The sequence below is a fragment of the Capricornis sumatraensis genome, chromosome 6, assembly GCF_032405125.1.
Source record: "Capricornis sumatraensis isolate serow.1 chromosome 6, serow.2, whole genome shotgun sequence".
Classification (NCBI taxonomy): Eukaryota; Metazoa; Chordata; class Mammalia; order Artiodactyla; family Bovidae; genus Capricornis; species Capricornis sumatraensis.
In genome coordinates this window covers 84,687,876-84,759,964 of record NC_091074.1, presented here as the reverse complement: position 1 = coordinate 84,759,964, position 72,089 = coordinate 84,687,876, and the positions used below count along the sequence as shown (strand labels likewise).

Here is a 72,089-nt window from a genome sequence, read left to right as displayed (position 1 = left end):
GCCCTTCCATGTCATTCCATTCCTGGTCCAAGAAATAAGATCCCACATGCTGCTTGGCGCAGCCAAAAAGTAAAGTAATAATAATAATAATAAATTTTAAAATAAAATACTTAAGGATAAAAAATTGAATTGAAAAGTGAAAAAATAATAGACTAAAATCTAAAGAAGTTTAAAGAGAAATATTTATCTGTTCCTAAATTAATTACTCCTTTCAAAAATCATTATAGTTAAATTTAAAATTCATAAACTAAACAAAAAATTTAAAATACTATAAAAATATGTGTTTCTGAAGAACTTTCCTGATTAAATTTATTTTGACCTAAGTTATCACTGTAGATTAATTTTTCACCATATATAAATTAAAAGTTATGAAAGAGAGACTTCTCTGGAGGTTTAGTAGTTAAGAATCCACCTACCAGTGCTAGGGACATAGGTTCGGATCCCTGGTCCAGGAACTAAAATGCCGAAGGGCAGCTAAGATCATGTGCCCTAGAGCTCTGCTCCAAAGCTAGAGAGTAGCTCCCACTGGCTGCGACTAAAGAAAGCCAGCACACAGCAAGGACAACAAGCCCTTGTGCCTTATCAAAGACCCAGCACAGCCAAAAATAAATAAAGTTAGGAAAGAAAAAAGTGAAAAAGGAACATTCTAGGTCAGCACATTTTATTACAGTTAACACTATAAACTCAAGCAGACTTGAAAAAACATTACAAAATTAAATGTTACCAAATTATAATAATTACTGTCCTTGGACTTCCCAGGTGGCTCAGCAGTAAAAGAATCCACCTGCAATGCAGGAGATGCAGGTTCGAACCCTGGATGGGGAAGATCCCCTGGAGGAGGGCATGGCTCCTAGGTTTCAGTTCAGGTCAGTTCAGTTGCTCAGTTGTGTTCGACTCTTTGTGACCCATGAACCGCAGCACACCAGGCCTCCCTGTCCATCACCAACTCCCAGAGTCCACCCAAACCCATGTCCATTGTGTTGGTGATGCCATCCAACCATCTCATCCTCTCTTGTCCCCTTCTCCTCCTGCCCTCAATCTTTCCCAGCATCAGGGTCTTTTAAAATGAGTCAGCCCTTCGCATCAGGTGGCCAGAGTATTGGAGTTTGAGCTTCAACATCAGTCCTTCCAATAAACACCCAGGACTGATCTCCTTTAGGATGGACTGGTTGGATCTCCTTGCAGTCGGAGTTCACTACTAATTTTTGCAATTAATAGTTTTTATTGAAGAAGCAATATTATCATGAATATTATTTAAAAAATTAAGCAGGAGGAAAAGATATACACAGACCCAGCACAGCCAAAAAAAAAATTTTTAAGGGTGGGAGATTGTTTGGCTAGCCTGAGTTTTTCGTTTGGGGCAGAAGGTCATCTTGACCGGCAGAGCCCCAGAGTGTACATTCTCCAAAGATAAATCAAACTACACTATTAGAATAAGGGAAATTAATTACTGGAACTGGCAAAAACATAGATTCCACCATTACTTAGCATGTGGTTGGCATACACATACATCATCTCATTTACTCTTCACAATAACCCTGTGTGCTAGGTATTAATATCTCTCTTACAGAGAGACTGTAAGAGGTTACTGATCAAGAAGCAATTCAGCAGCCTAATCAGCATTTGAAGTCAGGTCAAACCCCTACTTTCTTTCTTTTGGGGGCTCACCGTGTTGCACATGGGATCCTGGTTCCCCGATCTGGGATCAAACTTATGCCCCTTCAGTGCAAGTATGGAGTCCCAACCACTGGACCACCAGGGAAATCCCAAAACCCTACTTTCAAAACTCAAGTTCTTTTTATTACAGCATGCTATTCCACTGGGGAAAAGATTAAATTTCCACTCCTCAGTTTTCCCAACAGTAGAAAGAAGTAATGACTTGCTCTGGGTGTCCTGAGTGACTTGGGTCTCTCAGCTAAAAAGTTTGCAGAGCAACCAGGGCTCCCTTGGATGTGAGGGGCCTCCTACTTCCTTTGTTTCTTCTGTCATTGATTCATTTCAGTTCAGTTGCTCAGTATTGTCCAACTCTTTGCGACCCCATGAATCGCAGCTCGCCAGGCCTCCCTGTTCATCACCATCTCCCGGAGTTCACTCAGACTCATGTCCATCGAGTCAGTGATGCCATCCAGCCATCTCATCCTCGGTCGTCCCCTTCTCCTCCTGCCCCTAATCCCTCCCAGCATCAGAGTCTTTTCCAATGAGTCAACTCTTCGCATGAGGTGGCCAAAGTACTGGAGTTTCAGCTTTAGCATCATTCCTTCCAAAGAAATCCCAGGGTTGATCTCCTTTAGGATGGACTGGTTGGATCTCCTTGCAGTCCAAGGGACTCTCAAGAGTCTTCTCCAACACCACACTTCAAAAGCATCAATTCTTCGGTGCTCAGCTTTCTTCACAGTCCAACTCTCACATCCATACATGACCACAGGAAAAACCATAGCCTTGACTAGACGGACCTTAGTCGGCAAAGTAATGTCCCTGCTTTTGAATATACTATCTAGGTTGGTCATAACTTTTCTTCCAAGGAGTAAGCGTCTTTTAACTTCATGGCTGCAATCACTATCTGCAGTGATTTTGGAGCCCCCAAAATAAAGTCTGACACTGTTTCCACTGTTTCCCCAACTGTTTCCCATGAAGTGATGGGACTGGATGCCGTGATCTTTGTTTTCTGAATGTTGAGCTTTAAGCCAACTTTTTCGCTCTCCTCTTTCACTTTGATCTAGAGGCTTTTTAGCTCCTCTTCACTTTCTGCCATAAGGGTGGTGTCATCTGCATATCAGAGGTTATTGAGATTTCTCCCAGCAATCTTGATTCCAGCTTGTGTTTCTTCCAGTCCAGCGTTTCTCATGATGTACTCTGCATAAAAGTTAAATAAGCAGGGTGACAATATACAGCTTTGACGTACTCCTTTTCCTATTTGGAACCAGTCTGTTGTTCCATGTCCAGTTCTAACTGTTGCTTCCTGACCTGCATACAGATTTCTCAAGAGGCAGGTCAGGTGGTCTGGTATTCCCATCTCTTTCAGAATTTTCCACAGTTTATTGTGATCCACACAGTCAAAAGCTTTGGCATAGTCAATAAAGCAGAAATAGATGTTTTTCTGGAACTCTCTTGCTTTTTCCATGATCCAGCAGATGTTGGCAATTTGATCTCTGGTTCCTCTGCCTTTTCTAAAACCAGCTTGAACATCAGGGAGTTCATGGTTCATGTATTGCTGAAGCCTGGCTTGGAGAATTTTGAGCATTACTTTACTAGCATGTGAGATGAGTGCAATTGTGTGGTAGTTTGAGCATTCTTTGGCATTTCCTTTCTTTGGAATTGAAATGAAAACTGACCTTTTCTAGTCCTGTGGCCACTGCTGAGTTTTCCAAATTTGCTGGCATATTGAGTGAAGAAAGGAAGAAAAAAAAAAGCTTAGTGTAATGGCATGCATAATATTCACTATTTTCCAAATGCTTAGTTTTGGTTGCCTTTGATTTCGTTCACCAATTCAGAGGCTCTGGATCTCTGGGGCCACCAGTGCTAACTGGAGTACGAAAGCAAGAGCAGGAGTCCTTCCCATCACACAAGAGCTGGTCTGAGGTGGGGTGACCTGCTTCCTTCCCAGGGGTCTCAGTAGTTTATCACTTTATCACTCCAAGCCCAGCTCTGCCCACAGTCTCCCGTGGCCATAGTCATGCTGATAGATGAGGCCTGCCCACCCTCACCTGCCTGAACCCCATGCAGATCCTAAAGTCCCAAATGAGGGTCTCCTGATCAGATGACTGCATATGAGCCCAGACCAAAGCAGTGGCTAGAGAAGGAACATAAGTAATAAGATTTCTGATAAATCAAGTGAAGGACAACTAAGGTGGTTTTTTGTTTGGCTGGTTTTTGTCTGTTTTGCTTGTTTCGTTTTGGCTGAACATTTGGAAGAGCTGAAATGGAGAAACTGATGTGGCAGCAGACTTCAGGGGAAAATGAGGAGCTGGATTTTGCCCTTGCTCTTTCTGAGACCCCAAGGTAGAGATGATATACAGGTAGCTGGGACTCTGGTCTGGAGTTGAAGGAGGGGTAACTAACACAGTGATGTCTCTGGGGTGACAGCTTAAGTCTGAGACCAGGACCAAGGCTGAATCTCAAATGTAAGATGGAAAGGCTTGTCACTTTTCTGTGAGACAGGCTGAGAAACGAAAGAAAAGAGGGCTGGGGCTGTGGGTTGTAGGGGAGGGAGGCAGGGCAGGATGGGTGGGATTTTCTGAGGCCAGCAGCAGAAGGGAGGGTCCTGTGGCTCCCAGGCTTTCTGCATGAAGATGGAGATGGATGTGTGATGCAGTGTCTATTTACTGCTCTCAAGACTCAGAAGACTGCCCACCCCTGTATATCCAGAGAAAGTTCAGCCAGGCTGATGGAGCAGCTCAGGCTCTCAAGAGCCCAGGTGCCTCAGCTCTCCCAAAATCTTACAAGTTAAAGCTGTATGGCTTTATATTAATGGACATCCCTGGTGGCTCAGATAGTAAAGCGTTTGCCTGCAATGCAGGAGACCTGGGTTCCATCCCTGGGTCGAGAAGACACCCTGGAGAAGGAAATGGCAACCCATTCTAGTACTCTTGCCTGGAAAATCCCATGGACAAAGGGGCCTGGTAGGTTACAGTCCATGGGGTCACAAAGAGTCAGACATGACTGAGCAACTTCACTTTCACTTTTATATTAATATTTCTCAGCCATAAAAAAGAATGAATTTGATCAGTTCTAGTGAGGTGGATGAACCTTAAGCCTGTTATATAGAGTGAAGTAAATCAGAAAGGGAAAAACAAACATTGTGTATTAACCTGTATATATGGAATCTAGAAAAATGGTATCTATGAACATATTGGCTGGGAGGGAATGGAGACGCAGGTATAGAGAACAGACTTGTTGACACTGAAGGAAAGAGAGTGGGACAAACGGAGAAAGTAGCATAGACATATATACATGTGTAAAACAGATAGCTGGTGAGAAGTTGCTATATAACACAGGGAGCCCAGCCAGGCACTCTGTGATGATCTAGAGGGGTGGGATAGGGGGAGGGGAGGGATGCTCAAGAGGGAGGGGTTATATGTATAATTATGGCTGATTTGTGTTTTTGTATGGCAGAAACCATGACAACATTGTAAAGCAATTTTCCTCCAATTTAAAAAAAAACAAAAAAAAACAAAAAACTATGACTTTAACAAGATAAAGTTATACAAGCCAAACTTTTGATCTTTGTCACCAGTTCCTGGTAGTAAAAATCTTTGCAATTTTGGGAGTGTTAGGAATAGTTTCTGGTTTTCATAACCAGCCCCTGTCATCACATAGGAGTTTATACTAAGAAGGTGATTTAGGGTGGGGATTCTAGATAGTCATAGGGTAGGGCTGATCACTGAAAAGATCAATGAAAAGAAGTTTACACTTTCAGCTTGGGAATTCCCTGGTGGTCCAGTGGTTAGGACTTGGCACTTTCCAGGCCCAGGTTCAATCCCTGGTGCAGAGCATGGCCAAAAAAACAAAAACAAACAAAAGAGCTTTCAGCTCTACACTAGATCTCCCGAGGATGGAAAGGGAGCCAAGGAGGAGGTATAAAAACTGTTTAATATAGAGATTCTCAGAGCCTCTAGGTTGATAAACACATTTAAAAAGTGGAAGTGCTGGGAGATGGGTGCACCTACAGAGGGAATGGAGAGTCCCCAATACTACCCCCACCCCCACTCTTTGCACCAGACATCTCTTCCATTTGGATGTTTCTCATGAGTTGTATCCTTTGTCACAACTGAGTAAAGGTAAAAAGAAAAAAAAATATGTCCTAAGCATAGTGTTTTATATTCCTCTTTGCATTTAATTCTCTTAATAGTCCCAGAAAGTAGACAATATCATTAACCCCAATTTACAACAAAGGAAACAGGTTTAGAAAGTGTACGTTTTTGCTTAGCACTTTCAAACCCTAGTCCTCCTGACCCCAAAACTGGTGCCCTGAACTGCTATACCGCCCTGCCCACCTGAGGCTGTCCTGTCCTTTATGTACTGAGGCCAGAGAACCATCTCTTTGCCAATTCTGAAGGTACCCTAACTCTGATTTCTGCTTCCACTGGCAAGACGAAGAGCTGAATTCTGTGTTAAGCAAAGAGCTAAATTTTGTATTGTCCGAATCACTTCCTAAAACTATTCCTTAAAATTAGCACTGGTACACCACTTTATGGGTTTCCCAGATGACGCTAGTGATAAAGAACCCGCCTGCCAATAGGAGACATAAGTGATGTGGGTTCGATCCCTTGGTAGGGAAGATCCCCTGGAGGAGGGCATTGCAATCCAGTATTCTTGCCTGGTGAATCCCTATGGACAGAGGGGCCTGGCGGGCCACAGTCCATAGGGTCGCAAAGAGTCGGACACGTTGAAGGGATTTAGCACGCACATAGCTTTACAGGTGCTTCAGACACTGATTCCTCAGGCCTCAGGGGCTCCTCACTCCTGTACCTCTGGTTCGCAGGAGCAGCCTATTGGTCAGGTGATTGAAACTCGTGATTGTAACTCAGGCCAGAAGGTTTACCAGGAAAAAGAGAAGTGTTTCCAAATTGTGAGAGTGGTTAGAAAACAAAACAAAAACTCTTGAGCTCACTCTAACTCTCGGGGCACATCACACTCAGAAACTGGGTGAAGTTTCTGTAGAACCCAGAGAGAGGTAAGAGCAAAGTCTCATTTAATGGACTTTGTGCCAGGACCAGCCCTGAACCAAAGCTCTAAACCAAGAGGTAGGCGTGGCTTATTCCAGTAAAGAAGGAGGTTCTGGAAGATTGGAAGTGTGGAGATGGTCTGCAGATCAGTCAGAGAAATGGCTGGATAGGGTGAACAGTGAGATATAAGAAAGAGAAGTTGGAAATTCCCTGGCAGTCCAGTGTTTAGGATTCCCAAGGGTCCAGCATTCAATCCCTGGTCGGAAACTAAGATCCCTTGAGCCATGTGGCATGGCCAAAAACATAAATAAATAAAGAGAAGTTGATAAGAAACGTGAGCCACCCTCTGAAGCAACTTTCTTCAATTTTCTACTACTCTTGCCCTCATCTTCAGCTCTATTTTCTTTCTATCCCATATTCTTGGGAGAGTAGGAAGGAGTCAATGAAATTGATGGGAGTTTACTGCTCAACAGCAAAAAAAAAAAAAGATGCAATAGTTTAAACCAACTTTGTCCTCTTCTTTGCTGCTAACTCGCTTCAGTTGTGTCCGACCCTGTGTGACCCCATAGATGGCAGCCCACCAGGCTCCCCCGTCCCTGGGATTCTCCAGGCAACAACACTGGAGTGGGTTGCCATTTCCTTCTCCAATGCATGAAAGTGAAAAGTGAAAGTAAAGTCGCTCAGTCGTGTCCGACTCTTCGCAACCCCATGGACTGCAGCCTACCAGGCTCCTCCGTCTGTGGTATTTTCCAGGCAAGAGTACTGGAGTGGGGTGCCATTTGCCTTCTCCGGTCCTCTTCTTTGTCAGTCCACAATTGATGTCATTGTAAATGGTAAATAGAAATCTGAAGAAATCCACTTTTGCTCAGAATTTTTCATTATAGAGGCTGATTTTAACTAGATCAATATATGGTAATTACTAGAATTCTGCTATCATGTCATTAACCTGCATTTAAGCCTAGAAAAGTTATTTCCTTTCTCACCCTGATGACTCAGCCTTGAACTTAAGTCAGGTCTGCAAAAGGGAGATAAAGGAGTAGAAGTCTCCACAGAGGGAGGAGAAAAACACTCTTTCAGCCAGAATCAGTTTCCACCCAAAGGCAGCTCTCGGATATTGGTGGGTGGCCAAGAGTGGGCTGATGTCAAATGGTCCCCTGATATTTGCCAGTCCCCAAGCTACCCGGGACACAGCTGGGTGGGAAGGACCTCTGCCTAGAGCTTCATCCCCCAGTCCTACTCTCTAACAAAAGTGATTCCACAGCCAGATGGTAGGGAATGGGAAGTAGGGAAGACTGGAGAAGAGGAGGACTGGCCAGATTAGCAGGTGGTTCCTTCATCAGAGCAAGGGTTTAAGGGTCAAAGAAGGGCACAGATGGTCTTCCAAGTAATTAGAGAAATTAAATCCCCAGTATTTTTAAATCCATGTATATCCAGACTGTTAAAAAAAAAACAACAGATGACAAAGAAAGGAAGGAAAGGGGGGAGAAAGGGGAAGAGAGGAAGGAAGGAAGGAAAGCAGGGGAGAAAAACAAAAAGAGAGAAAGAAAGGGATGGAGGGAGGAGGGTGAAAAGTTCTTTGAGTCTTTGCTTGGGCAAAGTGCTAGTCTTGACATTCCTTCCCAGAAGCGCTAGAGTTTTCTCATTTCCCTCTTTTACAATTTCCTGAATCATGTTTTATCCTTTATCTCTTCCTCTGGCCCCCACCCTCTCCCATCTGGCTCACATACTTAGGAGAATTGGCTGAAATACAATCTCTTGGCTTCGGCCAGAAATCTCTCTCTTATGGGTTCTTGCTGATTGTTTCAGCTGAATTCCCATTAATAGTAGAAAAACTTCATTATCAACACACTCAGTAATTTTACAACTTGACCTGGGAGCTTAGGGTACTGCTTGATACTCTATCCTTAACTAATTGTGAAGGATGAGGGACTCTTTCTCACTAGCACTGTCTACACACTGATGATGACAGGTGTACAGGATCTAAGGTAAGAGATACCTCGTGGTTCTGGCCAATAAGAAGGGGTTTTACAAAGAACCAGAGGGGCAGATGGCCTTACAGAGCTACCGGTGCCTAGAATGAACTTCCTAGACTGTGATGGGCCTTTGTGAGTGTTGATTTCACTGCTACAGAAGGTGAATGGCATCCCTAGCAGTGTGATAAAGGAGAAAGACTGTTGACATGGTTTTAGTCCTGCCTCTGCCATAATTCTGGAGAAGGAAATGACAACCCACTCCGGTATTCTTGCCTGGAGAATTCCATGGACAGAGGAGCTTGGTGGGCTACAGTCCATGGGGTCACAGAGTCGAACATGACTGAGCAACTAAGCAGACACACACAGACACACGCTGTCATAATTCACTGTGTTGCTTCTGCAAGTTGCCTTACCTCTCTGGAACTCAAATTCCTCCTTGTAGAATGGAGATGACATTGTCTTTTTTCTCAGGGCTTTTGAAAGTTTCAAAAGAGTGCTGTGATAGTGTTTTAAAAAGCATGAAGAGTTACAAAATAGAGTAGAATATTATTTTATTCATCTTTACCTCTAATCATTCTTTTATATTTTAAATGTATGAATAGATCCTTCATTCCAGATATCAACTCCTGGGAGAACAAATTTAACCTGAATCATGCAATGATTTCAGAAGTTACCAAGCATGGACTGAAACGGACTTGAAGAGATGTGGATCACTGGGTCATGATTTAGCAGTTTCACTGAGGGCATGTGTTCGCTTATTCACACAACAAAAGAGGCAGAAATGAAGAGGTCCCCAACAGCTTGTAAGGGACTCTGGCCAGGGCTTCCCTGGTAGCTCAGTGGTGAAGAGTCTGCATGCCAATGCAGGAGACATGGGTTCAATCTCTGATCTGGGAAGATTCCCACACGCCAAGGAGCAACTAAGCCTGTGTCACAACAGTTGAGCCCGTGCTCTAACGCCCATGCTCTGCAACAAAAGAAGCAACTGCAGTGAGAAGCACTGAAACTAGAGAGTAGCCTCCGGTCACTGCAACTAGATAAAAACCCTCGCAGCCACAAGGACCCAGCATAGCCAAAATAAATAAAGAAAAATGTTTTTAAAATAGCCTCTGAACCAATACAGTATTGTAAAGTAAATAAATAAATAAATAATAAAATATTGCAAATAAATAAATAAAATAGCCTCTGGCCAACTATCTTATCTAATTACCATGCTGAATAGTCAGCTGGTACCAGGGAAGGAGAAAAGAAGTTGTTTTTCTGCTATTTGTGTAGACTTTAGGATTCTTGTTTGGAAGATTTTTTAAAATACCTCCAGCTGCCTTGAAAGCACCATTCAGAAGGCAAAAATGTAGTAATCAGGCTAAAATGTTTTTAGTTGTTGTTTTTTTTCAGACTAGCAAATATTTTAAAAATTCATAATACTCAGTGTTGGCTAAGATTTGAGAAAATAGACACTCTCATAAGGAAAGTATAAATAGTAGAATCTTTGGAGGATGATATGGTCTTTCTACTCAACTCCAGATTTTACAACACAATCAGGCTGTAGAAAGGAAGAGGGATTCCCTAGGTCCTAAAAGTCCACTTTATAATAATTGTTAACATTTTAGAGCATTTTATAAGTCATATATGTGATCTTATGTGATCCTCAGTATAATTCAATAACACATTCATTTGAAAAATAAGGAAACCAAGGTTCAAATGTATTCCCTTGATTTGGTTAGAGTCTCACTGTTAGGAAGTGGTGGAGGTAGGATTAAAATCCCTAAAATCCAGCTGGTGTCCTTCTTCCTACAGAACAAAATGGACAGAACACAAAGGAACAGACTTCTTACTAGATGGGACCAACGATACTTGCCAGACTAAGATGGAATACAAGTCAATTAAAAAAAAAAAGAGGAAACATCTAGGTAGGCATAACATCTGCCGAAGTGTCACTTAGGTATTTTTTTAATTAAAATTTTTTGTTTATGTAGTGGCTGTGCTGGGTGTTTGCTGCTGCCCAGGCTTTTCTCTAGTTTCGGTGCATGGGCTTCCCTTTGCAGTGGCTTCTCTTGTGGCAGAGAACAGGATCTAGAGCACTTGGGCTTCAGTAGTTATAGCACATGGGCTTGGTTCTTGCAGCTCCCGGGCTCTAGAGCACAGGATCAACAGTCGTGGCGCATAAGCTTGGTTGCTCCGCCCAGGCGGGATCTTCCCTGATTAAGGATCGAACTCATGTCTCTTGTATTGGCAGGCAGATTCTTTACCACTGAGCCATCAGGGAAACCCCTAGACAGGTGTTTTTGATATGTTCTATGGATTATCAAGTTTTGCTTTGTTCCAGTGACAGAAACTGTATTCACACTGCAGCAGGTTTCCCAGAGGTAATCATGCTTGGCTTTTATCCCTAGCTTCTGCTTTCCTCAGTGTTGACTTTATTTTAAGATAGGCTCCCTCCTGCTGGATCCCAGCAGCTCCAACATTATATTTACTCTTCTAGTGTCATGATCTTAGCGTTATGAAAGCAATTCCCCCCAACCCCCACCTCCAGCTTTGAGCAGAACTGGATTACGTATGCATTCCTAGGGTTAAACGGTTGGGTCAGCCCCAGTCCAAAGCACAGGAACCGAAATTGAAAGTAAAAGCAGATTCTGTTACCAAAAGCAAGGATATTGAAAAGACCAAAACAATACTTAAAATACCCTATAAAGTAACATAAAGAAGTTAGATGTTTTGATTGGAAAAAGGAAAGTAAAGGCATTTGTGATTCTCACATTGAACACTTCCGCAAAAGACCCTTTTGTGGAAAGGCAGAGAGCTTCCCAGGAAAATTACGGTTCCTCTGTTCCCTACAAATTGATTTGTACAAAGAGAACAATACCCTCCATCCACAGTGACAAAGAAGATGAGCCTGTCCACAGCTCATCCACGTGCCTACTGCCTCACTATGCTGAGGCGGGGAACCTCTGAGGAACCTCTGTAAGTATGGTTTCCATACTTACAGCTATTTCACTTGTAGCCAGATTAAGCAGGAAAAACATAGAAGATATGAGTCTATTGATATGTCTAGAGCTAAAAATCTGGTACCAGTGGGATACGGAAGAGCAAATGTGTGTGTGTATGTGTGTATACATTTCTGTATGACTATAGGAAGCAAGTGGCTTCCCAGGTGGCTCAGTGGGAACAAACCTGCTTGCAATGCAAGAGATACCAGAGATATGGGTTCAATTCCTGGGTCAGGAAGATCCCCTGGAGGAGGGCATGGCAACACACTCCAATATTCTTGCCTGGAGAATCCCATGGACAGAGGAGCCTGGCAGGCTACAGTCCATAGGGTTGCAAAGAGTCGGACGTGACTGAAGCGACTGAGCACAGCCCATAGGAAACGAAGGATAGATTAGAAGAGGGGAAGGAGGGAAAAAAAAAGAAGAAAGGAAAAAGTGAGAGTTTGCCTTTCTTAGTAGGTTTCATATCCTCATTACCTTTCCTGTCTTCTTCCTGCTTTTATTAGTTAGGATATTGACTAGATGGAGACAAAAATATCGGTGGCTTAATCAAAGCAGAAGTTCTGTTTCTGTCTCAGGTGAAGCTCTGAATTAGTAGACTGTGCAGGGCTGATCAGAAGCACTGTTCCCCAAGGTCACCCCTGGGTCACCCAGTTCTAGCCATCTCATTACTCCACCCATAGTAATATATTTGTCCATAGGGTCAGTGTTGACTCACCATTATTATTTCCCAAAGATAGAATGAGAAGTTATGCCACTTCTTGTTAAACATGTGACCTGGGGTTGCCAGCATCATTTTGGCTTACTTCCCTTTTGACCAGAATGTAGTCATATTGTCATTCCCAACTGTAAAAATGTACTATCAGGGTTAAAAAGTGTATTATTATTATTATTATTTTTTAAAAAGGGACTTCCTTGGTGGTCCAATGGTTAAGGGCTTCCCAGGTGGTGGTGCTAGAGGTAAAGAACCCACCTGTCAGTGCAAGAGACTCATGTTCAATCCCTGGGTCAGGAAGATCCTCTGGAGGAGGGCATGGCAACCCACTCCAATATTCTTGGTTGGAGAATCCCATGGACAGGGCAGCTACGGTCCATAGGGTTGCAAAGAGTTGAAGCAACTTAGCACACATAGCACACCAGTGGTTAAGAATCCGCCTTTCAGTGCAGGGTAAGTGGATTCAATCCCTGGTTAGGGAACTAAGATTTCACATGCCACGGGGCAACTAAGCCCTCATGCCTCAATTAGAGAGCATGCCAGCTGCAATGAAGAGGCAGCGCAGCCAAAAAATAAAAAGTGTTACAGCTGACTGCCAAGCACCCAGTTAAGAAGGATTCATTACTAACTGAAAGATGGAGTTATTGGAGAACAATTAGTGGTCATTCTCCTTCACTCCTCCAATCAAAGACAGATTCTACTCATCTGTCTCCCTTGAAACACTCAACATCCTTCAAGAATTAGTTTATATGACCTCTTTTAAGAAGGCATTCCTGGTCCTCTCCCTTGATTGAGCTCCCATGGTCCTTTCACACATCTTATGTCCCTTAGGCTGTCTGGCATTTTAGGTAGATGGGTTCTCCTACCAGTCTATGAGTTCCTAGAGGACAGAGATGAAGTCCAAGTCAGATTTCTGACATCCACCACACCCATCACACTGCCGCGGCCAGCACAAGCAAGAGTCGCACCTGCAAAGGGAGAGAACGGAGCGTCCCCGCGTGGAAAAATAAGAGAGAGAGACAAAAGATGGGGTTGAGAGGATCAGACCCACTATGTCTGATGCCTTCCTTTATTAGGCCACGGTATTTATAGGGTAAAGTACGTGACTTAAGACATGTATAGGGATATTCTTTAATCTCAAAATACAATCACCAGACCCCTACCAATGTATGCATAAGTAATCTATCTTTTAAGACATGTTGCAAGAGCCAGACCTCCTGGAGCAAGACGGCCTGGAGCCTTAAGGGCTGTAAAAATTCTTGAGGGTGGCGGGACAGGGAGCTTAGGTCAACGCCTAAGGCTCCGCATACCTGCGGAGCAGCTCCCAGGATTTAACCCTTCACGGGTCGTCCCCCGCATCTCCCCTCTCTTTATTTTTTTTTTAAAAGCTCCATAAGGTGTCGATGTTGCAACATGTTTTTATGTATCAGAATTTTGACATGTAAAACTTCTTTAACAATACTACGAATAAGACAAGGAGCCAGACAAATCACGATAAGCACAACAGTCAAAACCGCGCCCACAGCAATTATGCTTCGCCACAGTGAATGCAAGCTAGGGAAGTTAGAAAATAAATTTTGCACAAAATTGTTAACAGCATCAGCAATATTTAAAGTAGCTTTAGGAGAATTTTCAATATCAAGAATTTCATTATGTAATTGCAATAAATCTAGAGAAACATTAGTATTAAACCAAATTCCTTGTAGATGTTTTTTCACCTTATCCCAAGGAAAGTCAGATGCATTATAAGCCTTTTTTGTAACACAAATCCATTTATAATTAGCATGACATTGAATTTTCATGCGAAAGCTAATGCTCTGAACTTGTTCTCCTAGAACTCTAACCACATCATATAAAGCTGATAATCTATCTTCTATTTTTTTATCTATATCTTCTTGTGTTCCCATTACTTTAGTAACATTATATGACAAGGAATCTACAGCATGAGCAGCTTGAATGGATTGTGCTAGAGATACAGAAGCAGTAACAGCAGTTGCTATAAGGGTGATTAAGGATACTATACCCAGAATAATCAGGCTCACACTTCTTTCAGTGCGGCTAAGAGCCGTGTTAATGCGTTGTAGCAATTCTAAAGCAGTCTCGTCATACCAAGCTTCAGTTATTTCAACAGGTAACATTACAAAAGCAGGTTGTTTTACTATTAAAACTTGTTCTCCTTTTGCAACACCTCTTATGCAATTAGTAAGTATGCAATTAGAACAATTTAAATGATAAATATTCAATGACAATGTTATTTTCATATGGCCTTGTATCAACATGAATGGGTAAGGGACACAGGCTCGGGGATATAAAAACCCCGTAACTCCTACATTACCATATTTACTCCCACTGATATTGGGTTGTAAATATAGACTATTGCCATGACCAAAAGCAGCCAAAAGTTTCCACAGTTCTGTTTGATATATGTGAGCAGTGTTTACAGAGAGAATGGGTGGATGCTGTCCTCAATATTCAGGAAAATCAGGTTTTCCCCCAGGTGCCCAATCCCATAAAAAGGTGGTATTGGCATTGTTGATGTTGTACACCGACGCAACCCGGGCTCGACATAAAGTCCAAGGAGTGTCTATTCCTATGCCGATGCTTAGATGTTTGTCACAAAACGGAATGTCGAGAGGTCCAGTTCCGTCACGGTGCGATCTTTTTCCGGTTTTTTCATCAATGCCAGAAATAGTCACTCGAGGATAGGATATATCAGCTGACACCTGTATACAGTGAGGATGTTGTAATTGATAAGAAAAGCACATAGGATATTGCGTAGTAAGACCATAAAAGGAGATATTGGCTTGCTGAGGGGAAATATGAGTGTCTAATTTTCCTCCTAAAAGACTTGTGTCGTTGACATAAACAGGTACTATTTCTTTATCCCATCCTAATGATTGAATCATAGGCGGGTCAGGAATGTATGCCCAAAAAGCTGTAGCCGCTCCGTTTTGTATCCTCTGTAACAATAATAATAACATAATCAATATATTTGTAGGTGTCACTGGAGGTTGTACATGAGCCTCATTCCAAGCATATCGCATCAACGCCTCAATCTGCCTTTGGGTAGGCAGCTCACTCGTGGGCTTGCCCAATGTCATGCGGTTCATTTGATATGTTAGGGAGTTCCTCTGTCGCGCGTACCAGCCTCTCCGGGATCCAGCGCGGCGCTTCGGCATTCTGTGGAAAAACACAAACATGTCCCCGTCCCCATATTAATACAGGGTCTGGCCCATACCACAGATTGGTAAATGGATCTTTCCATCGTACAAGTGGTTTTTTGCAGGAGGGCCGTTCTCCCCAAAAACGTTGGGCTGCTGAATTGCCTTCTGCATCTAAAGTTAAAAAGTTTAGAACAAAAAGAGCATGATTTAAGGCGTTATGCGGTGAGGGACTATACAGTTCATTCCCCTTTTTTTGTTTTAATAATTGATGTTTAAGGCGTTGATGGGCTCGTTCCACAATACCTTGTCCCTGTGGATTATATGGAATTCCTGTCTTATGATGAATTTGAAAAGAAAGACAAAAACGTTGGAAAGAACGGCTAGTATAACCGGGTCCATTATCAGTTTTAAGGGTGTGTGGGGTTCCTGAAATAGAAAAGCAAAAAAGCAAATGTTGAATACAATGACGAGTTGATTCTCCAGTATGAAGGGAGGCCATAAGAAAATGGGAAAAAGTGTCGATAGAGACATGAACATATTTAAGACGCCCAAATTGAGGAATGTGAGTGACATCTGCTTGCCAAAGGTGATTAGGGCGTAAACCTCGAGGGTTAATTCCATATTGAGGGAGAACAAAGAATTGAGGACAGGTAGAGCAAGATTTTACGATTTGTCGTGCAGCTTCACGGGAAATCTTAAATTGCAACCGTAAAGAATGACTATTTTGGTGATGTAAGTTATGAGATTTTTGAGCCGCATCGATAGCTGATTGAAAAAACACCTGTTTAGTAAGAACGTCCGCAATGTGATTGCCTTGTACCAGGGCACCAGGAAGGGTGGAATGTGCACGAATATGTCCAAAAAAACACGGGTATTGACGACGGTGAAGGGCCTGTTGAATTAATGTAAATAAGTTAAGAACGTCAGGAGAGGTTGTGCCAATAATTGGAACAGTTTCAATCATCTGTAAAGCACCGACCACATAGGAACTGTCTGTAAATAAATTGAAAGAAGTGGGTACAGTTAGTAATGCTTGATGGACTGCAAATAATTCTACAACCTGGGCAGAAGAGAAACTGGTATGCGTATAATAGGTTTGATGGTTAATAATTAAAGCTGCAGTACCATTAGAAGATCCATCTGTAAATATAAGTGTTGCTTTAGGAATGGGTTGTCGGCGAACTATTTTTGGAAAAATAAAGGCATGAAGGCTAGCAAATTGTAGCAATTTATCAGAAGGATAATGATGAGTAATCTGTCCCGGGTAATTTGCGAAAGCTATAGGCCAATTATCTGAAAATTGAAAAAGCCAATCTTGTTGTTCCAAAGCATAAGGAATACAAATGAAAGGGGGTTCCATACCAAAATATTGGATGGCTTCATGACGTCCTTTTGCTACAACTTTTGCAACAAGCTCATAATAAGGAAGCAAATGTTTAGTTGGAGTAGCCGATAGATATATCCATCGCAAAGGCTTATCTTGATAAAGAACCCCTGTAGGTGCTCGTGGGGTGGAAAGTATATACAGACCCCATGATCGTTGGTAATCAAGATAAGTAATCTGTTGTTGTCTAATAGCTTCTTCTATTGATTGTAAGGCTGATCGTGCTTCTAAAGAAAGTGTTCGGGGTGACGTAGGATCAGAGTCACCTTTAAGGATATCAAATAATGGTTGCAAGGTGTAAGTGGGTAATTTTAAATAAGGGCGTATCCAATTAATATCTCCCAGGAGCTTTTGAAAATCGTTTAGAGTTTTTAAATGATCAGTCTGTAACTTGACTAATTGAGTACTATAAGCTCGAGGATATAGGGAGAAGCCCAAATAATTATAGGGAAAGTGAGTTTGAATTTTTTCATCAGCTATGACAAGACCATTAAGACTCAAGTGTTGTTTTAGAATAAAAAAGGCTTGATACAATAGATGTTCGTCAGCATGAGCTAATAATATATCATCCATATAATGCACTAAATATAACTGAGGAAAACGCTGACGAACAGGAGCTAACGCTGCAGCAACAAACTTTTGACACAATGTAGGGCTATTAGCTATTCCTTGTGGAAGGACTCTCCATTGATAGCGTTGCATAGGTTCTTTAAAATTAACAGAGGGTAAACTAAAAGCAAATCTTTTACAATCTTGGGGTGCAAGAGGAATAGTGTAAAAGCAATCTTTTAAATCTATAATAATGATAAAAAATTTGTCAGGTATAGCGGAAGGAGTGGGTAGCCCAGGTTGTAGGGCTCCCATATGCATCATTGTTTCATTTACCTTACGAAGGTCTTGTAGTAATCTCCATTTTCCTGATTTCTTTTTAATAACAAAAATTGGGGAATTCCATGCAGAGGTAGAAGGTTCAATATGCCCAAGTCTCAGCTGTTCCTGCACCAGCTGTTGTGCGGCAGAAAGTTTTTCTTGTGTTAGGGGCCACTGATCAACCCATATCGGTTCCTCAGATTTCCAATCAATAGGATCGGCATGTGTCACAGGAGAATCAGAGGTCCCTAGGGAAAACACCCCAAGCCCTTTCGACTTTGATTAGATTTTAAATCAGGGGGTAAAATGATGCCTTGATGTTGTTTGCCTAAACCTTGGTTAGGGAGTAAACCCTGATCTAACATTAAATCTGTTACGGTGGGTGAGGGACTATATAAATATACACCCATTTTACTTAATATATCACGCCCCCACAGATTAACTGGAAGATGGGGCAGAATATAGGGTTTAAATTGGCCTGAATGGCCGTCCTTATCCTTCCAAGTAAGAAGGGATGAACTTTGTTCTGGATTAGTTGTTTGACCAATACCTTGAAGAGTAGAAATGGCTATTTGCTTAGGCCATGTAGTGGGCCAGTGTTTATCAGAAATAACAATAATATCAGCCCCTGTATCAAGCACTCCGCGGAAAAGCTTACCATTGATGTGCAGTTCAAATTCTGGTCGTGCCTCGGTAACATTTTGCACCCAATAGGCGTCAGAGGACCTGAAACCTTTGTCCTGACGATCTCGGTTAATTGTTCTTCCTTGTATAACTAATGGAACTAAAAGGAGTTGAGCTATACGTTGTCCTGCATTAATTACAATAATTTTATGAGGAGCGGAGGCTAATATTTTTATCTCTCCGGTATAATCAGAGTCAATTACACCAGGATGAATAAGTATCCCTTTTATAGACGCACTGCTACGCCCCAAAAGCAGTCCAACAGTTCCTGGAGGTAAAGGCCCAAACACCCCTGTAGCAAGGGTTTGAACCCCCATCTCCGGAGTTAATACTGTGTAGGAGGTGGCACAGAGGTCCAATCCCGCGCTGCCTCTTGTGGCTCGATAGAGGTCTGCAATGGTTCTTTGGGAACCTGCAGTGTTGCCCCATAACATTGTTTCGGGGCCAGGGGCTGGCCCCTCACCCAGTTTCCCGAAAGCGGAGGTAAGGGATTACCTTGAACATCCGTCTTAGAACGACAATCTCGGGCCCAATGCTTTCCTTTTTTACATCGTGGACATGGAGTAGGAGGATTAGCAGGAGTTTGTTGCTGTTGTTTTTGGGGGCACATTACGGCCCGATGACCAAGTTGGCCGCAAACAAAACAACCTGAATTACCTGACTTTTGATATCCTTTCCTGTTCTTGGCTTGTTGCTGAAAAAGTACCTCTTTAATGCTCTTTCCTTGTAAAGCCGCTGCCATGGCAATGCCTTGCATGTAGGAGGATCCAATGTCAGCACAAATGCGAATAAAATCAGACAGATCTCCCTTCTTTTTATAAGGTCGTAAAGCAGCTTGACAGGCAGAGTTAGCATTTTCAAAAGCCAACTGTTTTGCTAATGCCATCCCAGCTTTTTTATCTGACATTATCTTATCTATAGTATCTAAGAGTCGTGCCACGAAATCCTGATAAGGCTCATCAGGTCCCTGCCGGACTTTTGAAAGATCTTCTGTCTTAGTACTGGAGCTAGGGAGTTTTTTCCATGCCTGTCTGGCTGCGTTTGATATTTGTGGATATGCACCAGGCAAAAAATTAAGTTGAGTATTAGTAGCCTGGAAAGCACCTTCACCAATTAACATTTCATAGGAGGTTTGTATACCTTGCTGCCGATTAACATCAGCTATGTGGGCACACTGTTCAAAATATTTAGATTTCCATAATAAATAATCTCCCCCCGAAAGACAAGCTCTAGCTATTTGTTTCCAATCATTTGGGGGTAGATTCTGAGTACCCAAATTTTCTATCATAGCAACAGTGAATGGAGCGGTAGGACCGTATTGTGAGCAAGCAATCTTTAGCTCTTTCAATTGCTTGAAAGGCAGCGCTTCATAGAAACGCTGGTTGTTATGTTCAAAGACAGGAAAAGCAAGAGAAAAATCGGAGACAACCTCACCAAGTTGTTGTGCTTGTCTCAATGCCTTTTGTAGCGGAGACACATTTTCAGATGGCGGAGGAGGAGGCCCCGGAGGGGGATCGAGACCGGCAACAACGGAAGGAGCATAGGCAGGGGGAAGAGGCGGAGCAGAAGGAGATTTTGAGTTGTTACTAGGAAGTTGAATTCCTGAGTTCTGTAAAGCAACAGTGAGATTTTTTAAACATTCAACCAAATCATCTTTAGATGTTGACGCCCCCTTTTCTTGTGCCAAAAAACCCCAATCTTCTTGATTGTATTTAGCAGCCTCTTCGTCTAATTTCGCCTCACCTGTGGAGGAAAGTGAATCATCATTATCCGGCGGACGCGATAAGTTACAAAACGGAGGGTCACCTTCAATTCCCTCGGGAACAGCATACTTGGGCTCCGAATCAGGAACATGAAGAGGATTTTCTTCCTGTTTTAATAAATTTCTTAAACGTTTTAATTCATCATTATCAAAGTCCAGGCAATCATGAATTAGTGTCCAAAAGGATAAAGTTTCTACAGGAACCTTTTCAGGGCCATGTAAAGTATAATGAGTCCGAATTTGTTCCCCTACCTTCTTCCACGTCTCTAAACTTACTGTGCCTTCTCTGGGGAACCAAGGACAAACTTCTTCAATAAATGAAAGAAAATTGATTAATTTAGGTTTAGAAATAGTAATTCCCCGGTGTTTTAACATTATAGATAGCATATGTACAAAGAGTTGACGACTATGCGTCTGTCCCATACTTATACTCTCAACGATATACCTTACTGCTCCTTCCTTGATAGTCGCTAGTATACTTATATACTCACTCTTTTCGACTTAATATGAGCAGTGGCGAGGAGAAGCTGTCGATCTCGAGCCCCACGTTGGGCGCCACCTGCCGCGGCCAGCACAAGCAAGAGTCGCACCTGCAAAGGGAGAGAACGGAGCGTCCCCGCGTGGAAAAATAAGAGAGAGAGACAAAAGATGGGGTTGAGAGGATCAGACCCACTATGTCTGATGCCTTCCTTTATTAGGCCACGGTATTTATAGGGTAAAGTACGTGACTTAAGACATGTATAGGGATATTCTTTAATCTCAAAATACAATCACCAGACCCCTACCAATGTATGCATAAGTAATCTATCTTTTAAGACATGTTGCAAGAGCCAGACCTCCTGGAGCAAGACGGCCTGGAGCCTTAAGGGCTGTAAAAATTCTTGAGGGTGGCGGGACAGGGAGCTTAGGTCAACGCCTAAGGCTCCGCATACCTGCGGAGCAGCTCCCAGGATTTAACCCTTCACGGGTCGTCCCCCGCATCACACAATAGAACCCAGAAATGATTACTAAATTAGCAAACCTGCTTCTCTTTTCTGAACCTCTTGAGAGTAAGTTGGAAATATTAGAATGTTGAAAAGTTAGAAACTCCTAAATAATTCAACGTTTGTTTTCTAAAAGCAAGTAACATAACCGTATTTCTTAATTGTAGTTGGACAGAGAGATTTCCTTACATTCTTGGAGGAAAAGAAAGAAGAAGAAAAAAGGAGCAGAAAAGGGGCAAAAAAAATCTCCATGTCTTTGCAGTAATCTGTGTTGTTTCACTCCCATGCTTAGACAGGTTGTTTGCAACCCTGACTTAACCTCCACTTCCTGCTTTCCCTGAGCCTAATGGCCAGGAGTGAAAACGTACGGTTTTCTCAATTCTTCTCTAAGCATGTGTCCTTCCCTTTGCATGTATATGGCTTTCCGGATTCCAGTATATACAGGAAACTTTCAAAGTCCTTATTCCCTCCCCTCTTTGAATATCACTCCCTGCATTTTCCTCCCTAGAATTTTGGTGTGCCTGTCATTTGCTCCAACTATTATTTTTTTGTCCAGGGAAGTGCTAATTTGTTCATTTGCCTTTCAATGTTTTTAAGGACAGTCCTCTGTATAGCTTCTCTGCCCCATAGAGTTCCAGGTTAAGTGAAACAAAAGAAAGCCCTTTACATCAGTCCTTTGAGGAAACCTCAGTCAGGTAAAAAAGACAAACTGTTCTTTTGGAACAAGGTCCCCTCTGCTTCTTCCAGAAGCAGGTACCCACACCAGGAATATGGGCTGCCAACTTTAAAAATGCTACTGCACCAGAGAGCAGTGGAGAGGGTGGGGCTTGGATAAGATAAAGCATCACAAAGATCTCCTGCTGGGTTTCAGTGGCCTTTCTCTGTTTTAGCGTTTAGTTGCTATAAACTTTTGACTATCTCCCAGAGTTCTGGTAAAACTGAGACAGTTTTTGCCAGGTCTTTTCAGAGTTTCTAGAGACAGAACCCACACTTTGGCATTTTTTTCACTAATGCCACTTCTATCCTCCATGTCTTTTTACTATATATTATCTTTTTGTGACATCCTCTCAGTGAATTCCTCAGATCAACCTTACAATTCACTAAGTCTCTCTTTGTATCTATTCAAATTATGTCTCTTGTATTGATGGCCACCTCGACCCCTCCCCCACCAATAACTGTACTTTTCCATTTAAGGAAATCCTTTTAAGGATTTTTAATTGATTCATTTATTTATTTACATATTTTTCTTAATTTTTATTTATTTATTTATTATTTTTGGCTGCACTGGGTCTTCGTTGCTGTGTGGGCTTTCTCTAGTTGTGGTGAGCAAGGGCTACTCTCCAGCTGCAATGTGAGGACTTCTCATTGTGGTGGCTTCTCTTGTTGCAGACCATGAGGGCTTCAATAGTTATGGCACATGAACTCAGTAGTTGTGGTGCACAGGCTTAGTTGCCCTGTGGCATGTGGAATCTTCCCATACTAGGGAGCGAACTCATATGCCCTGCATTGGCAGGCAGATTCTTAACCACTGGACCACCAAGGACATCCTCTTTATATTTTATAAACTTCCGATTTTGAGGTAACTTTATATTTACAGAAGAATTATAAGATCATACGGAGATTTCCTGTATATTTTTCATCCAATGGTAACATCTAACTGTGATACATTTATCATATAACAATCTAAAAAAGTAGCATTGATTTGATGCTACTAACTTTATTAAGATTTCCTCAATTGTTTCACTAACGTCCTTTACATGTTCAGAATCCACCAAGATATTACATTACCTCCTATAGTCGAGTCCCCTTAGTTTCCTCCAGTTTCTTAGTCTTTCCTTGTCTCTCATAACCTCAGCACTTTAGAAGAGTACTGGGCAGATATGTTGTAGAATGTCCTTTAATTTAGTTTTTTTTCATGTTTTCTCATTGTTAAACTAGAGTTATAGATTTGGGGGGGAAATACCATAAGCCTGAAGTGGCTTCTCATCTCATCACACCAGGGAGTATATAATATCAATCTGTCAATATTATTATATTTTATCAATTTATCTGCTAAGTCTCTCTACTGAAAAGTTATTATTTTTCCCTTTTCATACTCTGTCTCGGAAGTGAGTCACTAAGTCTAGCTTAAACTCAGGAAGAGGGAAATTAAGCTCCATTTCCTGGAGGAAGAAGTATCAAGTAATTTGTGGACATTATTAAAACTACCATAGTATTTATTAATTAAATTGATTGATTTTTATGTATACCTGTTCATATTTTTTGCCTGTTTTAATTTCACAATATTTTATTCTCTTTATGCTTTATTCAATCTCTTGTTCTTTCTTTGACAATTCAGAGCATACTTATGTTAAAGTCTTTTCAAGATTGTTCTTTTTACTTTTTCCAGGAAAAAGATAAATTCACTTATGCCAAATTACAGGTCCTCCATGTTGGATCAAATCCATATTGGGACATTTCAAGGTAATGGTGCTACCATTTCAACCAGTTATTGTCATGACTGTGGGCTCTTGGATACCTCTAAGTGGTGAGAGGTGTTATGGAACAGCCAGAAAACAATAGCTTCTTCACTGTGTATGTGCTCTGTTTATGTAGGGGTCTTGTGTTATTGTGAATATGTATGTGGTATGTGTTCTGTGTGTTGAATGATGTGCTATATGTCTTGTGTGTATTGTGTGTGGTATGTATGTGTTTCTTGTGTATGTTGTGGGTACATGGTATGTGTCTTATGTGCTGCGTATGTGTATATTACTGTCTTGTGTGTGTCTTTTTTTCCTAATTTTTATTTATGTATTTATTTACTTTTGGCTGCACTGGGTCTTCGTTGCTGCACATGGACTTTCTCTAGTTGTGGCCAGCAGGGGCTACTCTCTAGTTGTGGTACTCTCTAGTAGTGTGTACATCTCATTGCAGTGGCTTCTCTTGTTGCAGAACACAGTCTCCAGGTGCTCAGCTCAGTAATTACAGCTGATCGACTCTAGAGTACAGGCTGAGTAGCTGTGGTGCACTGGTTTAGTTGCCCTGCGGCATGTGTGATCTTCCCAGACCGGGAATCGAACTGGCGTCCCCTGCATTGGCAGGCGAATTCTTAACCACTGGACCACCAGAGATGTCCTGTGTGTGTCTTTTTAAAGTATAACTGGGGACTTCCCTGGTGGTCTTCACTTCCATTATAAGGGGCACAAGTTTAATCCCTGGTTAGGAAATGAAAATAGACACAGGGATTCTTGTTCCAGTTCCAAATCCCTGTTTATTCATTAGGCTGTTCCACAATTTCATTGCATTCAGTTCTACAAGATACAACTGAGATGCCTACTTCATTGCAAACTAGTTGTTTTTACCTATAAGAGGGTCTTTCTAATCACAAGCTAGCTTTTGTAGGATGATTTTTATTGGCCAACAGCAAACAGAATGTGTGCTACCTGCTCTATTGAGGTTGGAGGTGATGATGTTAAGTAGAAGGTGAGGTTGCTTTGGAAATTTCTTTATCATAATTGCAGCAATTTTCCAACTAGAAAAGACCTCATCAGTCTTTCTCTATCAATGTACTATACCTAAAAAAGTCCGGCTTATGTTGGCTGTAAGATTTTTGATTTACCTCCTCAACAGGAATCTCTTTTGAGAACAGTTTATTCAAAGTAGTTGATAGTGACAACATGTAGTAGCAGAATTAATAACAATGTGTTGAAATAGACAATGCTCATGTTTCTAAAGGGTATGAACTCTGACATGACCTTCCTGAAAGGCAGTGGGATTTAATCTATCAAGAACCTTAAAAATGCTTATACCCATTGACTTAGCACTCTTCCTTCTGGGAATTTATCCCCTGAAATCAAAGATATGCACAAAGATTTCCCCAGGAGCCTGCATAATTCATTGTGCTATTTTGTCACTATCCAATATTCATAGGTTGAGGAATCAAGGAGTGGAAATGGAAGTGGTGCCCTCACTATGATGCCTAGTAATCTACTACCAACATTTTTGCATTCTGTGCCCATAACATTGTAGAAACAAGGAAAGGATTGTAATTTTATGTATATTTCTTCTTTTTTTTTGTTCTGAATATGTTTGTTCATTTCAGTCACTCAGAGGTGTCCGATTCTTTGCAACCCCATGGACTGCAGGACACTAGGCTTCCCGGTCCATCACCAACTCCCAGAGCTTATCCAGACTCATGTCCATCAAGTCAGTGATGCCATCCAACCATCTCATCCTCTGTTGTCCCCTTCTCCTCTCGCCTTCAATCTTTTCCAGAATCAGGGTCTTTTCCAATGAGTCAGTTCTTCACATCAGGTCACCAAAGTATTGGAGTTTCAGCTTCAGCATCAGTCCTTCCAGTGAATATTCAGGACCGATTTTCTCTAGGATGGACTGGTTGGATCTCCTTGCAATCCAAGAGACTCTCAAGAGTCTTCCCCAACACCACAGTTCAAAAGCATCAGTTCTTTGGCGCTCAGTTTTCTTCATAGTCCCACTCTCACATCCGTACATGACTACTGGAAAAACCTTACCTTTAACTAGAATACGTTTGTGATGTGTATCAAATACCTTTGTTTCTTATCCTTTTATATAACATAAGACACATTAATGAAGTTAACTTTACATTGAAGTGTTTCACTTACAAGATATCAAAGTGAAGCATGGACATCACCCAAAGATTTTGTGTCCTCTCCTGGGGAAAGAGTTGGTGTATTTTTGGTTGTATGCGGGATAGTTGTATTACGCTAGGCGGAAGTATGATTTTGTTATTGTTCTTATCTGAAGATTAAGTCTAACTTGAGCTAAGTATAGATCTTAAGTTGACAAGGGGTGGACTGGGATTAGTTGTATGTGTCAACTTTGCTAGGCTGTTATTGTTGTTGTTTGTTGTTTAGTTACTGGGTCGTGTCTGAGTCTTTTGAGACCCTGCAGACTGTAGCCTGCCAGGCTCCTCTGTCCATGGGATTTCCCAGGCAGGAATGCTGGAGTGAGTTACCATTTCCTTCTCCAATCTAGGTGTTGTTGTGAAGGTATTTTGTAGATTAGATATGGCTGGCCAATATTCTACATAGTTTACAATACCATTATTGAACAGTTGAAAGTTGCTAACCTGACCTGCCTTTTGAGAAACCTGTATGCAGGTCAGGAAGCAACAGTTAGAACTGGACATGGAACAACAAACTGGTTCCAAACAGGAAAAGGAGTACCTCAAGGCTGTATATTGTCACCCTGCTTATTTAACTTCTATGCAGAGTACATCATGAGAAATGCTGCGCTGGAAGAAGCACAAGCTGGAATCAAGATTGCAGGGAGAAATATCAATAACCTCAGATATGCAGATGATACCACCCTTATGGCAGAAAATGAAGAAGAACTAAAGAACCTCTTGATGAAAGTGAAAGAGGAGAGTGAAAAAGTTGGCTTAAAGCTCAACATTCAGAAAACGAAGATCATGGCAACCAGTGCCATCACTTCATGGCAAATAGATGGGGAAACGGTGGAAAGAGCAGCTGTCTTTATTTTTCTGGGCTCCAAAATCACTGCAGATAGTGATTGCAGCCATGAAATTAAAAAGCGCTTACTCCTTGGAAGGAAAGTTATGACCAACCTAGACAGCATATTAAAAAGCAGAGACATTACTTTGTCAACAAAGGTCTATCTAGTCAAGGCTATGGTTTTTCTAGTGGTCATGTATGGATGTGAGAGTTGAACTATAAAGAAAGCTGAATGCTGAAGAATTGATGCTTTTTAACTATGGTGTTGGAGAAGACTCTTGAGAGTCCCTTGGACTGCAAGGACATCCAACCAGTCCATCCTAAAGGAGATCAGTCCTGGGTGTTTATTGGAAGGACTGATGTTGAGGCTAAAACTCCAATATTTTGGCCACCTGATGTGAAGAGCTGACTCATTGGAAAAGACCCTGATGTTGGGAAAGATTGAGGGCAGGAGGAGAAGGGGACAACAGAGGATGAGATGGTTGGATGGCATCATCGACTCAATGAACATGGGTTTGGGTGGACTCCAGCAGTTGGTGATGGACAGGGAGGCCTGGCGTGCTGCAGTTCATGAGGTCACAAAGAGTCGGACACAACTGAGAGACTGAACTGAACTGAAAAGAGTAAATTTTAAAAGTTCTCACCGCGCATAAAGAAAAGTAACTACGTGAGGTGATGGATGTGTTAGTTAACCTTTTAACTTTAATGCAGTAATCTTTAAAAAAAACCCTGTCTTCCTCCTTTTTTTCCCTAACAGTTAACTCAAATCTGACCTTACAGTGTCAGATCCCGCAAGTTAAGGGTTCAGTCCCACAAACTGCCCTCAGCTTCAGGTTTGAATGGCAAGTGGTAGGTCCCCAGGTTACTGAAAACTTCTGTTTCACTTGGATATAATCAGGGGGTTCCCATGACCTCCTCCCCTTTGGATTTATTTGCTAAAACAGCTCACAGAACTCAGGGAAATGCTTACATTTACAGGTTTATTATATAACGAAGGATATGATAAAGAAGACAGATAGACAGCCAAATGAAGAGCTACATCAAGGTGGTCTGAGAGAGTCCTGAGCACAAGAGCTTCTGTCCCTGTGGAACTGGGGGTGCATCACCCTCTCCGTAGTACATGGATGTGTTCACCAACTTGGGAATTTCTTGAACACTATACAGTTGGGATCTGCATGGTTCAGTTCAGTTCAGTTCAGTCGCTCAGTCGTGTCTGACTCTTTGCAACCCCATGAAACGCAACATGCCAGGCCTCCCTGTCCATCACCAACTCCCGAAGTTTAACCAAACCATTACAAGTTCAACCAGGCCCAGAAATAGTTGAAAACATGGCAGAGGTCCTGGGTTCCATTTCTCACTCGTGGATTTTCTGCCTATGTGACTTGACTTTTTTGGCTTCAGTTTCCTATAAATGTATGAATTAAATGAGATGAGCTATCTTTATAATGGGCTTCCCAGGGATGCTAGTGGTAAAGAACCTATCTGCCAATGCAGGGGACATAAGAGACGTGGGTTCAATCCCGTGGGTTGGGAAGATCCCCTGGAGGAGGGCATGGCAACCCACTCTAGTATTCTTGCCTGGAGAATCCTACGGACAGAGGAGACTGGCAGGCTACAGTCCATAGAGTCGCAGAACTGGACACAACTGAAGTAACTTAGCACACACATGTATCTTTATAGTATTTTCCACCTTTAATAATCTATGACCCAGGATCAGAAAAATATTTCCACAGGGGTGAAATAATTACCACTCACATGCCTTGGGGACTTCTAACATTTTCACATCACCAGAGAGCAGTTGTTGAGCTGCCATCTGTGCCAGTTCATGCTCCTGTGTCTTTCAGGTCTCTTTTCTTTCTATGTTCTATTATGGTTTGTATGAATTAAAATTCTAAGTACTTTTGCTAATAGAAATTATTTCCTCCTGAGCCCTTTGCTAGCAAAGAGAGTTAATTAGCTCCAACACATTAAGGGAAATGTGTTGTGACAACATCTGCTTTGTTTGTTCCAAAGAATCTCTGCAAGTAAACATGACGAATTATTGTTGCTAAGCATGTATAACACAATCCAATTTGTCCAGAGTATTAAAGTATTTTATAGCATTTCTTGTTATTTATTCTTCCTGGCAAGACCAAAACAAAGAGAAAGTAAGAAACAAGCAGGTCCTTTGTCCCCACAACCATTGATGGGCTTCCTTTAGCACACTGCATTGTGATGGAATGGTTACCAGGGCTGACTTGGAGGTTTGGAAGTGAAGATAATGGGAATTACTTAGGTTTTTATTTAAAAATATAAAATAGTATAGTTTAGGGCTTCTTGGTGGCTCAGTGGTAGAGAATCCACCTGCCAATACAGGAGACACGGATTCGACCCCTGGTACGGTAAGGTTCCATATGCTACGTTGCAGCTACACCTGTGTGCCACAACTATTGAGCCTATGCTCTAGAGCCTGGGAGCCACAGCTACTGAAGCCCTAGAGCCTGTGCTCCGTAAGAGAGGCCACTGCAATGAAAAGCCCACACACAGCAACTAGACAGTAGCCCCCACTTGCCGCAACTAGAGAAAAGCCTGTGCAGCAATGAAGACCCAGTCCAGCCAAAAATAAATTATAAAAGTTTTTAAAAACAGTACAGTTTGAAATAATCTTTTAAAAGAACCATTTATGGATATATAAATACAGATACAGTTACATTAAAAAAAAGAATTAGGAAGTTACACATCCGTATGTAAACAGTGGTTGGTTATCTGAAAGGTGGAATTATGGGTGATTTATTTTGTGTGTCTTTTAAAAACATTTATTTATTTGTTTGTTTCATTTTTAGCTGCATCGGGTCATAGTTGCAGCACTCGGGACCTTCGCTGCATGATTTTGGATCTTCCCTCGTGGTGCACAGTTTTCTCTCTAGTTGAGGCTCCTGGGCTTGAGAGTTGCAGTGCCTGGGCTTAGCTGTCCTACAGAATGGGGATTCTTAACCACTGGACCACCAGGAAAGTCTCTTTTGTGTCCATCTTTTCCTTTCATGCTTTCCAAGATTGCACTTTGAACACATTTTTTTAATTAGAAAAAAAAGCTATTTTAAATAAGTAAATAGATTTACTCAAGATTCTGAAAGCAAGTTATGGCAGCATTACTCTCATCACAGTCTCTTCCCTGTACCTACTGTTGACATCACTATGAACATACCTAGAGGACTTTGAGAAACATACATTTGACTTACTCTTCATTCAGCCATTCAACATCTAGGGAATATATCGAATGTGGTAGATCCCTTCCCAGGCACTAGGGATGTGGTGGTAAATAAGGTTGTCATTTGTTTGAGTAGCTCTCAAGCAGGCTGGAGAAACAGTCATATTGGGAGAGAAAACAGACCATTACAATACAATGTGATAAATTAGCCATAAAGAGTTTCCGTGGGCGCACAGAGGAAAAGAATCTTAGCCAGATTGAGAGATGAGTAATGGTAGTAGGAGACTAGTCACAGAAAAGATGATGCTCAGGTCCAAGAAATTATTTACTAAGAATGAGTGATTCTGGGATTTCCCTAGTGGTCCAGTGGCTAAGACTCCACACTCTCAATGTAGGGGACTTGGGTTTGATCCCTGGGGAACTAGATCCCACGTGCCACAACGAAAGATCCTGCATGGCACAACTAAGACCTAGCACACCCAAATAAATAAATATTTAAAAAGAAAAAGAATGAATGATTCTTATTAGATACTAGAATGAGTAGACAAACAAGGGACACATTAATCTTGGAAGTTTCAAATTGCACTCATTCATTAATTTATCCATTTAGTCAACAATTATTTGTAGAGAGCTAGTATATGCTAGGCACTAGAGATATAATGGTAGCAAAAATAACTATAGTTCTTGTTCTTGAGGAGCTTATCTTCTAGTAGGTGAGACAGACATTAATCAAATAATCATATAAATAAACGTAAAATTCTAATTGTGTTAAGTGCTACAAAGAAGCATATGGTGCTATGAAACTGAATAATTTAGAGGGGAAGGATTATAACTAGTCAAAGAGGCCAGGGAACACTTTTCTGAGGAAGTAATGTTTTAACTGAGATCCAAAGAATGACTAAGTATTATGATAGCAAATAGTCAAACAGATGAACTCAGTTCAGTTTCGTCACTCAGTCATCTCTTTCCGACCACAGGGACTGCAGCAGGCCAGGTTTCCCTGTCCATCACCAACTCCTGGAGCTTGCTCAAACTCATGTCCATCGAGTTAGTGATGCCATCCAACAATCTCATCCTCTGTCATCCCTTTCTCCTCCTGCCTTCAATCTTTCCATGAACTAAATAGAGGTAAAGCTGTGCCCAGGTCCTGGAGTAGGAGGGAGCATTTTGCTTAGGAAGAATTGAAAGAGGGCCAGTATGGCTGGACCTGAGAAAGGAAGAAGAGTATGGTATGAGATGTAGCTGGAGTCAAGTTAGGAACCAGATCATGCAAGGTCTTATAGGCCAGATTAAGGATTTTATCTTTATCCAAAGAACAAGAGAAAGACATTGAAGAAAGTTAACCTGGAGGTGAGAATGGGGATGACTTATTCAAATTTGCATTCAAAAAATCTGCAGAACGCAGAACAGAATAATAAAAGAGGTAAGAGTGGATATTGGTAGTTCTTTTAGGAGACCTTCACAAATGGTGGGATCAATAAGTGACAGAGTTGGACTAGGGTAATAGAGAGATGTGAATTGACTCAAGATACTTATAAAATAATTAGGGCTTGGTGATGGAATAGATGTGTGAGTATGTGAGAGGGTATGAGAACTGGGAGAGGCAAAGGTGAGTCCCAGTTTTTCAAATATCTGGAGAGAATTTTTGTTTTGTTTGCAAAGCTGAAGGCAATGTGGTAAATTCAATGTCCTCTCAGGTTCATCTCAGCCTATGGCTACGGTTTTAAAAATTTTCCCCTTCCTGGCCTGATTGTCTCTTATAAATTACAGAAGAATCCAGGTGAAAGAATTTAGAATGTTTCTTTTTTCCTGGCTGTTCCACACAGCTTGCAGGATCTTAGTTCCCTGACCACCGATCAAACCTGTGCCCCCTATAATGGAAGCACAGAGGCCTAACCACTGAGATGCCAGGGAATTCCCATAGAAAGTTTATTTCCTTATATTGAGGTATACTTACTTAAACTGCACAATCATTAAATCTACAGCTTGATGAAATTTTATATATGTGTACACTAGTATAATCATCACCAAGATTAAGATATAGGTATTTCCAGCACACCAGAAATCTCCTTGGGTTCTCTTCCCAGCTAGTAACAACCAAGAATAATGACTATTTTGATTTCTATTACTGTAATGTAGGCTTCCAAGGTGGCAGTAGTCATAAAGAACCTGCCTGCCAGTGCAGGAGACACAGGAGACTCGGGTTCAATCCCTGGATCAGGAAGATCCGCTGGAGGAAGGCATGGCAACACACTCCAGTATTCTTGCAAAGAGTCAGGCACTACTAAAGCCACTTAGCACACATCCGTTACTGTAATACTGTGATATAATAAGAAATACATATATCTGGTTTCATCTCTGGTTCAGCAAGAGCTCTTAAAACTCTCGTAACTTACCAAGTGATAATGTTTAGAGAAGAAGCTTTTGTTATTCATAATAAGTCCCTTTCAACCACACTTGAGTTTAAGTTAGTAAGGTGACTCAAGATGGGCCCCTAGGGCTTCCCTGGCAGCTCTGAGATAAAGAATCCACCTGGAGATTCAAACAGGAGACACGGTTTGCTCCCTGTTCTGGAAGGATCTCACAGGCCTCAGAGCATAAGCCCGCGAGCCTGTGCTCCAGAGCCCAGGAGCCACAAGTACTGAGTCCATGTACCTCAAATACGAAGTTTGCTTGCCCTAGAGCCCGTGCTCTGCAACAAAAGAAGCCACAGCAATGAGAAGCCTGTGTACCACAGCTAAAAAGTAGCCCCTGCTCTCCACAATGAGAGAAAAGTCTGCACAGCAACGAAGATCCAGCACAGCCGAAAAGAAATAAAAATATTTTTTTAAAAAATTAAAGAAGGGCCCCTGGAGAACTTTAGGATGGGGGCTGTTTACCAGAGAAATCAACCTTGTAATTAGAATGTTGAAACTTTCAATCCCAGTCTCCTAATTGTCAGGAAGGAGGGAGGGACTGGGGACTGAGTTAATTATCAAGGGCTAACAATTTAATCAATCATGCCTACATAATGGGACCTCCATATAAACTGTAAACCATAGGATCTGGAGAGCTTTCAAGTTGGTCAACATATCCACGTGCCATGAGGTGGAACACCCCCAACTCTATGGGGGCAGAAGTTCCCATGCCTCAGGATCCTTCCAGATCTCATGTACCTTTTCATCTGTTTATTTGTATCCTTTTTAATATTCTTTATGTGTGTATGCTCAGTCATGTCCAAGCCTTTGTGACCCCATGGAGTGTAGCTTACCAGGCTCCTCTGTCAATGGAATTTTCCAGGCAAGGATATTGGAGACTAGGTTGCCATTTCCTCCTCCATGGAATCTTCCTGACTCTGGGATCAAACCCACAGCTCCTGCATTGGCAGGAAGATTTTTTACCACTGAGCCTCCTGGAGGTCCCTAATATCCCTTATAATAAACCAGTAATAGTGTTTATGTTCAGTGAACCATTATGGCAAACTATCGAACCTCAAGAAGTCATGGGAATCCTGTTAATCTATTTTACTATTGATTGACATTTGAACTACTTTCAACTTTTATAATTAGGCATCTGGTCCCATCTTCAAGGGAAATAGGTGGGGAAACAGTGGAAAGTGTCAGACTTTATTTTTTGGGGCTCCAAAATCACTGAAGATGGTGACTGCAGCCATGAAATTAAAAGACACTTACTCCTTGGAAGAAAAGTTATGACCAACCTAGATAGCATATTGAAAAGCAGAGACATTACTTTGCCAACAAAGGTCGATCTAGTCAAGGCTATGGTTTTTCCAGTGGTCATGTATTGATGTGAGAGTTGGACTGTGAAGAAAGCTGAGCACTGAAGAATTAATGCTTTTGAACTGTGTGGAGAAGACTCTTGAGAGTCCCTTGGACTGCAAGGAGATCCAACCAGTCCATTCTAAAGGAGATCAGCCCTGAGTGTTCTTTGGATGGAATGATGCTAAAGCTGAAACTCCAGTACTTTGGCCACCTCATGTGAAGAGTTGACTCATTGGAAAAGACTCTGATGCTGGGAGGGATTGTGGGGAGGAGGAGAAGGGAACAACAGAGGATGAGATGGCTGGATGGCATCACTGACTTGATGGATGTGAGTTTGAGTGAACTTCGGGAGATGGTGATGGACAGGGACGCCTGGTGTGCTGCGATTCATGGGGTCGCAAATAGTCGGGCACGACTGAGTGACTGAACTGAACTGACTGATGACTATTATGAATAGTAAAATATTCTTGTAAATTACTTTTGGTGGACAAAAACACTCATTTCTATTTGGGTTTACAGCCAGAAGTAAACTGCTCCTACATGTGATTAGCTTTGGTAGGTATGATCATAGATTTTTTTTCCAAATTGTACCAATTTACCACACCCACTAGCAATGTATGAGAGTCCCAGTTGTTTCTCACCATTACTTCATATTATCAGTCTTTTAAAACCAACTGTAAACTTTAAAACTTCCAAATGAAGTTTGGGAAGACCAAGGCAAAAGAAGAGGGCAGCAGAGAATGAGTTGGTTGGACACCAATACCTATTCAATGAACATGAACTTGGGCAAACTCCAGGAGATAGTGAGAGACAGGGAGATCCATGGGATTGCAAAGAGTCGGACACGACTTAGCGACTGAATAACAACAACCCACTTTCAAATAACTCTTCATTCTATTTTATTTCCACAGCAATGGTGAGCTCCACTGGAAGGTACATTCAGGGATAGCTCCTGGGATGTCAAGATGAACTGCACCAACCTGGAGGATGAGCCTATAGCCTATGACAGCAGCAGAGGAGACCAAGATCTAAGCGCAGCCCAATATGACCCTAGAGATTCTCAAAGGAATTCCAGACTCTTGCCCAATGAGCTCCTGAGTCATCCAGGGCATTGTGAGGCAAGACAGAAGTGGAACAACAGGCTTAGAAAAAGGAAGCTGACCCACTTCTGATCCACTTACTGTGTGTATGTCTCTGAAGGGCTAGACCTGACCAAGTAAGATGGAGCTGCCTTTCCCAAGGTGGAATTAGGGGTTAGTGGCAGTGCTGACTTGGGATGGCGGAGGACACTGTCTCAATCTGGTCTTTGGTTCGGCTTGGAAAACAAACCCAGATCTCCTCCTAGGCAGAACTTCAGATGGGCCAACAGAGCTCCCTGGAGGTATGAGGCCTGAGGCCTGAAGCCTGAAGGGATCAGCAGGTAACTGGGCACTAACAGCCTGAGGCCCATCAGGAAGCTCTCTGCTTCCTCAAAGGATTTCTTTGCCTGAAAAAAGGTGGGGGCTGGCACTCACACCCCTACAGAATCTTCTGAAAATGGAAGCAAAGGTGATCCTGAAGAAGGCCCCTTGCCTGGTGACCAATGTCAGCCCTCATTGAACTGAAAAGTCAAAAGCGCCTCTCTTCTCTGTGATTCAGATTTTCATCCTATCTGCCTTGATGGAGACACAACCTGGGCCCTGGGGGACAGGCAGGCAGTGGCAGTCCCCTGTTCATTCCAGTCCTCAGGACTGCGTGGGAGACCTAAGAAAAAAATTACGGTGGCATGCCTATTTCATACAGCACAAAAGACAGGGTGACCGGCAGGTCACGGGACTCTAAAGGGAGGCGAGGTCTCACGCAGCAGCTAAAGGAGACGTGACTCAGGGGCGGTTGCGATTAGGGCAGCAGAGACGGTAAGGCGGAGGAGGAGGCCAGTGGAGGGAGACGACTGTGGAAAATGAAGCCTGAGAGCTCCCCAGGGAGTGTTGAGGGGTACCTAGGCTGATTGTGGCAAACAGGGTAGGTTCTCTACAGTGTGAAAGTCCGGTATGCTGGCAATGATTTCGAGTCAGACTCTACTTTGTGGGGTGGGGTGCAGTGTTAGTCTGACTCTTTGGGACCCTATGGACTGTAGCCCACCAAGCTTCTTTGTCCAGGCAAGAATACTGGAGTGGGTAGCCATTCCCTTCTCCAGGGGATCTTCCCGATGAAGGGATTGACCTGGGGCTCCTGTATTGCAGTTAGATTCTTTACCGTCTAAGCTACCGGGGGTGGGGAGAGGAAGTTAACTCCTCCTCTCACCGAGTCCAGCCTTTGGCGCCAGGGTTTGGTTTCATAGGTTCCGGAAAACGCACAGAGCTCAAGAGATATAACCCGTGGCGACTGCGGGGTAAAGGCGTGTTGGGAGGGAGTCCTTCCGCGAGCGAGGTTAAACATCCTCACTTCCGGGTACGTCCGGACGGGCGGGTGGGGCTCCAGTGTCGGCGGCCAAAACCCAGATTCCTTTGCCCCGAAGTCGCGAACCTCCAGCGGCAGTCAAACGGCAGTTGAAAAAGAGCGGGCGGCCGTGAGCAACAGCCGCGAACTCTACGGCCAGCCCTAAACCCCGCCCTTCTCTCCGGACAGCGTCTCCGTGGCGACGCGAAACGAACTGCGGCTGCGCGAGGGTGACGGAGTGCGGGCGAAAGGGAGGGGGTGTTTTGGTTCCAGCCGCTCGCCGTCCTTTCAAGACGGTCGTCTACAAGCTTCGGGTTCCTGTCTCCCCTTCCCTTTCCCTTCCCTTTCCCTGCCCCGGTCTTCCCTCCCTCCTTCCCTTCTGCCTGCCTTTTTTTTTCTATTGCCGCCCGGAGTCCGGGCCATTTTTCGGGCCGGGCGCACGAAGGTGCGCGGCCCCGGGGCCCAGTATATGACCCGCCGTCTCGCTCCCCCGCGATTCGCCCGCCCCATGTGGCTGCGGGGCCGCGGCGGCGCTGCCCACTATGGCCAGGAAAGCAGTTAGCAGGAAGCGGAAAGCGCCCGCCTTGCCGGGAGCTGGGAGCGACGCTCAGGACCCACAGGTGAGGGCCGAGACGCCTGGCCCCGGGTGATAAGGCCGAGGCACCCAGAGGGTAGGGTTCGCACATTGGGAACCGGAATGAGGTCCAAGGTCTTGGCGGGGGGCGGGGGGAGGGGTGGTGTACGGAGGTGCGTAGAGCGGTGTTCTAGCCTATAGGATCAGGCCTGGGTCCTTAGGAGTTCTTTGGATAGCAGATAGGCCCGCAGGGGTCAGAAACTAAAGGGGAACTTGAAAATGAGGCATGTTCCGGGGAGATCTACAGGCGGGAATGGGGCTTGAGGAAAGAACAATATGGGCTTCGGAGAAAGGGAAACCAAAGTCGAGGAGAATCGGGGACAAAACCTCGCCTAAGATATTGGGAGGGAGAGTGAAGTCTGTCTTTCGGTGGCCGGGGGACGGAGATGGTTGCGTCTCACAGGAATGAGCCTCCCTATGGGTACCCAAGCCCCCTAGATAAACAGTTTACAGATATCACCCTGTTCCTCTCTCTGAGTCTTGAGTCTCTTCAGACTCATATTTCCCGTTCCTGTCACCCCGTTGGTGTTTGATTTTTCGAATTCTACAACTGCCAGGAGCGCGGACCTGGTGACAGGCAGACGGCCATTGCTAGGGCATCCCTGAAACACCTGGGACCCCAGCTGGGCTTCTTGGGCCGCACCTACCATGCTCCGCGTAGAGTACAGGCTGAGAGGGAGAAGGGGGTCCATTAGAGATGCAGCCCAGGTCTGTATGGTAATCTCTGGGCCCTTCATTCCCTTCCCTATGAAGGATAGTTTTAAGGTTAAGGAATCCATCTGGAATGTGGGAGACCCTGGTTCGATTCCGGGGTCGGAAAGATTCCCCTGGAGAAGAGATAGGCTACCCATTCCAGTATTCTTGGGCTTCCCTTGTGGTTCAGCTGGTAAAGAATCTGCCTTCAATGCGGGAGACCTGGGTTGGGAAGCTCCCCTGGAGAAGGGAAGGGCTACGCACTCCAATATTCTGGCCTGGAGAATTCATGAACTGTATATTCCATGGCATCGCAAAGAGTCCAACCGTACTGAGCCGAGTTTTACTTTCACTTTAAGGTACCTGAATCCTTCACTTTAAAAGGCCTTAAAAAACCTATTGTCCTCTTTTATTGTCCTGCTTTCATTCCTTTGTCTTCCAAGTCCTTTTTTCCCATGGGTATGACTACGAGCAGCATCTTTTCTGTGGCCTTCAAGATTGACTTTCCTGTTGCATTGTATTTGTAACTCTGTTCTATGTAAATCCTGCGAGATGAGTTCTATAATATGGGAGGATCCCCAATTCTGACAAAAGTTGGCAAAGCCTTGATTTCTCCTTTTGCTCTCCACAGTTGGGCTGGGATCACTCACTTCACAAAAGGAAGCGACTCCCCCCAGTGAAGAGATCCTTAGTGTACTACCTGAAGAACCGAGAAGTCAGGCTACAGAATGAAACCAGCTATTCCCGGGTGTTGCATGGGTATGCAGCACAGCAACTTCCCAGTCTCCTGAAGGAGAGAGAGTTTCACCTTGGGACCCTTAATAAAGTGTTTGCATCTCAGTGGCTGAACCATAGGCAAGTGGTGTGTGGCACAAAATGCAACACGGTAAGTGTCTGGGTGGATATGAACTTTCTCCTGGCTCTGGATAGATGGCTCCACATGCCCTAGTATCTCTCACTGCTGGTTTTCCCATCAGTTCTTTGGGGAAGAGACTGCCTTATTCTCTGTTACGTCCCCTCTTATCTGTCTATGACTTCTCTATTCCTTTTTCCACTTCCACATTTCTTTTCTGATAAATCTTCAGAGGAGTCTAGTCCTGCAGGCCTCTTGTATTATGGTTATGCCACTGCTTCTAGATTTTTTTTTTTCCTTCTTTTTATGTTGTTTTTTTAAAGTCAGAGACCTCAAAGGAGAGGAAAGAATGATGGTCAGGGCATCATTCAGGATACAGGATAGTGAAAACCTTGGTGTTGTCTGCTAGCCTAAGGGCATATATAGATGTATTTAAACTCACACTTGGCTGAAGATAGTTCAGTTGCTCAGTGGTGTCCGACTCTTTGCAACCCCATGAACCGCAGCACACCAGGCCTCCCTGTCCATCAGCAACTGCTGGAGTCTACCCAGATCTGTGTCCATTGAGTTGGTGATGCCATCCAACCGTCTCATCCTCTGTCGTCCCCTTCTCCTTCTGCCCTCAATCTTTCCCAGCATCAGGGTCTTTTCAAATGAATCAGCTGTTCACAGCAGGTGGCCAAAGTATTGGTGTTTTAGCTTCAACATCAGTCCTTCCAGTGAACACCCGGGACTGATCTGCTTTAGGATAGAGTAGTTGGATGTCCTTGCAGTCCAAGGGACTCTCAAGAGTCTTCTCTAACACCACAGTTCAAAAGTATCAGTTGTTTGGCGCTCAGCTTTCTTTATAGTCCAATTCTCACATCCATACATGACTACAAACCATACCCTTGACTAGACGGACCTTTGTTGGCATAGTAATGTCTCTGCTTTTTAATATGGTGTCTAGATTGGTCATAATTTTCCTTCCAAGGAGTAAGCATCTTTTAATTTCATGACTGCAGTCACTATCTGCAGTAATTTTAGAGCCCAGAAAAATAAAGTTGCCCACTGTTTCCACTGTTTCCCCATCTATTTGCCATGAAGTGATGGGACCAGATGCCATGATCTTAGTTTTCTGAATATTGAACTTTAAGCCAACTTTTTCACTCTCTTCTTTCACTTTCATCAAGAGGCTTTTTAGTTCCTCTTCACTTTCTTCCATAAGGGTGGTATCATCTGCATATCTGAGGTTATTGAGATTTCTCCGGGCAATCTTGATTCCAGATGTTGCTTCCTCTAGCCCAGCGTTTCTCATGATGTACTCTGCATATAAGTTAAATAAGCAGGGTGACAATATACAGCCTTGAGGTACTCCTTTTCCTATTTGGAACCAGTCTGTTGTTCCATGTCCAGTTCTAACTGTTGCTTCCTGACCTGCATAGGAATAAGGCAAACACTTTATTTTAGGGGATAGAATCTAAAGATGTATTTTTTATTAGAAAGGGTAGGGAAGTGTGTTTGGTGCTATATTTCAGGAAATAAATGCTTGGTCTTTGCAAAGTAGCCTTCTGAAAAGGTTTCAGAAGCAAGAAAGTTGAATATGACATGAGTAGGAGAGTATTTTTTACATAGCATGACTTAGATAATTATTAGTGAATGAAGGGAAAATTTTATCAGTAAATTTAGCCAGAACAATTAAAAGCATGGATAAAATAAGTCAATTCGTGATTGGATATTGTGGATATTGATTGGGATAGAAGAGTACAAATAGCATGATGTCAGATAAAGACCCTGGTTCGAATACCAATTTTCACACCAACATGTTCAGGCTTAGGTTTAAGAAGTTGTTTATCTTCTCTACCTCGAAAGTGTCAGGGTGAGGGGGGCCTGGGTGGGCTGCAGCTTCCTCTTGCTTACAGCCCAGACAGTGGCCTGGACTAAAGCCAACATCCTCAGCACCTTGTGCTAGAGCTCAGCCACCTCAGCCTCTTTCCATAGACATGGCGAGCACATTCGCAGGCGGATTCTTATGCACTGTAGGACCAAGGAGGTCTCCACAGACAAAGATTTACATAGTAGTTTTAAGGAAGAGTACAGTACCATGGTGGTTGAGGCCAAACTTTCATTTCCTCTTCTGGTGAAGGCTGCTTATTATAAAGAAGCCTTTCAAAACCAAATAGTGGTGGCAGGCTCCTGCAAAACTTCCTTTTCTTAGTCTCTCAGGCTACTATTCTTGTTTTAAGCGAACTGTCATCATTGTCACTTGACGCAGATCAATTTAGAGGAATTCATTGCACACCCTACACAAACCATAGTGTTTTGCCCAGCAAATGTTGCTAATTGTAAACTGAGTCATTATAGTCTTCTGTTTCTTGAATTTATTGACGACCTTTTGAAGGTGAGAATAACATTAAGTAGTGATTTAACCTACTCTTGATATGTTCCTCTTTCTGTCTTCCTGTTTCCTCATGACTTAAAGTATATTTCCTTCCTAGGTCCTTATGGCTCAAAGTGGAAGCTTGTGTTTTTTTTTTTTTTTGCTTGTTTTCTTTTTGTAGTGTTTTTCTTTTCTTAGCTTTCAGAACCAAAATTGGGAATCAGAAACAGTGCTCTTCTCTGCATTTTGTAATATTTGCCAAATGATTCCTTCATCTGTGCCTTTGTTTTCCAATCTGTAAAATGGGAGTGGTAACATCCAGTGCTGAGAATGTAGCTGTAAACATCTTCAGAAATATTTCAAGTTAGCAATATCTTATTCTTCAAAAGGAGTAGTGGTGATAATGAATCCAAAGCCTTTTCCCATGCTCTTAGCACTCCCTGGGACTTCCCTCAGTTTAAAAGGAAAATTACTTAAACAGTTAGAACTCTCTTTGGCTAACAGTTGAAGATTTTGGAGAGGGAGGAGATCATGTCTGATTCTTGGTAGTAAAGTTTTGATGTATTGAAATTTTACTGTCAATGAAATGATTTAAATGTAGGAAAAATATACCACAACTATTTATATTCTAAAATAATCTTTTAATATGTATCTGTGGGTTAGAAGCTGTTTTTCTCTTGGCTGCTGTTGGTATTTATGAGCTATGTGCACACAGGTCATTTGACACAGATCATTTCCAGACTAACTGACTTGGGGCTGTAGTATAGAAACATTCACTGAGGCAGTGGGTCGTCCTCTGTGAAAAAATTAGCAGAAGTATCGTTAATTATTCTGTAGCTTGATTCCTGCAGTGGGAATTTCCCTGTGCTGTAGGCTAACACTCAAACTAGAGGCAGTCCTTCAACCTCTCTGAATTCCCTGGGCCTAGTAATTACAGGAATTAGATGGCCAGCTTATGTTGTTGTGGTGATTGTTTATTTTTTCCCACACCACACAGCTTGTGGGATCTTCGTTCCTTGACCAGGGATCAAATGTGTGCCCCCTACATTGGTAGTGTGGAGTCCTAACCACTGGACCACTGGAGAATTCCCACGTCGATGTCCTAATCATTAATGACATTGTTCATTCACTAAGTTCTGTCTGACTCTGTGACCCCATGGACTGCAGCACGCCAGGCTTCCTGTCCTTCATCGTCTCCTGGAGTTTGCTCCCACTCATGCCTATTGACTTAGTGATGTCATCCAACTGTCTCATCCTCTGTCACACCCTCTCTTTCTGCCCTCAGTCTTTCCCAATATCAGGATCCTTTCCACTGAGTTGGCTCTTCACATCAAGTGGCCAAAGTATTGGAGCTTCAGCTTCAGCATCAATCCTTCCAATGAATATTCAGGGTTGATTTCCTTTAGGATTGAAACATTAGTACATTCATATTTTTACTAAATTATTTAAAGAGGAGGTAGTCTAACCTTAATTGGAATATGGGTTGGGGAACCAGGATGGATAGGTATATTTTGCTGATATAGTGTTACAGACTCAGGTTATGTGCAGAACTATACAGAAAAGCTAAATAAGAGTAGCTTGCCAGGCACAAAAAAACATTTGAAGAGAAAATATTTAGTTTTGTGCTTTTAATTAGTTGAAGTTTGAGAGGGGGTAAAGATTGAAGTTGGTGGTTTAGGAGTCACCTATGTATAAGGGATTATTAAAACTGTTCTGTTCTGTTACCATGGAGAGAGGGTAGAGAGGTCTCTCCTGGGTTTTATAAACCTTCCCTAAAATTGCAAAAATGTCATTTTATGTATATTTTCTGGGCATAATGTGGGGAGAGTGGTATAGGGGAGCAGATTTTATTACATTTCCTTTCTTTATTTGGCTGCATTGGGTCTTTGTTGCAGCACTTGGGATCTTTAGTTGTGGCATGTGGGATCTAGTTCCCTGACAGGGATGGAACCCAGGCCCTCTGCCTGCATTGGGAGCCCAGAGTCTTAGCCAATGGACTACCAGGGAAGTCCCTCACTACGTTGTGAAAGGGTGTTGGGAGCCAGAAATGGTTAAGAACCATTGATATTGACAGAGAAGTTGAAACAGACCCTTGAAGAACACCTGTATTTATGGGGCAGGAAGAACTGCTATAGGGGGTGCAGGGAGGTCAGAGGAAAACCCAGAGTATACCAAAAACAAATCAAGAAAGTGGATATTTTGAGAGGGGTCAGTTTGGGGAGGATGGTGACAGGCAGAGTGATAAGGTATCCAGAGTTTGGGGAATTAATTTTAGACATGAACTCTTATTTCCCATTTTTTGACTATTGGAGACTCACTCACCTATAGTAGATAAAATCGCTCCTTGCAGCTAGGGTGACCTCCACCATAGGGAACTGTGGAGCCTCAGTAGAGGACGTTGGGGAAAGACTTAAGTAATAATAAATTGGATTTTCGCAGGAAAATCTCCTATGAAATTATTTTCACCAAGACCCCAAAGCCCAATCCAGGCTAACTCCTGGGTAGCCACAGCTACTTTTATCTTTCTCACCATCTCCCAAGTCATGGTCAGAGATATACTGCTGACTTCACTGTTAGGCTTGGTGAATCATTATGATGCAGACAAAATGAACTTGGGCTGCAGTTTGCTGCCAGATAAGACGAAGAAGGACCTTGCAGAAGCCTAATTTGGGGGTGGAGTGAAATGGTAGTTACCAGAGTTAAGAAGACAGCTAAACTTTTTTGTCCTTGAGGTGACATATTCAGATTCCTAAAATCATAAAAGCAGAATATGAAACTCAATTTGAGATACATGGAAACGAAGGAAAAATGTGGGAGTTTTGTCCTGACCAGATGTTTTTTATTCATTCCTCCTTGTCTCACTATTTTATTTTCCCAAAGGGATTACCTTTAAAAAATGCTTTAAAATGCTTGCAGAATTCCTTGGGTTCAGCCATATGTACATCTCAGGTTAACAGCATTCTTATCTGTATGATCTGCCTGTATTTTGTAGTTAAGATATTAACCTGCTAACTAGGTTTTTGTTTTTTAAATGGCATATGGTTATTCTTTGTCTAGTAAAACATGTTCACAGTTATCCCAGAATTAGTCTTCATTTTATTTTAGAATATTTTACTCTTTTGAGAGGAAGATTTTAGATGTGAAAGCCATAGCATTGCTATCTCGGCAAGTTCATTCTGCTGGGGCACGTGTGCAGAAGTGTATCTAGATTGAAAATCATCGTGGAAGTGCTTCCAAAAGTCTGAAGTTCTATGTCAAGTTAATTGATGTTATAAGACTTTAGGAAGAGGAGCAGTAGAAATAACTTCATGCCTATTATATGTGATGGTGTTTAGAGTTGGCAGCTCCTTTCTGACTAGTCTTCATCTTGAGAAGACCTTGCTTGGCTTAACACAGGTATGCGCTCCAGAAATCCTAGTGTATTGCAGGCTTTGGTCACCCTCTGTATGTGAGAGAATTAATGGTCAAGAGTGGTAGGGCCTGACCTGTGCACTGGAAAGGCAAGAATATACAATGGACAAAAGACAGTCTTCAGTGAAAATTGATGCTGGGAAAACTGGGCAGCTACATGTAAAAGAATGAAATTAGAACGTTTTCTTATATACAAAAATAAACTCAAAATGGATTAAAGGCCTATGTTTAAGACTGGAAACTAGGATAAAACACCTAGATGAAAACATAGGCAGAAAACTGACATAAGGACTTCCCTGGTGGCCCAGTGGCTGAGACTACACTCTTAATGCAGGGGGCCTGGGCTCAATCCCTTGTCAGGGAACTAGATCCCACATGCCACAACTAAGAGTTTGCACGCTGTAACTAAAGATCCCGCATGCCACAGCAAAGATCAAAGATCCTGTGTTCCACAGCTAAGACCCAGCACAGCCAAAAAATAAATATTAAAAAGAAAACTGACATAAGTCACAGTAGTATTTTTTGAATATATTGCCTAAGGGAAAAGAAAAAGAGCATAATAAGCAAATGGGACCTAATTAAACTTTAAAGCTTTTCTACAGCAAAGGAAACCAGCCACAAAATGAGAAGATAACCTACTAAATGCAAGAAAATGTTTGTAAATGATATAAACAATAAAGGGTTAATACCCCAAATGTGTAAACAGCTTATACAACTCAATATCAAAAGAACAACCAACCAATTAAACATTGGGCAGATAGACATTTTTCCAAGAAGAAATACAGGGACTTCCCTGGTGGTCCAGTGGTTAAGAATCCACCTCACAGTGCAAGGGACACTGGTTTGATCCCTTGGCCTGGGAAGACCCTGCATGCCTCAGAGCAGCTAAGCCAGTGTGCCACAGTTACTGAAGACCATGTGCTTAGAGCTCGTGCTCTGCAGCAAGAGAAGCCACCGTGATGAGAAGCCTGAGCACAGCAACAAAGAGTAGCCCCCGTTCGTCACAACAGGAGAAAGCCAGCTAGGGGCAACAAAGGCCCACCACAGCCGGAAACTGAAGATAAGCCTTTAAAGACAAGATATACCAGGTGGCCAAGAAACACGTGAAAACATGCCCAGCGTTTTTAGTTACAAGAAACATGCAAATCAAAATCATGAGACATCACTCACACCTGTCAGAATGGCTGTTATCAAAAGACCACAAATAACAAGTGTTGGTAAGGGTGTAGAAAAAAGAGAACCCTTGTATGCTGTGGATAGGAATGTAAATTAGTACAGCCGCTATGGAAAACAATATGGAGGTTCCTTGCAAACTGAGGATAGAACTGTTGTAAGATCCCAGCAATTATGGATCATAATTTGGATTTCTGACCAAAAAAAAGTAAAAGTAAAAACTCTAATTCAAAAAGAAACAAGCACCAGTGTTCATAGCAGCATTATTTACAGTTGCCAAGATATGGAAGCAACTTAAGTTTCTTATCAACTGATAAATAAAGAAGATGTGAGGGACTTCCCTGGTGGTCCAGTGGCTAAAGCCACCACATGCCCAGTGCAGGGGGCCTGGGTTCGAGCCCTGGTTGGGGAACTATATCCCACATGCTGCAACTAAGATAAAAGATCCTAAGTACTGCAACTAAGACCCACCACAGCCAAATAAATAAAAAATTTTAAAAAAAAGGACGTGAGATACAAGCACACACCCATACATACATACATGTGTGTGTATGCTCACGGTCATGTCCAACTCTTTGAGACCTCATAAACTGTAGCCTTCCAGACTCCTCTGTCCAGGGGATTTTCCAGGCAAGAATACTGGAGTGGGTTGCCATTTCCTCCTCCAGGGAATCTTCCCAACCCAGGGATCAAACCCATGTCTCCTGCATCTGCTGTACCGAGCCACTTGGGAAGCCCATATACACATACATGCATACGCACTCAATGATGAAATACTACTCAATCATAAAAAATGAAAACTTGCCATTTGCAACAACATGGGTGGACCTGGAGGGTATTATGCTTAGTGTAATAAGTCAGAGAAAGCCAAATACACTGTATGTTATCACTTACATGTGAAATCTTAAAAATTAAAGTATGCACAGAACAGAAACAGATTCTCAGATATCAAGAATAAACTAGTAGTTACCAATGGGTAGAGGGAAGAGAGGGGAAGGGAAAGATAGAAGTAGGGGATTAAAAAGTACAAACAAAAGAAAAAGAAGTACAAACTACTATGTGTAAAATAACACAGGGTATATAGCCAGTATTCTATAATAACTTTAAATGGGAGTATAAGCCATAAAAATTGTGAATCACAGTGTTGTATACCTGAAACAAATATAAGTAAATTAGCTATGCTGCTGCTACTGCTAAGTCGCTTCAGTCGTGTCTGACTCCATGCGACCCCACAGACGGCAGCCCACCAGGCTCCCCCGTCCCTGTTATTCTCCAGGCAAGAATACTGGAGTGGGTTGCCATTTCCTTCTCCAATGTGTGAAAGTGAAGTTGCTCATTCATGTCCGACTCTTAGCGACCCTATGGACTGCAGCCCACCAGGCTCCTCTGTCCATGGGATTTTCCAGGCAAAAGTACTGGAGTGGGTTGCCATTGTCTTCTCCATGAAATACTTAAGTAAAAATTTTTAAAAAAAGATTAGGGCCTGAACAGCAATTGTATGGAAGGATTCAAGAATTTTAGGGCAGCTTTTCGTAACCAAAATATTGATAAGTGTTTTGGTGGTTTCTTCCTTCTCTGGGACTTTACTTCCTGTTGCTGGATGTTTCACATTCTTGGCTTCTGCTCCATACATGACAGCAACCCTGGACCTTGAACCCTCAGTTATTGTGACAGTCAGGCCACATGCACAAGTGTACATAGGCAGACATGCATTTTTAGGCATTGTGCCCCCAGTTGACAACCACCTCAGAGCTTGAGGTATGCTCTTTATTTCATAAATAGTCTGTTGGAATCTTGGGATGTTGGAGAATGAACATAGGGTTAACATGTTGACTCTTACCCTCCAGGCTGTATTTTCTGATGTGATCCTTGATAGGTATTACAATCAGAGAAAACTGTCTTTACTTCTTGTCAAGCTGACATATAGGCATTTTTTTCTGTTGGACTGTGAGTGGTACCTGGATCTGGTTCAAGGTGAGAATCAGAGGAATGAGTTTTTCCTGGTGATATCTAGGAGTGTTGCTCTCCAGCTTGACCTTAAGCAAGATTCTTCATGTGTTTCCTGGTCTAGGAGATAAATGGAAGAAACTAACCCAAAAGTGGCAACTGGGTTCAACCCAGAATTATGGTTGGACTGCAGCTTCTGGTTTCTTAAACTGATTCCACTTGAATGGCCTTACAGGCCTTCAGATCCTTAGAGGCCATCAGTCCCTCTTATACGTTAAGTGGGGAAGTTTTCATCAGGACAGTTTTTGAATGTGAGAAGAAATAGGATAATGTTTCTCCATTTCATTGGCTAAAATGTAGTAGGACAATTTTGTGGTTTGTGTCTACTTTTACTAAATTTATAAACATTTATTGATTTTCTCCCAAAGATAGCAGAACGCTACTTTGTGTGGGATTGGAGAAGCCTCAGCAATGAGAAGTCCATGCACTGCAATGAAGAGCAGCCACCACTTGCTAGACAAACCCCGCTTGCAGCAACAAAGACCCAGCGCAGCCAAAAAAAAACCTGTTCAGCAGCCAGTTAGATGTAATCACTTTGAGGAAGCCCTTGATAAATAATTATTTTCTTTATATGCCTGTTACTGGTCTCAACAGCTACTGGTCTCAATAGCTATGGACAAAGTGAATGACAACATAGATACCTCACTAGAAGTGTCAGCCAGGACTGCTCCAAGAAGGAAGTCATTCCTAGCTAGGATATTCAGAGGGGATTTCCTGGAGGAGGAAGAGGCTTCTGCAGTGGAAAGGAAGCAGGGATGTCCATTTTATAGCAGAGTCCAGAACACACAAGGAGTGTGGAGGGACCCTGGATAGACTCATTTGGCTGATGCTGGGCAGAAACAAGAGAAAGTAGTTCAAGTCATGGGGTGTTTGGTTGACGAGACTAACTGAATCTCCTTTGGATAACATTTTTTCTTTTTCCTAGACTCATGTGTAGTCTTTAATAATAAATAATCCTGTTAATCACCTTTCTCACCTGGAGATTTGAGTCACATGCTTTGCAGCATGTCCCTGGTGAATTTATGGCCTGTTCTGGCAGTCCTGGAGGCTTGGAAGATGGGAAAACCCAGGTTACTGAGAGTGAAGGTTTGCTAACTTCCTGAGGAAAGTTAATAAGATAGTCTAGTTACTTCATTTGGTTCCTGTTTTCCTTGGACTTTTCCTTCAGTCTTCCTTTGCAAGTCCATATTCTTCTAAATTGATGTGTATTTGATTTCTTTCTGATTGCGTAGGCCTTTGTTATCTGTATCATAGTCACTTGAGGTATGTGTTTAAAATGCAAGTTTGCTGGTGCCGACTAATTCAGGATTTTTCCTTCATTGAAACCTAGAAATTGGAATTTTAAACAAACTTATAGGCAGTTTTTATATGAATCACTGGCTTAGACTTGATGCTATATAGCAGTAATATATATATATATATATATATATATTTGTCATCTTTTTAAATCTAGACCATTTGTTTGAATCTTCCTTGTATTTTCTAAACCACACTCAGGGCACAGATGGGACATCATGTTTAATGGATCTGGAAGAATTTCCTTGTAGGCATCTTGGTTAATATCTGTTTAGTAGGACTTGCCTGGTCCAGTGGTTGAGAATCCGTCTGCCAATGCAGAGGACACGAGTTCTATCCCTGGTCTAGAAAGACCCCACATGCCACGGGATGGGGCAGCTAAGCCCATGCACCGAAATTACTGAGCCTGAGAGCCACAATAAAGAGAAGCCTCAGCAATGAGAAGTCCATGCACTGCAGTGAAGAGCAGCCACCACTTGCTGCAACTAGACAAACCACGCTTGCAGCAACAAAGACCCAGTGCAGCCAAAAAAAATATGTTCAGCAACCAGTTAGATGTAATCACTTTGAGGAAGCCCTTGATAAATAATTATTTTCTTTATATGCCTGTTATGGGTCTTAACAGACAGAGCAAGAAATTCTTTTTTATTTTTATATTTTGACCTCACCATGAAGCTTGACCAGGGATTGAACCTGCACCCTACTGCATTGAAAGTTTTAACTACTGCACCACCAAGGGAAGTCCCTGCCTGTTGTTTTTTTAGGTCAAATCTTAACTTAGGTCATTAGTTTCCAATTTCTTAGTCTCTCTACTAGAAGAGTTAGAGTAAACTTTAGTCAGGGGCTTCCCTGGTGGCTCAGAGGTAAAAGCGTCTGCCCGCAATGCAGGAGACCTGGGTTCAATCCCTGGGTCGGGAAGATTCCCCTGGAGAAGGAAATGGCAACCCACTCCAGTATTCTTGCCTGGAGAATCCCATGGACGGAGGAACCTGATGTGCTACAGTCCACGGGGTCGCAAAGAGTCGGACACGACTGAGTGACTTCACTTTCACTTTCACTTTACTATGAATAAGGTTCAGTCATTCTGTATTGTATATTTGGATTCAGAGATTCATGAGTTGAATCTAGGCTCCATTTCTTATTTATTTGGCTGCACCAGGTCTTAGCTGCGGCAGTCAGGATCTTTGATTTTCCTTTCGGGATTTTAGTTGCAGGATGTGGAATCTAGTTCTCTGACTAGGGATCAAACTTGGACCCCCTGAATTAGGAGCATGGATACTTAGCCACTGGACCACCAGGGAAGTCCTGGGCTCCATTTCTTATTAGCTTTGTACCCTTGAACAATATCTACTCCTAAACCTTTCTTTCACCTTTAAAATAAATGGAACAAGTAGTATCTGCCTACCAGAGTCATGAAGAAAATTAAATAAGAGGTCGGTTAGCGAAGTGCCTAGAATATGTGCTTAGTAAATTGTTGATGTGATTAATGGCAGTGGTGGAGGAGGAAGTGGTAGCAGTAGTTTGATGGTTCTACTCTTTAGGTGTATTTCTGGCCAGATTTATATACACCAAAGATAAGAAGCTGGCATTTTTTTACCCTGTGAATGACCTGTTTTTTGTATGTTAGTCTTATCCCAAATAGCTTAAGCATTTAAAAATTACTCATGTAGATATTATTTATATGAGAAAATATAATTAAATTATATTTAATTTCATCATGAAAAGGATTCAGATAAAAGATGTTTTCTGTATACAAATTAAAGTGTTACCTAGTTCTGATAAGAATACAGCGGAATAGATAATACATTTATAATGCCACTAAAACCCTTTTTTGAAAGTAATGTAACATATGTTTCAAAGACCTGGGATATATTATTTGTTGAATGAAGAGCCTAAAATATTATGCCCTTTGACCTAATCATAACAATAATTATTGGAAGCTATTTTTAATCAAAATGCTAATGCTAGAATACTTAAGTAATTTATGGTAAATCAAATCTGTGTGATATTATGGAGCCATTGACATGATTGTGAAGACTGTAATAACATGCAGAGCTTTTGATACGTTAAATGTAATGAGGTACAGAATGCTCTCTCTCCTGATTATAGCTATGCACCATTATACACGCATGTGGTTAAGAACTGAATAGGCACTTGACAAATGAAAAACAGAAAACAGACTTGACAAGAGATATGATTCTGAACAATATTTCCTGCGGTTTTAAATTTCCGGTATTATAGATAAAGTATTGTCAGTAAACTCTATAATTTAAAAAAAAAAAATTGTTACCTTCAGCTAGGTGAATCTTGTATTTTCTTATCCTAAAGCAGTGGAGAAAGTGGCCTTGCCCAGTTTCATTCATTGCTTGTCTTGTTTGCTGACAAAGATGGAGCAGTTATGTAATATACCTCCTCTCTGGGGAAAGGGTGTAAAGAAGGAACTTGGAAATAAGGTGGTGTAGGATATATGGCATTGGAGAAGGAAATGGCAGCCCACTCCAGTGTTCTTGCCTGAAGAATCCCAGGGACAGCAGAGCCTGGTGGGCTGCCGTCTATGGGGTCGCACAGAGTCGGACACGACTGAAGTGACTTAGCAGGAGCAGCTGCTAAGAGGGCAAAAGAGTTTCCCCTCTTAGTCACACAAGTGTTTTGAGCTCCAAATAACACCTGGAGAGGGGTCTTGCCTTTCAGTGGGCAGTATATAACCATATTATTATTAAGTCTTTGTGCTATAATGCTCAGGAAATAAGAATGAGGGGAAAAGATTATATTATTGTTTTAATACTGTTATTATTAAAAGCTTATGATCTCTCAGTATACCAGATAATTAGTGTATAATGACAATCTGCTCTTTAGTAGTTTGCAGTTTAGAGATAAGGCTTCCTGTTAATTCTGAGTAAAATAGCTTATGCCTTAAGATTCTCTAGGGAACAAAAAGCTGAGAGTATCTTGTTTTCTTCTGAATAATCTATGCACTAAGTATTAGTATCCTTCAATACTATAGAATTTATTTTTCATTATTCATGGCAAGAAATGAAGATTTGTGTAAAATGAGGCTAGTTGGTCAATTCTTTTGCTTATCCTTCAATCTTCTTTTTAAATTATTTTTTTCAAAACTTAATTAAAATTATTTATGTATTTTTTGGCTATGCTGAATCTTCCTTGCTGCCTGCAGGCTTTCTCTAGTTTCAGAGAGCCAGGGCTACTCTTTGTTGCGGTGCAGTAACTTCAGTAGTTGTAGTACGTGGGCTGGCTCCCAGGCTCTAGAGCATAGGCTTTACCGTTGTGCTCGGGCTTAATTGCTCTGGGGCCTGTGGGATCTTCCTGGACCCAGGGATCAGACCCGCATCCCTTGTATTGGCTGGTGGATTGTTAACCACCAGAAAAGAAGTCCTCCTTTTCTTTTAAAATAATGCATGTCATATGTGTTTATTGAGGGAAAAAATTAACATTCCAGGACTTAGGTCTTTAAAAGGGTATTCATTTAATAACAGCATGAGAAACTTTCCGTGTTAGTAAGTCTCCTCCACTCTATCATTCTTAAAGGCTGTATCATAATCCACTGAGTGGTTATTCCCAATCGCCTGTGGTGGTTTACTAGTTTAAAAGTCACTGTAACTTGGGACTTCCTTGATGGTCCAGTGGTTAAGACGCCATGCTTCCATTGCAGGGGGCATGAGGTTGATCCCTGATTGGTAAATTAAGATCCCACGTGCCACAGTGCAGTAAAAAAAAAAAAAAAAAATAATAAATAAGTAAATGGAATTCATTGTAATTAAAGCTATTCATTTGTCATGATTTCCTTAGCGTAATTGCAGCATTTACACATTTTTAATCTTTGATGCATATTGGCTAACCATTGTTTTGCTGTGTTTCTTGGTCTTGGCTCTCTCCTGTCCCCCTCCATGTCTCTGTTGGGGATAGGGAATGTATTCCTCTGCTAGGTTTCAGTCCTCTTCGCTTTCTCAGACTTAAGCTGCCCTCTGGCCTTTAATTATCTGACTCTGTATAGTTCATCTTGATATCTGTGCCTCCTGTGTGGATTTACTTTCCTTTCTCCACTAGCTTCCGCCTAACACACTCTTGAGTTTTAGAGACCTTGTGAATCTCCCCTCCCCCCATTTTATTAAGCCATCCTGGCTTTCTGTGTAGGCACAGTTACATATGTCTGTAGGGAGATACATGCAGGCAGAGGTGTCCTCGCTGGTCTTAGAATCTTCCTGATTGTAAGGCATTTGCTTTCTTTTTTTCCCTCTGCCCTAACTTATAAGCTGCAGGGAGCCATTAAGCCTCAAGCCTACCCTGCCATGCTGCTGGTTGCTGGCAGGTATCCCAGTAGGTGAGTGGGGAGCAGTCCCATTCTGGGAAATATTACAGGAGCTGTATGAAGCCTTGGCACCTTGTCACACAGCTTGGGGAGACACTATGTGGCATCCCATCCACATTTCTTAAACTTCCTTTGAAAAAGCAAGGGGGCTCCCTCCTTCACATGCTGCTTTGTCATTCCTTGGTGAGGGTGAGGTTGTAGGTAAACTCGGTTTCCTTTACAGAGCCAGCCATTTGCATCTCCCTTGTATGAAATTTTGTTCATCTATTCTGTCTTAAAACCTGCGAAATGAAACAAAACATTAGAATAGACTATCTCTGAACCAGTACTTGTAAGGCACCTGTTCTGTCCTGAGCCCTGTACTAGATACTTCACATTTTATTAAATCTCTTAGCAGCCATATTAGATAAATAATATTATTTAAGTTTTCTAGATAAGCAAGATTCAGAAAGGTTAAATGACTGATCAAGTTCACATAGCTGCTAAGTAAGCATTCTTAAACCTAGACCCCTCCCCAGTCCAAAACTGGAGAGGTTGGACGTAAGACTCTCTTGGATGCAAATAAATAAAGCCTTTTCTCTTTTCTTTTCTGGGAGGCAGAAATGGAGACTTGTTTAAGGTATAGGGTTGTTTCTTATCAAATACATTGTCCTTAGTGTACAGAGCAGATTGTCTCTACGCCAGTGCTTCTCAGACACTTCCGTGTACTTGGAGATCTTAAGAAACTCCAGATTCTGATTTAGTAGGTCTAGGGTGAGGCCTGAGATTCTTGGTTTCCAGCAACCTTCCAGATGTTCCTTTGACTAGCACAGCTCTAGATCAGTGGTTTTTAAACCTGAGCAGTCAGTAAATTCACCTGGAGATTCTTGACAAAAATTCAGTTTTACTGGCCCAAAATTCAGAACTTTCTACTTGAAGGAGTTTTATGGTAGACTATGGGAATTATTTTTTGTTTTGTAGTTTTTTTAAAAAAGAAACTTCCCCAGGTTATTGTGATAAGCAGTTTGAGAATCAGTGGTCTAGAAGCTGACATATTACGGGTACGTTGTCCCATAAAACACAGAGGCGTAAGTGGGCAGTAAATTTTGCTGTATTTAATATTTGAGGGGCTGTGTTGGTTAGGTTAGGGCTTCCCTGATGGCTCAGATGGTAAAGAATCTGCCTGCAACGCAGGAGACCCAGATTCAACCCCTGGGTCAGGGAGATCCCCTGGAGAAGGGAATAGCTACCACTCGAGTATCCTTGCTTGGAGAATTAATGGACAGAGAAATCTGGCAGGCTGTAAAAGAGTAAGAAACGCAGTCATATTTCTTGGAAGGGCTAGCTCGCAAACCCCAAGAGCAGAAAATATTCCTGGATCTCAGAAGGAAACAGCTGGGAACTGGAAAGCCACTAGGACCCAGGGGTGGCTTCATAAATTTACTGTTTTCCTTTTCTCTGGGAATGGCTTTGGTAGAAAATGGCCACCCAGTTTGGTTTAGCACCAACAGCCAGTTCCATACTGCTGAGAGAATTTGAATGACCTAGTCTAATCTAGGCTCTAGACTGGTTCTCCCTGAGCCAGGAGGCCACCCCAGGACAATGCTGTGATCTGGACATCTGGGCTTATATCAGATGAACTCAGCTCCAGGGCCCCACTCTGAGTGCAGGGACATAGGGATCCCCTAACATCTTTGGGCAGGCCCCGGTAAGGTGGTTACTCTTTAAGTGCTTACTGTATAGCTCTGTGTTGTTAGGGCAGGAGAACAGAACCAGATAAGATAAAGCCCCTGCTCTTGGAATTGAGAGGGCATTATTAGCTTAATGGAGAAGAGAGACAAGTGAATATTTTAAAACTGTGATAAGATCTAAGTATTGTGAGTAGAGGGCTGTCTTGGAAGCCTGCAAGAGAGGAACTTAATCAGCCTGGACATTAAGAAATATTAGGAGAGGACATGTCTGAACTGAATCATGAAACGTAAGGACATAATGGCCAGGTAAAGAGAAGAGTAGGCAAAAGCATTTCTGGCATTGGAACAGCCTAACCATGAAATAAAGTCAGTATATATCATTGAAGATTTTTGTGTGAGTAATAATTTATAAGACTTCCCCAGTGGCTCAGATGGTAAAAGCGTCTGCCTACAACGCGGGAGACCTAGGTTTGATCCCTGGGTTCGGAAGATCTCCTGGAGAAGGAAATGGCAACCCACTCCAGTATTCTTGCCTGGAAAATCCCATGGACGGAGGAGCCTGGCAGGCTGCAGTCCATGGGGTCACGAAGAGTCGGACACGACTGAGCGACATTTACTATTTACTACTATAATAATTTATAAGCACCTCTTTCTATAGTATAACGTCCATGGAAGGATGTGAAGCCGGAGAGATAGATAGGGGCCACGCTGAGGAGAATCTTGATGCCATGCTGAAGGGCTTGAATTCAGGGGAAAGTGACAGTGAAGTCACTCAGTTGTGTCCGTCTGTTTGTGACCCCATGGACTGAAGCCTACAAGGCTCTTCTGTCCATGGGATTTTCCAGGCAAGAGTGGGTTATCATTTCCTTCTCCAGGGGATCTTTCCAACCCAGGGATCGAACCCAGGTCTGCATTGTAGGCAGATGCTTTACTGTCTAAGCCACCAGGGAAGTCAAATTTAAGGGAAGGGGAACTATTAGATATTTTTTAATGGACATGGGAGGATTTCCATTCTTTAGGAAGATGAATGATTATAGTGTGGAGTATAGTTTTGTTGATGGCCTTTCCTGAAGGCAAGTCGTGCGGAGAAGAGAGGATGAAGAAGGAGCCAACTGTAAGAATATTTAGGAGGAAGTTAGGAGTCTAGGGTGAATCCCAGGCTTGAGTGAGCAGATTGTGGTGGTATCAGATGAAATGAACAATTAGGGGAAGAAGATAATTTGTTTTAGACACATTGAATTTGAAAATTTGAAAATGCCTGTCAGACACATCGGTGATGGTGCCAGTTAGGTGGGGCTTAGCCTTAAATAGTTGTCAGGGTTTACAGGTTTGGGAGTGGTTCCCCTCACTCTTCCTTTCTTTTTAAAATCCGCACCCCTCCCCACCAGTCTCTGCTTGACACTTTTATTCTAGCTACTCTTCCTTTTCTTTTTCTATTTTAAATTTAAGAATTACCTACTTCCTCCTTTCATAGATCTTTCTATGCAAGCAGTAGGTTGTTTATACAAAGATTTGACATGTTTTGGCTTCACGCTGGGATTTGCTGATAGAATTTTAAATGAACTTCCTAGACTATAAGGTATATGAGGACAGAGATCATTCCTAGTAGTTAGGTTTCTCACACCTAGAACAGTTCTTGGCATTGAATTGGTGCTGACTCAGTGAGCAAATAAAGGAATGAATCATTGACACATAAAGAGTTTAATAATAGACTCCATTGGGAATGAATGCCCTTTCTCTAAGACTGATCTTTTCTATCAATCATTTCTCTGAGTTGAATTTTGGAGAACGAAAGAGGGTTGGTTTGTTACAGAAGTGGATAAGGGCATTTCAGGCAGGAGGAGCGGCATAAGCAGAGACATGGAGACACAGGACAGATGAGTAGTTGAGATGTGAATATCTTTTTCTCTCATATCTCAGGTTGCTCTAGCAAACCCGGTATGGTTTATACTTAGGTCTAATAGTGGTTGTGATGTGTTTTGTTTATAGTTTTCTACACATGTGTTGCTAAGAATTAGTGATACATAATACGGTTGCACTGGTAGAAAACCTTTCATCAGGTTTATTAGGTCCAAAGTCTAATACAAGTCTTCTTTGAAGCCATCTTTGAATATCAGGCAGAATTTACTTCTTCCTCTTCTGTGTTTATATAACATACTACACCTATCTCTGTTATGTTTTCTTATTTACATGTTTCATTTGACTAGTGTAGCCCTGACTTTGCAGTTAGTAGACATTAATTAAATGTTTGATGGATAACTGAGTGAATGAATGGATATTTATATCCAAGGTCAGCCACACTGAAGAGAAACTTCACCTTCTTTATCTCTTTTCTCTTGTAGCTATTTGTAGTGGATGTCCAGACAAGCCAGATCACCAAGATTCCCATTCTGAAGGACCGGGAGCCTGGATGTGTGACTCAGCAGGGCTGCGGTATCCATGCCATCGAGCTGAATCCCTCTAGAACACTGTTAGCCACTGGAGGAGACAACCCTAATAGTCTTGCCATCTACCGGCTGCCTACACTAGATCCTGTGTGTGTGGGAGATGTAAGTTTTTAGACAGAGCCCAGCAGGTAACATGGACCTTCCTCCCGTAAGCCCTTCAGGAAGGAATAGTTTGCTTACTGCTGACTCGGGGGCTGGGGTGGGGGTGAGGAGTTGTAATGGTGAGATGTGGGTGTGGAGATTTCAGAGTGGGTACTGCGCTCCCCACAGAGAGCTTCAGATGTTGGCAGAAGGTATGTTTGATAAAGGTGCGTGCAGCACACCTCAGATGCCAGCAGCAGTGACTTGGTGTTTGAGTCCACAGTGTTTACACATCTCCTACTGCCCATGGTCAGAAAAGTTTGTTAAATTATTCATTCAGCAGCTATTTTTTGACCCTTCTGTGGCCAGGCATTGTTTTAGACTCTGGGGATGTAGCAGTGAATAAAAGAGACAAAGCTCCCCTATCCTCTTAAAGCCTGTGCTCAAGTGAAGGGAGGCATATAAACCAACAGAAATGTACCAGCAGTAAGTCAGAGCGGTGAGTGCCATGGAGAAGAGTAAAGGCAGGCTAAAGGGAGAGAGTGTGGTGGAGGATGCTATTTTCTGGGAAGGCTTCTTTGATAAGAATAACACTGAGCAGGGAGGCTTAAAGGAAATGTGGGTACAAGCCGTGCTGATGTCTGAGGAAGAGAGTTCAGAAGATGGAAGAACATAGAGGTCGGTTCTAGCTGTTGTCCCAGGAAGCAAAGGGGAGAGTGCCAGGATGAAGTTGGAGGGATGAGAGGTGGGTAATGGTGTGTAGGAGCTGCAGGTAAGACATCGAGAGATAGAGTGCTGGAGCAGTGTGTCCACCGGCCATGTTTACAGCCCGTAGGCCAGTCAGTTTCATTCCAGCTTTGAGCTTCTCAAGACAGAAAGTTAAAGATTGTAGGATCATGCCATTTGGGTTGTGATCACCAGAGATGGGAATTGTAATTTTTAGAGATACTTTCATTCAGCCTTTTAAGCTTTTCAGGGGCGTGCATTGCTATCCTCATTTTACTCGTTTCTTTTCCCCCCTCGCCTCCCGCACCCGTCACGCCCTCCTCTTGAAGGACGGACACAAGGACTGGATCTTTTCCATCGCGTGGATCAGTGACACTATGGCCGTGTCTGGTAAATTGCCCTTTTGCAAGGAATTCTGGTGTGGCAGGGTGGGAGGGAGGCTAGAAGTTAGAAAAGGGATAGTAGCGGGACTGGAAATGGCCCAATAACCGACCATCAGCCAGGGGCCAGAAAACCTCGTATAGTCTTTTTCTCTGACTTAGCATGTGACCTTGGATAAGTCATGTCCCTTGTATATTCCTAATCTGGAAAGTACTGGAAGTACTGGCACACTTATTACTCATACTCTGCCTTTTTTAAAAGAGCCTGTGTGATGGCTCCTTAGCTTCAACATTTTGTTGCAATTTGCTGAGACAATAGTTGGGAAAGTGCTTTTGGAAAAGTTGTGCTCTGGAAAATATTAGGAGCAATTATCATTTTCTGTACAACTCTATAATGTTAATAAAGCTGTACAGGGTTGGGGGAATTCCCCTCCCAATGGTAGAAGAGTCAGGAAAAATACATGGAAATGAGTGAAGAGATACTCAGATGCTTTCTGAATACCCACAGCAGCCTAGAAAGTAGGCTCAGAGTGCCAGCCAGCTTTTTTGGGTACCTGGCTTCCCAGGTGGCACAGCAGTAAAGAATCCACCTGCCATTGCAGGAGACACAAGAGATGAGGGTCAGGAAGATCCCTTGGAGGAAGAAATTGCAACCACTCCGGTATCCTTGCCTGAATAATTCCATAGATAGAGGAGTCTCAGGAGCTATGGTCCATGGGGTTGCAGAGAGTCAGACATGACTGAGGGATGGAGCATGCCTGCATATATATGTAAAAATATAATCGCCCATTCCAGATTTTTAAAAATCACAAGAGTTGCTAAATTAAGTACTTCATATGTTATTTCTTAGAACCATCATAACAATCCTAGAAGGTTTGCATTGTTAGCCTCATTTCACAATTAAGAAGATTTAGATTCTGAGAAGTTATAATTTGCCAGAGACTACAGAGACAGTGAGGGATGGAGTCAGGATCTGAAGCCAGCTCTCAGTTCAAAGCCCATGTTTAGAACTGCTACAAACAAAGCTAAGGAAACATAAATGTTTCTTTCTGTGGAATTTTTGCAAGGCAATAGAAAACAGCAAGGAAGGAAGAGAAGTCTAATGGACAAACATCGTCACGGTTCAAAATTTTTCAGTAGTGGTTCAGAAGCTTTTGGATTCCCTGTTATTTGTCTCCCCAAGAATTTAGAGCTCCTGAAAGGCAAAGTCTGAAGCACGTTCCCTCTATAGGGACTATGTGTATGACAGTAACCTGAACTAAATGGGCTTGTTGGGAGCCAGGACTTGGCTTTTTTGAAGAGCTTTCCTTCTCTTTTTCAATATACCCTGGGAGCGTTCTATGTTTTCAGACTGATAGCTTCCAAGACTACATTTTGTGAACAGTAAGCAGGTTTTAAGAATACTGGCTCTGAAACCGGAACAGACTCACAAATATAGAATACAAACTTATGGTTACCAAAACAGAGAGGGAGGGAGTCGGGACAGACTAAGGGTATGGGATTAACTGATATAAACTACTGTATATAAAATAAAAAAGCAGCAAGGATATACTGTATAGCACAGGGTATTATGCTCAGCATCTTATAATAACCTATAATGGAATATAATCTGCAAAAATACTGAGTCATTTTGTTATCTACCTGAAATTAATATAGTGTTATAAATCAATTATATTTCAATTTAAAAAGAAGAAAGAATATTGATTCTGAGAGAACTATACTCTTAAAACTGTACAACATTTATGAAGGAAATTGAAGATGTTATAAAGGAAAGGAAAGATATCCTATGGTCTTGGATTAGAGGAATTAATGCTGTTAAAATAGCTGTATTTCCCTAAGCAATCTACAGATTTAATGCAGTCCTTACCGAAATACCCATGACATTTTTCATCAAACTAGAGCAGTCCTAAAATTTATATGGAACCACAAAAGACCCCAAATTGCTAGAGCAGTTTTTAAAAAAATTTTGTTTGTTTGCTTGCTGGCTTTTGGCTGCTTTGGGTCTTCGTTGCTATACACAGGCTTTTTCTAGTTGCAGAGAATGGGGGCTACTCTTTGTTGCAGTGTGCAGGCTTCCCATTGTGGTGGCTTTTCTTGTTGTGGAGCATGGGCACTAGGCACTTGGGCTCAGTAGTTGTGGCTCTTGGGCTCTAGAGGACAGGCTCGGTAGTTGTAGCACATGGGTGTAGTTGCTCCACAACATGTGAAGTCTTCCTGCCCCAGGGATCGATGGAGGTGGATTCTCATCCACTGTACCACCAGGGCACTCCTGCCAGAGCAATCTTGAGATTAAAAAAAAGAACAAAGCTGGAGATAGCATGCCCCCTGACTTCAGACTAAACTACAAAGCTGTGGTCATTGAAACAGCATGGTACTGGCACAGAAAGACACTCAGATCAATGGGACAGAACAAAGAAGTAAAACTGGTCAGTAAATCTGTGGCAAAGCATATGCAATGGAGAGAAACCAGTCTTTTTAATGAGAAGTGCTGGGGAAAATGGACAGCTATATGTAAAAGAATGAAATTATTGATAGAACATTTTCTCACACCAATATACTAAACTAAACTCAAAATAGATTAAAGACCTAAATGTAAGACTGGAAACCATGAAACTCCTAGAAAACATAGGCAGAACTCTCTTTAATATAAATCATAGCAATGTCTTATTTGATCTCCTGAGGCAAAGGAAACAGCAAAAAAAGACAGCCTATGGAATGGGAGAAAATGTTTACAAATGATATGACCAATAAGGATTAATATCTAAAACATATAAACAGCTCATACAACTCTATAAAAAAATAAACAGCCCAGTTAAAAATTGGTCAGGGGACGTCCCTGGTGGTGCAGTGGGTAAGAATGCACCTGCCAATGCAGGGGATACAGGTTCAATCCCTGGTCAGGGAACTTAAATCCCACAGGCTGAGGAGCAACTAAGCCCACGTGCTCCGGAGCCCCACAACTGGAAAATCCCTGCACCACAACGAACAGTGCCACATGAGGCAGTGAAAATCCCATGTGCCACAACCGAGACCCAAAGCAGCCAAAATAAAATTTAATAAAATAGGTAGCTGTGGAATTCCCTGGCAGTCCAGTGGTTAAGACTATGCGTTTCACTGCCAAGGGCACCAGTTCAGTTCCTGGGTAGGAAACTAAAATCCATAAGCCACGTGGCACATCTAAAAAGCTAAAACAGGTAACGACAAGGACTTATATAGCACAGGGAACTCTGCTCAATATATTGTAATAACCTAAATGGGAAAATAATTTGGAAAAGAATAGATAGATAGATATATAACCGAATCACTTTGCTGTACACTTGAAAGTAACACAATACTGTTAATCAACTATATTCCAATGTAAAGTAAAAATTGAAAAAACAAGATGTGGTATATATACACAATGGACTATTAGTCAGCTATTAAAAAAGAATGAAATTCTACCATTTTCAACAACATGGATGGACCTGAAGGGTATTATGCTTAGTGAAATAAGTCAGTGAAAGACAAAAACTCATCACTGGAATGTGAAATCCAAAAATAAAATGAATGTATAAAAACAAAAAGTTTCACAGAAAAAGAATAAACTAGTGGCTACCAGTGGGGGTCGGGGGGCAAGATAGAAGTATGGAATTAAGTACAAACTACTATGTATAAAATAAGCAACAGGGATATATTGTACAGCACAAAGAAATATGGCTATTATTTTATAATGACCTTAAATGGAGTGTAATCTATAAAAATATTGAATCACTGTGCTGTACACCTGAAACAAATAGAATATTGTAAGTCAACTAATACTAATAGTAAAAAATTAAAATCTAGGGACTTCCCTAGTGGTTTAGTGGTTAAGACTTCTAATGCAGGGGGTCCTGTTTAATCCTTAATTGGGGAAGAGCCCATATGCTTCATGGAGCAGCAAAAAAAAAAAAAAGAAAGATTAAAATCTAAATGCACTATTCTCATCTTCTATAATATAGAACATACCTTCCTTTTAAACTGTAGAATAAATAAAAACTACATACACAACAAAAACCCATCAATGTTCCTAATATATAATTTTGCCATCTAAATTGAGGAAATCTAAGTTGGTACACCTCCCTACCCTAGTGATGGAAATGCCCTGTGACAAGCTGTGTGCAGGATACACACCACCACATACAGTTGTAGAAGCTAAAGAGTAAAATCACAGTATACATTTTAAAACTATAATAGGTGCAGAGACAATAAGAAGCCTAATTTGGAGGAGTGATATATATAAAGATTGAGAAATGGCCTCAAAATTTTGCAGTAAGCAGCTCAGTTGCAAATATTAATAGCTCCAACATTCAGCTGTGCAGGAGAGCAGGGGGGAGATTTTTGGGGAGGAACTTCCCTGGTGGTTCAGTGGTTGAGACTCCACGTTTTAGCTGCAGAGGGCCTGGGTTTGATCCTTGGTTGGCATCCTAAGATCCCATAATCTGCACAGTGCAGTAAAAAAAAAAAGAAGCTGTTGAATTTTCAGTTATGCTTCATTTACATCCAAATCAGGAATTTCATACTCTGAGAGGTCACATCAGCAAGAAAGTTCAGGTAGTTCTAAGTCAATGTAGATGTCTTACTTAATTGGGTATAAACAAGGTTCTATTATTTACCAAAAAAGAATGATGTACCATTAACATTAAAATAGGTTTTGCTGCATTATAAAAAAGAATATTGGCTCTGATAATAAAGATGTGAATTTGAATCCTGGTCCTACCGCTTATTAGCATAGAGGACAAGTTACTTAAGTCTTTTTAAGACTTGGGTTTAAACATGGATAATGATTATACATACTTTAAAGGGTCATTGGGAAGATAAATGATTTAGTGTTTAGTGGCTGCCATAGTGAAAATGCTCAATACTTGTTAACCAGTGTTAATGTTCACATTTGATGAACATCAACCCCTTGATGATGAACATTCCCCTCAGATTCAGGGTATTCAGACTCATCCTCTCCCTCCCAGGACCACACCTCTCCCTACCGTTGACATATTGGTAAATGCTCCTACCTACTACCTAGGCACACAGCCAGGGAACTAAGACTGTTCAGTCTCCGTAGATTACCAAGCCCTGTTGATAGGATTTTCTAAAATATCTCTTATACCCATCAATTTATTTTCTGTCCTCTCTGGGTGCTTGTCATCTGTCTTTTGAATTATCCCAATGTCCTTCCATATTTTCTCTCTGATTCTAGTCTTATCTCCTCTAATCTAATCTTCATGTTGCTGCCAGATTAGTTCTTTAAATAAATTTTTCCTTACTGCAAAAGTAACATATGTTTGTTATAAGAATTTTAAAAATTCAAATAAAAAAGGAAAGCATTACCCACACAATCTCTGCCTAGAGATAGCCACTGTTAACATTGTAAAATACATCTTGCTAGTCTTTTTTTAGTACATATTCCAGTTGTTAAAATGGGATCATTACTAGGTTAAAATAGGATCATTTAGAGGGATAGATAGATGTATGATATACCAAGTATAAGAAAAACATTGATGGTAGACTCTAGATGTAAGTATATAATTCATTGTAAAATTCTTCCAACATTTCAACATGCTTGACATTTTTCATAATAAAGCTTGTGGTGTTTTATTTTTTTAACTTGCATTGTAACTCTTACATAGTTTTCTAGATATGCCCTTCTCTTGGTGTCCTTTTCTGGATTTCACACACATTGAACCCTCTGTTTTGAACCTGTCCACAGACCTTACGGTGCAAACAAATTGAGTGATATTTCTCCCATGTTACACAGTTTTTATTGTGAAGTATTCAGGAGATTTAAAGTGTGGCAGGGGGACCTTCTGGTCTGAAAGGAATGTTGGCAAATATTGATACTGAAAGGAATTTGAGGATTGTTTTCATGGTTCTTGATACTGTTTTATATCTATCCAATAGACCTGTTTTAAGTGCTTCATTATTGCTTCCTAAGGAAAACAATTTATGTTTAAGCATTCATCTTATGTAGAACACTCATTCTTAATTCAGGAGTTGTGGTCCTTTTAAGGGGCCTAGGAACCTCCCTGAAGTTGAGTGTGCAATGTAGATCCTGGTGTATTTTTCCACAGAAAGAAGTCTTTAACATTCCTAAGTCTGAAGAAGAGGTACTGTGACCTAGAAAATGTTCAGCACCACTGATCTAGAGTGGAAGTTGCCAGATCCTGTTGCCTAGTAGAAATCACCTGTGCATTCATGCCCCAGTAACCTGAGCATTTGGCTTGGAACATTACTGAGCTTTGTCAAATGTATTATGTTCTCTTTTGAAAAGTCTCACCAACCACATTACACTTAAAGGTTACATTTTGATGTAACCACTTCCCTGGCAGTACAGTGGTTAAGACTCTGCGCTTCCAATGCAGGGGGTGCAGATTCGATCCCTGGTTGGGGAACTAAGATCCCACAGGTTGTGGGACAGGCATGGTCAAAAAAATATACATATATATGATTATATATCATCTCCTACACTTCAGTTGACTCATCCTCTCAGTGTAGCTGTTAAAATGCATACTGCTCTCTGTTTTGGTTTGGGCCACTGGCCAGACTTCTGCACACGTGAACATGGTGCCCAGAGGACTAGGCTAAGAAAGTCCTTCTGGCTTCTGTGGGACTGTCTCGTGGCGAGTTGGTATGTCTGATACCCATGGTTTCCTTGCCCGGCAGGCTCGCGTGATGGTTCTATGGGACTCTGGGAGGTGACAGATGATGTGTTGACCAAAAGTGATGCAAGGCACAATGTGTCGCGAGTCCCTGTGTATTCTCACATCACTCACAAGGCCTTAAAGGACATCCCCAAGGAGGACACAAACCCTGACAACTGCAAGGTCCGGGCTCTGGCCTTCAACAACAAGAACAAGGTATGAGCTTGGCAGAGGTCCCTGAAGCCTATTCCCCTTGCTTCAGTTTCTTGGCTTATGTCTTGGACGATGCACTTCCCTTCTCTTTTCCCGAGTCAGAGCTTACTGCATAACTTGGTTCTGAGCCCAAGTGGCATCTCTTGAAGACTGAGGGATGCTCAGTAACAATCTCTCTCTGAGAAAGATGATAACTAAAATTACGAAACCTACCCCTTGCAGTGAGTATTCTTTGCATGGTTCATGTCTGTTAACCTCTCAGAGTTTCCCCAGGGCCATTCTGATCTGTCTCTCATCTGCACGTGACCTTGCAGGTGCTTTGTTTTGGGTATGATTTTCCTATGTGCACTCACTTTCTTCTCTCTTGTATTCAGTTTCTTTTCATTCTTCACAGCCTCTTCTCAATGCTTCCATCAAGTCTTAATCATCTAAGTCAGATCTCCTGAAACTGAACTATTAAATAGACTGCTGGTTTGAAGACCCAGACCCATAAGAGAAGAAAGGCTTTTCCCAAAATTTGAGTCAGACCACAATTTGAGGGCTAGTTCCCTTAGCCTCCCATCTCTCATCCATGTTTAGGGGTTGGGGTAGACTTATCTCCTACCTTAGACCCTCTACTTACAGAAGCTCTCACACTGAGACTTACAAAACTGGCTTTCATGTGTGTGCTCTGTTCTAACTGTCAAACAGGATGTCATGTGTATGATTGTATGCTACTGGTTTTTTGAACCTTGAGTGTCTCCGTTCAAGCCTGGACCAGCTTCTTGGGTTCTCTCAAGAAGCAGCCTTGCTTTACTATGTTGTCCAGCTGCATTTCATAGGGTGAGATGAGGGGCTGATAATCCCTGGCACCATCATGGGATCCAAGTGAGGAATGGAGGACCCCATCCTGCAGGTATTCTCCTGGTTACTGTTGTATGTTAGTTGCTGTGTGTATGACCTGTTTTTCATTGCTTTTGCAGGAATTGGGAGCAGTATCGCTGGATGGCTACTTTCATCTCTGGAAGACTGAAAATACCCTATCTAAGGTGTGATGAACATGACTTAGTAGTTTCACCTTTAAAATACTGTAATCTTCTCGGAATTTTTCATTCTTATCTAAAACATGGATTCTTGAAGTGTCTGGACGTGTGATCACGTGGTACATGAACTTCTGAGTCTAGCCTGCCTCTCTCGAAAATCTTAAGAAGTCAGTGGGGTGATGCTTTCACATTGTTCACATTGCAAGGGCCTGCTGAGAGACTCCTCTAACTCGCAGTCCTCCATTCCACAATGCATCTCAGTATTTGCTTATGCATTGTGCACTCTTTGCAGCATTGTAAGGGCAGGCAAACCTAAATGTTAGGAGTTGTTGACAAAAATCAATTAAAAGAAGTCATCTCCAAAATAATCATGTAAGGTATGTGTGTTGGTTGCTTAGTCGTGTCCCAGCTCTTCGCAACCCCATGGGCTGTAGCCTGCCCGGCTTCTCTGTCCATGGAATTCTCCAGACAAGAACACTGGAGTAGGTTGCCATTTCTTTCTCTAATGCAAGGTATGAATTTACAATATTTGCAAGCAGCTTTTGCCTAAAGCTAAATGTACCTGTCAGTCCTTTGCTCTGTTCTTGTCCCAGAGGCCTTTGAGACTTATTCCTTCTTTGATGGAATCTCTTTCAAGAGGAAGCAGAGCTCCAGGAATCACTGATTCCTTCATGTTGCAGGAGCCTTTGGCCTCCACCACCCTTTCTGGGTGCCTCAACTTCAGTGGGCTCTGAAGATTGGCTAAATGATAAGGATCCAGGGTCAGCGCTGATTGGGCTGCCTGGGTTGAGCAGAGCCACGAGTGTGCTTTCTGTAGTGTAAGCTACCACACAGTGGGGGATTTAGGCTGCAGGTAGCCAGAAACGAGGTCTCCTACCTGAAGATCAGTGAGAAGGTTAGGCTCTTCCTGGGAGAGAAAACAGATGGGCCCTTGGCTTTAGTGCCCTGGAGTTATCCCTGGAAACAGCCTGTGGTTTTTGGCCTTTCTCTCTGCTTCTCATTATTTAATTCCAGCTTGACCTTTTCCCCTAACCAGTCCTCTTCAGTACCTAGATCTTGTTTATTATCACCACCCTTTATTTCTCTAACATGCCTTGGGATGGAACAATACATGTCTTTTGATCTCTGACTTTGCATGTCTTGTATATGAGGAAAGCCCACAGAGGTGGGCAGCAAAGAACAGCGCCCTTCTGTATACTCTCTAGTGTTACCGTGGTTACCTTTCTCCCCTCTCTGTTTTCAGCTCCTCTCCACCAAACTGCCGTATTGCCGTGAAAATGTGTGCCTGGCCTATGGTAATGAATGGTCAGTCTATGCAGTGGGCTCCCAAGCTCACGTCTCTTTCTTGGATCCGCGGCAGCCATCATACAACGTCAAGTCTGTCTGCTCCAGGGAGCGTGGCAGTGGTAAGAGCCCTGTGTGCCCCTCAGGCTTACAGCTGCATTGCCATTGGTTTTTCACCTTCTGTTTCTATATTGGTTTCCAGACAGTACAGAGATCTTTATGAAGGTGTTTGGTAACACAGGGGAGCTGGAATGCCTGCATGGCAGCCAAGCTTCAAACACTTTAGACAAATGTGTGGTCACAGAAGCCTTTGATGGAAACCAACTGTCAGGATATTGGTGGTTTCCGTACTCCCTCACATCACCCTACTCTCTTTCCTGTGTTAGTTTTTTTGTTGGAACTCTGCCTGAACTAGAAAATTCATTTTATGCTAAGGGATGATGCAGTCGACTGAGGGGCATTTTGCAGAGGGCTATGAGGAAACTTTTGGGGGTGATAATGATTATTTTGGTTGTGGTAATGGTGTCGTGGATATATACATATGTTAAAATTCACATTGTGTACTTTGAACATTTGCAGTGCATTGTATATTGATTGTCAGTAAAGATAAAGAAGATATTTAGTTCTGACCACTGGATGAACTAGACTTCAAAACCCCACCATCACCACCACCACCAATCTTTAATAGCATATTCTCTCTGAGGGCACCCTCATTCTTTATTGAGGAATAAAAAGGCATGCTTGTACTGTACTTAAAGATTTTAGAATACTTCAGTCAGCCATCTCATTTCATCTTACAAAGAACGCTGTGGAAGGCAGTTTACACCCCATTTTATAGAGGAGGAGACTAGGACCCAGATCGGTTAAATAACTTGCCCAGCATCACACTGGGTTGGTGGGGGAACAGCCCAGGGACCAGAATCTAGAGGATCCAATTTAACAGTGTGTTTTCTTCTTCTCTCTCCTTTGTCCCCCTTGTAAAAGCGTGGCTGCAGTTAAAAGGCACTGCATGGGTTACACTTTAGCTTCCCTTCTCTCTTTCAAGTAGTATTTATTTTCATGCAGATGTTGCAGATACGGCCTTTGTTTGGGGCTTGTTTTTAGTTATCTTTGAAATACTTACATTTCAGAACTGAGAGAGTAACTGTGTGTAGGTAAGGGAAAGAGTAAATTGCCTTGGCAGGAATGATGTCTGCAGTGAAGAGATTTTGGTTACTGTTATAGGAGTGGCATTCAAACCTAATAAGAAGATACTGATTTCACAAATACTAGTGAAACCTCTTTGCATCGCATGCTCTTATTTAATCCACAGATGCAGCAGATGTGTTAGGTGACTTGTCTTAAATTCACAAGTGAGAGACTCTGCATCTTTGAGTCTTGAGTTCTAGGCGGTTTGCCACTCTCCTAACACACTTAATACCAGATAAAGACCTCTTGCCGTGCCATGGTAGTGGTTTTAGGTCAAATACAAGAAAGTCCTTGTTAATGTAATGATTTATAAATATGCACATTACCCTCAGTTTCAGTGTGGGTTAGAAACATATGATGGAGAAGAGCTCAGAGTGATGAAGGATGATACAGAGTGAGCCAAGGGGAGGCAAGAAGGTTCAGGGCAGACTTGCGGTCCTAAGCCACAAGCATCTCAGACATCATCAGGCACTTCTCTGAGGCTTACGGGAAGGGTCCTGTTAATGTGTGGAGGGCCAGTATGGCATCACGGTGCTTTGGCTTGTGCGTGAGCTAGGTCTGCCGTAGGAAAGGTGCTATGGTATGTCGGGGTGGCATGTGAACTCAATGCCAGAGAAATTCGGGCTCGCAGATCCGATCGCCCTTTTACTTTTCTCTCTCTCAGGGATCCGATCAGTGAGCTTCTATGAGCACATCATCACTGTGGGCACAGGGCAGGGCTCCCTGCTGTTCTATGACATCCGAGCTCAGAGGTTCCTGGAAGAGAAGCTCTCAGCTTGTTACGGGTCCAAGCCCAAACTCGCAGGAGAGAACCTGAAACTAACAACTGGCAAAGGCTGGCTGGTGAGTAAGCCCGGGCCTCACATGGTTACTGGCCAGTGACAGAAAAGTTGTCTTTACGTTCCCACCCCTACTAACACATCATAGTTTTTCACTAGTAAGAGGCAGGTAAAGACACTATCCCATGATTGTTGTTTTTGTGTCTGCACATCCATGGGAAAACTGAGGCCCAGAAGACACATCAGTTGACCCAGGATAACCTGCAGGTGATAACAGTCAGAAGGAGAAGGAGCCTCCCCCCCTGACACTACCAGTGAATTATTAAAGCATTGGTTCCAGCAGTCCTGAGAAGACCTTAGGGTTGCGTAGCATTTCTTCATCCTACTTGGCTCCTCCCTAATGTCATTTGGAAAAATGGGGCCCCAAGTCCATGAGCACCAGTCTCCTGGGATCCATTGATACGTAACAGGACCTTCTCCTTTCAAGGGGCCCAGAAAGCATTCTTGTCCCTTCTTTCACCTTTTCTGCCCCCCACCCCCTGCAAGTGCTAACAGAGTCTCTTTTTTTTTCCCCCATAGAATCATGATGAAACCTGGAGGAATTACTTTTCAGACATTGATTTCTTCCCCAATGCTGTTTACACCCACTGCTACGACTCGTCCGGAACGAAACTCTTTGTGGCAGGAGGTCCCCTCCCCTCAGGGCTCCATGGAAACTATGCTGGGCTCTGGAGTTAATGACAACCAACTCTCTCCCAAAATGCAGAGATTTACACTAACTTCCATCTTCAGTTTCCATTTCTTCTTTTGATTTTTTTCCAATTGTGTGAGGCCCTCATATTTTAGTGGGAACACCAGAGTTTGCCTATGCTTTAAGCACTTGATAGGAAGAACCTCTGTACAGAAATCTAAAGGACTTTTTGTTTTTTTGTTTCGTTTTTTCTTTCTTTGGTAAACAGAATTTAACTTTACTATCTTTTTTCTTTCTGGCTTCTCAACTAGACATTGTTAATTCCTGTTTGTATTTTTTCTTTAAGTGACACACACTCTCCCCTTTCTGGGTTCCTTAGATTGACATAGTCGTTCTCACCCTTACTTCACTCTTGAGAGGTAGGGCTCCTTTATAATTATATAATTGCTGTCCTAGACTTTCTGTGAAAGTTTGGGGGCTGTGTGTGTATTGTATGTGTAGTGTGTGTGTGTGAGAGAGAACTTGTGTGCCTGCAAGTACTGTGTGTCATTGAAGTTACCTGGAGTGAGGATTACTGTAATTAAAATATTTATAAAAGAAACAACTTTATTCACAGAGTCCAGCTTTGGGACTGGTCTTTATCTTGTTTTGTAAAGTCTAACAACACTGATTATAGGAAGTAAAAATAGAAAGGAAAACAAATCACCAGTAGGAAACCCTTTGAGTTCGATTGAAAGCTTCCTGGGACTCTGATGCCAGGACCCCAGAGTAATCCATCTCCCACCTGCCTCTCCCCTTCTGTGTGTCCCCTGGGGGAGGACATTGCTGTGTGTGTGTCACTTCCACTTCAATTTCCCATCTGGTCAAATCCATGGCCACTACCCCCAAAACATCAGAGTCTCAGTTCAAAATGCGGCTCTGGCAGTTGCAGAAGGTCTGGTGGGACTTGGTAAAAAGAATTTCCATCCCAACCTCCCTCCCCCTCCTTTCAGACAAGACCTGATATGGTTTCTCAGGGACCTGGAATGGGAGACCTCAGGTCTGCTAAAATTCACATGCTTTGGTCCCTTTGGCTTTGAGGAGAAACTTCTTTGCCTTTCTTCTAATCTCCCCAGTGGGTTTTGCTTGTGTTTTCTAAAATGGGTTCAGTTCAGGAGGGTGGGGATGAGCAGGGGATTTATCTGTGTGTAGTGAGTGCCTCATGTGTGGAATGTGTGTTTTCTGAAGACAGTGGAGCCACTCTGTTGGCTCAGCCCTGGGATGGCGACGGGGTGGCCTACAGCCAACAGCGTTGTGCATGTAAAAGCAGCAATGTGATCAGTGATTTGTTCCGCCCTTGAACTGTTCAGTCTGAGGTTTTTGAACTCGCAGGCAACTGACTGACCAGTTACTCCTTGGTTTTTTATACATCATATTGCAGATAAGAGCTGTTCCCACCCCCACATTCCTCCACCACTCTAAGCACATAGTCTGGTAGCAGCCCATTCTGGGGGAAAGAAGTCATATTCCTGCACTCTAGTGTCCAAGTCGCTTTCCCAGTTGTCCCCCCTGCTCTGGGTGTAGCTGAGGAGATTGGAAAAAAAAAAAAGTGTCTTCTCTTTGGTGGTGGGGGCTGATGGGGAGGGGAGACAGCAAGTCCACCCTGTATAGTGTTGCAAGGCATACACCTTAGGTTCTAGAATTCTCATCTTCTAACCTAGAGATATAGGTGCTATAAACAGGGAATTAAGCAAAATGCTGGATGCTACAGATCTTTTAATTGTCTTAATTTTTTTCTATTATTAAACTACAAGCTGTAGATTTCTTAGTTCTCACAGAACTCATTTTAAACCTACTTGTATAAAAAAATAATTTTAGAATGTTTTGTACTGTTGCCAGACCCTCTTCTGTGATGGGTAATGCATTTGATTGTTTGAGGTTTTGTTTTTCAAAATGTAGCACTTGACTTTTTGCCAAGTAAAAATAAATAAATATTCCAGTGCAAAGTGGTTTGAGTATGTGTAGCCAAGAGGCAGCAGGAAAAAGGTCCCAAGTGACTGGTTGGAAGGTCAGTTTGGGGTTCTCGGATTGCTTGAAGCAGAACACAGGAGTTCCCTCAAGGGGAAAGGTGGGTCAAGGGCAAAACACACTAATACCTGCTTGCTCCAGGTCCCCAACCCTGGCCCAGGAGCATTT

The 72,089-nt window shown here is 42.3% G+C and overlaps 1 protein-coding gene and 1 pseudogene across 1 annotated transcript; one reads left to right on the top strand and one right to left on the bottom strand.

The window, feature by feature from the left end:
* Positions 1–13,679: 13,679 nt before the first annotated feature.
* LOC138081521 (endogenous retrovirus group K member 9 Env polyprotein-like) lies at positions 13,680–15,519 on the bottom strand (annotated as a pseudogene).
* A 20,802-nt stretch (positions 15,520–36,321) lies between these two features.
* On the top strand, positions 36,322–71,866 carry DCAF12 (DDB1 and CUL4 associated factor 12). The gene is made up of 9 exons (XM_068973806.1): positions 36,322–36,647; positions 37,986–38,240; positions 56,793–56,999; positions 58,034–58,094; positions 64,760–64,953; positions 65,913–65,978; positions 67,216–67,378; positions 69,109–69,287; positions 69,803–71,866. Exons 1-9 carry the CDS (start codon positions 36,570–36,572, stop codon positions 69,959–69,961), a joined length of 1,362 nt encoding a protein of 453 aa, XP_068829907.1. The 5' UTR covers positions 36,322–36,569; the 3' UTR covers positions 69,962–71,866.
* Positions 71,867–72,089: the final 223 nt, after the last annotated feature.

Excerpts from the sequence above, each read along its gene's own strand:
- DCAF12 (XM_068973806.1), top strand. The coding sequence starts at position 36,570 with ATGGCCAGGAAAGCAGTTAGCAGGAAGCGGAAAGCGCCCGCCTTGCCG. Across the intron at positions 38,241-56,792 it reads GTGGCACAAAATGCAACACG|CTATTTGTAGTGGATGTCCA; the intron begins GTAAGTGTCTGG and ends TTTCTCTTGTAG. Across the intron at positions 57,000-58,033 it reads ATCCTGTGTGTGTGGGAGAT|GACGGACACAAGGACTGGAT; the intron begins GTAAGTTTTTAG and ends CTCCTCTTGAAG.